At 35.6% G+C, this 72,089-nt stretch overlaps 5 protein-coding genes, 1 long non-coding RNA gene and 1 other non-coding gene across 14 annotated transcripts in view; 3 read left to right on the top strand and 4 right to left on the bottom strand.

The window, feature by feature from the left end:
* Window positions 1-1,219, bottom strand: part of LOC106403371 (scarecrow-like protein 8) — a 2,185-nt gene extending 966 nt beyond the window's left edge. The window contains exon 1 of the mRNA XM_013844211.3: window positions 1-1,219. This exon is cut by the window's left edge and continues 966 nt beyond it. Within this exon, the coding sequence (XP_013699665.2) occupies window positions 1-1,001 (1,001 nt within the window). The 5' untranslated portion in view covers window positions 1,002-1,219.
* A 13,334-nt stretch (window positions 1,220-14,553) lies between these two features.
* Window positions 14,554-29,723, bottom strand: LOC106394268. The gene is made up of 7 exons (XM_013834851.2): window positions 28,778-29,723; window positions 27,627-28,632; window positions 15,840-17,053; window positions 15,534-15,674; window positions 15,151-15,465; window positions 14,936-15,075; window positions 14,554-14,796 (listed from the first exon to the last, which is right to left on the bottom strand). Exons 1-7 carry the CDS (start codon window positions 29,721-29,723, stop codon window positions 14,554-14,556), a joined length of 4,005 nt encoding a protein of 1,334 aa, XP_013690305.2.
* A 9,582-nt stretch (window positions 29,724-39,305) lies between these two features.
* On the top strand, window positions 39,306-40,394 carry LOC111206213. The gene has a single exon (XM_022702622.1). The coding sequence runs from the start codon at window positions 39,306-39,308 to the stop codon at window positions 40,392-40,394; it is 1,089 nt and encodes a 362-aa protein (XP_022558343.1).
* Window positions 40,395-40,947: 553 nt separating this feature from the next.
* Window positions 40,948-42,526, top strand: LOC111203688. Its single transcript, XM_022697659.1, has 2 exons — window positions 40,948-41,866; window positions 41,955-42,526. Exons 1-2 carry the CDS (start codon window positions 40,948-40,950, stop codon window positions 42,524-42,526), a joined length of 1,491 nt encoding a protein of 496 aa, XP_022553380.1.
* Window positions 42,527-42,570: 44 nt separating this feature from the next.
* On the bottom strand, window positions 42,571-43,845 carry LOC111203689 (rRNA 2'-O-methyltransferase fibrillarin 1-like). Its single transcript, XM_022697660.2, has 6 exons — window positions 43,702-43,845; window positions 43,448-43,543; window positions 43,270-43,347; window positions 43,013-43,189; window positions 42,681-42,749; window positions 42,571-42,588 (listed from the first exon to the last, which is right to left on the bottom strand). The coding sequence occupies exons 1-6, from the start codon at window positions 43,843-43,845 to the stop codon at window positions 42,571-42,573; spliced, it is 582 nt and encodes a 193-aa protein (XP_022553381.2).
* A 5,667-nt stretch (window positions 43,846-49,512) lies between these two features.
* On the top strand, window positions 49,513-53,939 carry LOC111206348. Of its 8 annotated transcripts, none has more exons than XR_007328581.1 (11): window positions 49,530-49,779; window positions 49,880-49,990; window positions 50,084-50,262; window positions 50,358-52,088; window positions 52,196-52,309; window positions 52,420-52,682; window positions 52,769-52,872; window positions 52,952-53,109; window positions 53,209-53,323; window positions 53,401-53,575; window positions 53,649-53,939. It is a non-coding gene; the product is annotated as an uncharacterized LOC111206348 (long non-coding RNA). The 8 variants fall into 8 exon arrangements; XR_007328580.1 differs by having other exon boundaries at window positions 49,531-49,779; window positions 50,102-50,262; XR_007328583.1 differs by having other exon boundaries at window positions 49,531-49,779; window positions 49,880-50,262; window positions 52,244-52,309; window positions 52,420-52,504; window positions 52,574-52,682.
* Window positions 53,940-64,062: 10,123 nt separating this feature from the next.
* LOC125593740 lies at window positions 64,063-64,134 on the bottom strand. Its single transcript, XR_007329634.1, has one exon. It is a non-coding gene; the product is annotated as a small nucleolar RNA snoR60 (small nucleolar RNA).
* Window positions 64,135-72,089: the final 7,955 nt, after the last annotated feature.

Here is a 72,089-nt window from a genome sequence, read left to right as displayed (position 1 = left end):
TCGAGAATGGCGAGATTAGCCGCCATGAAACCGAGTTTGAAACAAGGAGACAATTCGTAGAGCAATTGAGTTGAGATTATATGCTCCTTCCCGTACAACTCCGTCGCCGGAGCAGAGCTCTCCGCCGGATTGATCCGCGACCGGAGCGCCGTCACCATGAAATCCACCAGCTTCTCCTCAGAATTCCTCCTCTGGCTCGGCGTCTGAGAAACACGCGCTAGAATCTCCGACGCTATCTCCGTCTTACCCTCCGCGATCGCCGTCGCGATTTCCAACACCGTTTGCCTCGAGCATACGGACGTGGTCGTCGAAGCTGTTGAAGGCGAAGAAGACGAGGAGGAAGAGGTGGGTGAAGAAGACAAAACCGGGTTTGGGTTCGGTGTCACGAGGCCATGTAGCCAGTCGCTGTTGGAATGGGTGATAACAGACACGTCATCATCACCGCCTTGCGCGTCGTCATCATCTAAAAGCTGTTTCTCAAGCTCTCTCAAACTATTCAGCATGTTCTCCGATTCCTCAGCCCGGTTTAGGTTCTGAACCGGTTCAATACACGGAACGCCGGATAACGTCTGATTACCCGACCCGATTCCCATCCGGATCCCAGTGTAATCCGGTTGCTGCTGTGTCTGAAACCTGAGATTCGGAAGGAACGACGGGGAGCCGTAACGCTGAGAAGAACCACCGAACGAACTCATATCGATCGCCGGCGACTGAAGATTCTGGAACGTTCGAGGCTTCACGGACCTTAGAAGAAAGGCGTTGATAGCGGCTTGATTATGAAACGACTGCTGCGGTTGCTGCTGAGCCGCTTGAAAATCAGCTAAATTACGTTTTCCGGCGATTCCATTTCCACTGGAGATTCTGTTTCCGATCTGATCGAGGAAAATCCCGGGAATCTGAGGATTGTTGTTACCGGAGTTCATGGGACCTCCAGGCATAGATCTACCACCAACGCCGTAAAACTCCGGTCCACCACCGCCGCCGGGAAATCCAGATGCCATTTATTATCTCTCTAAAAAGCTCAGAAATAAATAAAGAGATCGGAATTTTAAAAACGCATGATAATATTGAAAAGAAAAAAAGAAGAGAGAGAGAGATTAGATGGTTTGAATAAAATCTAGAGAGAGAAAAGACGAAGTTGCTTTCTCTAGGGGGTGATAGTGACGAAATGTAAAGGGATAGAGTAGAAGGATTTTAAACCGTCCGATCAGATATTTAAACTGATTTTTACCCTTTGAGGAACAATCCTGCGGTCAGGATGCGATGTTGAAACTCTCAAACACACGAGACTAACCTGATATTACGATTACGACACGTGTCATTCGATCGTGGATCTGTGACATTGGAATGTGACCACAGTCTGTTACGTTATAAACTCTGTGTGTTTTAAACTGAGTTTGGTTCATTCAAAAAAATTCCAATACTTGGGGTCTGGTCTTGTGGGATATCCTCTGTGACCACAGTCCTTCTTTACTACTTTTCCGTTATTTTTTTAACAAGATTACCGCCTAATTCGCCACGTTTCTGTCTCTTATTTGTCAAAAATATTACTACTGTTATGTATTATTTTATTTTGATAAATTCTCCATGATAGTTGTTTTTTAAGTTTTTGTCAAAACAATAATAATAAAGAAGAAAATGACCAAAATAAGTTTTATTAAAGAGTAAAAATACATTTTTATTCAAGGATTAAATTAATTTAGACTTATGATTTAGAGTTTTGAGGATAGGACTTCAAATTTAAAAAAAAATAAAAAATAAATATTAAAATTTTCAAACCGGGCCAAGATGCCATTTATCAATGTTTCTAACCACTAGACCACATCGTCATTCGTATACTTGGTACCAAATCAAATATATATTACGAAAACTATCTTAAAATTACTCTCCGATTAATCTCCATTTATTTTTTGATTTTTTGATAAATCGCTAGGTCCAAACCGGCCGTCCGACTCACGCCTAGTGTAGTTTCGAACATGCCGCATGTAACACACCTACCAAATACGTATTTTGTAGATATATATTTAGGAATCTCTGTGACAAAACTCAAATTTTGGTGTGTCGTGTTAACTTTAAATAAAACCCTAAAAATAGAAGAAAATAACAAAAACATGCCACTTAGATTTCAATTCAAAGTAGCACCAGATTTTCACATGCAAGTGCGTTTGTTTAAGTTTCTTACCTTTCTTTTACCTCTTCCAATAAAACATGAACTCTCATCATGCAACGTTATAATTCTACAAAGTAAACTATTTTTCCTTGTATTTTTATAATATCATAGATAATATTGATGGTATTTTTTTATAAACCGAGAAGTGTCTAGACCTTCAGCTCAAACAATTCTTCGGACCCGAAACCAGCCGGCGCTAATACCAATAACATTGCGTAAAAGATCCTTTCCAACGAAAAATACTAGTAATGGTATTGAACAAAAAGAAGTTATGTATAGGCAATAAATTTATAATCCAAAATCGACACATCATTTAATTATTAAATTATGATCATATATTCATCACTATTATTGCAATTTGCAGCGAATTTATATAATACCAAATTAATTAATTTAATTAGCTAGCTACTAGCACGAAACTCATGTTCCTATGGTCGGTCATAATAAGGCTGACCTTTAAAAACGGACGATCGCCGGCAATATTATTTATTCAACACTCGTACTCTTATAATACGTGTATCACAAAATTTATAAAATCTCTTATTAGTTTTTTCAAACAATAATTGGTTTATAACTTTGTCAAAGACACAACGATATATTTTTTTTTTGTCAAGACTTAACGATATATTTAGACAGAACAGAACAGAAAATAGATGGAAAAACATAAAAAGTTATTTTTCTTAAAATAAAAAAAACATAAAATAGGTTTCAAATTGCCTATGAGGCTATGAGAACAAGGGGCCCTCCAGACTTGTAGAAGCAAATTGCCACTATAAAGAGTTAGTTGCCCCTATCTAAAATCCAAAAGCTGCTTATGTTAAGTTAAAAGAAAATTTGAAGAAACAATTATGCCAATATGATTTATTGGGGACTAAAAGTTGGAGTTTAATAATTTGTTCATGCACTTTTTTCGTAAGAAAATTGTTGCTAATGTGATTAAAATCTTGTTCATGCACTTTTAGCTTTCACTAGTTTAAGTTCTGTAGAGTTGAAATAGTAAAACATAAAAATACGCGTTACGATTGTTCAAAAAAAAAAAAAAAAAATACGCGTTACGAAAAATGAATTATAATGAGAACAGGTGTTGACCCAAGAGAACTCGACACATTTTACTCTACTAATTATGAAGATTCTATTGCATTTAATTACATCAAACAATTACTAAGCTAAAGCTTTTCCTGTAATTCTGAATTACTCGCACTAAAATATATATAGAAAATTTATAACCATTTTGACCAAAAAAAAAAAAAAAAATTTATATCCATAACATAAAAGTTTTTGACATTTCTTGGTAGGTTGCGTGAAGGCAAAAGCCAAATGAGTAAAAATTCGCTTAGCACTATATCTTCCAAAATACTTTTCAGTACCTTAGTATTATATTTAAATCTTGACGTACTACTCTAGTTTATGTCTTAAACAGTTTGTTAATTTAAATTGTGTATGATAATCACCACGTGTACTACTGGTGCCTTGCCTAACTCGACTCTTCTCCACCATTTATATTAATTATAAAGTTATTGACACAAATTTGGAGTTCCAACCATTTTTGTTCTGTTTAAAAGGAGTTCCAGCTTTATTGGTTGAATCTGTGTATACCGTAATCTTCTTCTTGCATGTTAACTTAGTTTGGGTGGTCAAGAAATGTAGAGAAAATTTTAATTAGAATTAAAAATACGAGAACAACATGAAAACATGTAAACTTTTGGTTCTAAGAAACCATGTAGACGGTAGACCCAGGGGAGAAGCCAGGCCTTGGATTATGGGGGCCTGTGCACCCATAGAAATTATCTATAATACATATTTCATAATTGATTTCCTAAAGAATAAACTAGTTCAGGTGGAAATCATTACTTGTGCATCCATAATAACCTGGGTTCAAACCCTTTTGATTTGTAGAATTGTTGGCTAGATTCCCCCCTGGGTAGACCTATCACTCAAAAGAGCAAACAACACACAGCAATTCATTTTTGTTCCACTACTCTACTTTCGAACTTTGATTGTTTGAACTTTACAGTTGTTATATGCAAAGAATTTTTTTAAAAAAATAATGGTTACTGATATGATTTTTTGATGAAATAGAAACTCCTGGTAGTTTTATGAGAATATAATAAATAAATAAATTTGACTTCATATATAGATAGATAAATTATAGAGTACAGAAAGACGAACGAAACTCAAAGTTGGTAGGTCCTGATTTGGTGGTGGACTGTTCATGCTAACCGGAAATTACTGGTTATAATTGTTTGATTTTCTGGCCGTAAAGCAACTAATTAAAACACACAACGGTTTTAGCGTAAAATATTTTCTCTTTAGTTTGGTTTAGAGTTTATAATCTATATGAATATTTAAGTTAATGACAAAAAAATTACGCTACGATATGTTTATATAAAATGTACTTGATAAAGACCATACAAATCTAAAAGTAATTATAAAAGATAAACGCTTTTGATACAAATGTTTTGCTTAATTTTTTTTTTTTGAACATTATGTTTTGCTTAATTGTTGGTGTGAAAATAGAGTGAACACGATGTACTTCTAATTTCCCAAAAAGACAGAGCTATTTATTATTGGATGTTATAAACTTACAGTTAACACATTTTCTTGAATGTTAAAATTTTCATCTTTCTGCAAAACGAGAAATAAGGAGAAGAGACTAATCAGTTTGAACGGTATAGCTTGGGAATTTATTACGGTTAGTTCTCGTTCTCTTTCTAAATTTACCAAATTGTTAGTTTTTTTGTAGGACAAATAATCGTTGAACATGTTACATGTGCTAACCCAAAAAAGAAAAAAAAGTAGTAAATGAAAATGATAAAATTAAAAAGAAATTTTGAAGGAAAATTAGTACAACGAAAGCCACGGGCTCCTCGATGATAGAATTGATAAAATAAAAGCTTTCTGTTGCCACACGAAAGCCCCACCCCTTGAAGCATTTCTGCTCTCTCTCTCTCTCTCTCTTTTTTTCAGTGCTACACAAATGAACCAATGTCAGAGTAGTTATATGCTATGTGGAGCACCACTTTTCTTCCAATGTCAGAGTAGTTATATGCTATGTGGAGCACCACTTTTCTTTCAATTTCACATTTGAGTTATTTCCAACCCTACTCTATTTTCACTATAAAATAAAATTTAGAATAAAAATGCTTCAATGGTATTATATTTTCCACTCTATAATAGAGTTAAAAATAGGTTTACTCCGTATATAGAGTAACTTGTTTTTTCTTTGTTCATCACTATATTTTTTCACTATAAAATAGAATATCATTAGAGAGACATTTAACTCTATTATAAAATTATTTTATTTTTGAGAAAAAAATAGAGTAAACCATTAGAGAAGGTTTTCGAAATTCTCAAAACTTTGACATTTATTCTGAACCGGATAAGTGGATTCTAAATTTTTTGTGTGTTGCTTGTGGTAGGATGTTTCCCCAAATAATAAAAACATTCAACAATGTTGGTGCTGCAGAAGGCCAAAAGAATCAATCAACAATGCAGTGAGCGTAATCATAGAACAAGTCAGAGAGAGCTAAAAGACAGGAGATGTTATTTATATTATACGTAAAGAAGAGATGCATGATTTTGGCTTCACTTGCGTTTATGTTGCCTTGCCTTCCTCAGTCATTTTGATAGAGCTTGCGTATCAATTCCTCACCAAATCACTCACAAACTCAATGCACACCACACACTCACAACTATGTATTGAACGAACAGGAAGAAGGTTACAACTTTGAATCAGACAGTTGAGATGCGTTGGCTTAACTCGATCACGATCTCTTCAAGAACACTGGCCCAACCCAGCTGCTCTCCTCAAGTCTCACGACTCAATTCCCAATTCAAAGCTAACCCGATTGTAGAAGAGGACTCTCTATTTATTCTCTTTTCAAGGATAAACGGCAAAAACCCTCTGCTTCAACTCAAAGGTTGACTCTGTTGGGTTAATTTATTAAAGCCTTATGGCTTTATTAATAAAATGCAAATGGTGAATGAAATGAGCCTATGGGTTACACTAAAAACCCTTGGCTTTAATGAATGAAAATTGCAAATGTCCCACATCGGAGAAATGTGGTTTTAGAGAGGAGTTTATATATGTTCAGACATATAACATGGTTTAAACGGCTCAGAGAGAGAGAGCTGGTTCCCCAGGCGCGCGCCGCGGCCGCCGTTCGGCCGGCTGGGCATGGGCGTGGGCTTGGGCTTGGTATTGGTCTCCGGCCCAATAAGAATATTTTTTTTGGACCAAGTTAAGCTCAGCGTTGTGCCATTCAATACAAGGAAAAACAACATGATTTTTTTATCTAAAACGACAAGTAGTTTGTCTAGAAAATAAAAACGTCATGCAGTTTATCCTCTCGAAATTTTTAAACGAGAAAAGAGAGAATCTTGCGGAAAGAGTTTCGCAACTCAACTTTCCTCGATCTCTGCGAGATTTTCGCCCATGTGCAGCAACTGTTGCGGGAAGTGGGTCTTCTCCATCTCTTTAAATATCGACTCTCCTCCTTCTTCATTTAACAACGTTTTTTTTTCATCGAAAACCAACAGAGAAAATCCCTTAGCGTAAGTAAATAATTCGAGAGTGTTTCGTAGAGTTTGTAGTTCGATAGGGCGATCACGAGTGAGGTGTGATTCGTCTGCCATGGTTGTATCCTGGGACTCTATATTCGTACAGTCCCGTCTCACTAACGGAGCAAATATTTTGAGTTAAAGAAAGAGATCATATCTCGACTCCATGTCTCTTTGCGAATACGATTTCTTATCGTTCTTGTATTCGTCTTTTACATTCGTCTATTTCCTTAACATCGCTTTTATTTTATCGTTTATGTCAGTCCGGTTTTTCGGCGTCTACAATCTTAACTCAAAATCGCTTTACGTTTAAAGCTCTAATCGGGTTGAAAAAATGATTAATAAAAACGGGTTTTGGAAACGCGTTTGCGATTTGCTTTCTAGCACTTCCGCGAAACGTTTGTTCTTATCTTATAACCGGGTTTGCGATTTGCTTTCTAGCACTTCCGCGAAACGTTTCTATGTTCTTTTGAAAACGAGTTTGCAATTTGCTTTATAGCCCTTCCGCAAAACGTTTTTTATTTGTTTCACACCGCTTTGCGGATTGCTTTCTAGCATTATCGCGAAACATTTTTGATACATTATCAAAATGTTATTTACATGAATCGTTTCTATAACCGCTTTCTTAAGCGAGTTTGTGAAACATTCTAAGTCTATACAAAACGATTTATGCGAACGCTTTTAAGCGAGTTTGCAAAACGTTTTTCTCGAGACTTATATCGATATGATTTGGTTCAAACACCAAAAATGAAAATCGATTTTAAACTATTATTTTTTGCTTAAAAATAATATGCTATTTGTTGATTGGAGTACTAATATCTTCATGTTTTCTCTACAGAAAAATGACGAACGATAACAACACCCCCATTGATGTCACAACAACTCCACTCAACGTTGCAGCCACTGATGCAACTGTGACAACCGTTGGAAACATTACAGCGTCAACCGCTGCAGCAACAACAAGCACTATCCTCCCTGCGGGAAATGCTGCTGATGAAACCACTCGCCGTAGCCTATTCGGTGCTGGTCTTTATCAGACGGGTTCAGTTTCAGCAACTACAAGTGGTCCGGTGGTAGTTCAAACTCCTCCGGCTGTCCCTTGTGTGTTCACTCAAGGACTGATGCCAGACAAGTTTGATGGCAAAGGCTTCAAAACGTGGCAGAAGAAGAAGATGTTCTTCCTGACAACGATGAAGCTGGACAAGTTCATCCAGGAGCACAAGCCCCTTATTCCTTACGGGATTGATGATGTTCACAGTCTCGCAACTGTTGACATATGAGTGCATTCCGACTTCATCTGCAAAAGTTACATTTTGGGTCGTCTCATTGACCCATTGTACCGTGTCTACTATGAGATCCCCACGGCGAAAGAGCTATGGAGATCACTGGACAAGAAGTACAGAGGTGAGAACGCTGGCTGCCAGAAGTATGTGGTCTCAAAATTCCACGACTTCAAAATGGTGGATTCAAAACCCATTATGGATCAGGTTTAAGCGCTTCAGCTCATTTGCCATGAAATCGCTGCTGAAGGAATGTCCATCTGCGAGACATTCACAACTCTCAGCTTCATTGAAAAGCTTCCTCCAAGCTATGCGGATTTCAAGAACTACTTGAAGCACAAGAAGAAGAAGATGGGGCTCGAGGAGCTCATCATGAGGCTTCAGATGGAATCCAGAAACCGAACTGCTGACAAGGTCACTGCTAAGGAGCACAGTGTCAACATGGCTGAGCACAAAGGCAAAGGAAAGGCACACGCTAATTCTCAATGCGAATGTGGAGAAGTTCAAGGGGAAATGTCACTACTGCCACAAAGTGGGGCACAAGACTGTTGAGTGTCGCAAAAAGATCAAGGATGAGAAGGCTCAGGCAAATCTCACTGAGGAGGATCTCGTTGCTGTAATGACTGAAGCCAACATGGTTGAAAGCAACAACCCCAAGGAATGGTGGTATGACACTGGTGCAACCACCCACATTTTCACCGATAAGGCGATGTTCAGCAGCTATCAGAAAAGCGAGACTCAGGAGAAGCTCAGGATGGGAAACACATCAGTCTCCAAGATTGAAGGACGCGACAATGTGATTTTGAAGATGACATCTGGACGTGAGGTCACTCTGACGAATGTGAAGCATGTACCTGACATGAGGAAGAACCTGGTCTCGGGAACCTTGCTCAGCAAGAATGGATTCACCACAAGTTTTGAGGCGGATAAGCTCGTGATTAGGAAGAATGGGATGTATTTGGGAAAGGGGTATGTTAAGGGTGGACTTGTCAAGTTGAATGTAATGACAGTCCCTCCAAAAGTTGTAGCTCCAAAAGTTTCAATGAATAAGAAAGAGTCAGTTGCTTATTTGGTTGAGTCTTTAAATTTATGGCATGAAAGATTAGGCAATGTAAACTACAAATCTATACAATGATTAATGAATTTAAATATAATTCCTAAATGCAAAACAAGTAAGCAAAAATGTGAAGTATGCGTATAGGCTAAGCTCACAAAAATGCCACCACCTCGTGTTGAAAGAACTAACAAACCTCTAGATTTAATTCACACCGACTTATGTGATTTAAAATACATACAAACTAGAGGTGGGAAAAAGTACTTTGTGACCTTCATAGATGACTTCACAAAATATTGTTATGTATACTTGTTACATAGCAAAGATGAAACCTTAGAAAAATTCATAGAATTTAAACTCGGGGTCGAAAATCAGCTTAAAACAACTATTAAAGTAGTTAGAAGCGACAGAGGAGGCGAGTATGATGGTCCATTCAATGCATTCTGTAAAGAACATGGAATAATCCATCAAACTACAGCTCCTTATTCACCAGAATCCAATGGAGTTGCTGAACGCAAAAATTGAACTCTAAAAGAGATGATGAATGCAATGTTGCAGGAATCTGGGTTACCCCATAACATGTGGGGGGAAGCGTTGCTTACCACTAATTATATCCTCAACAAAATTCCACACAAAGTAACTGGCAAAACTCCATATGAATTATGGAAAGGTAATTTACCTTCGTATAAATACCTCAAAGTGTGGGGGTGCTTGGCAAAAGTTGCGGTACCACCACCAAAAAATGTCACTATTGGACCTAAAACAGTGGATTGCATCTTCATTTGATATGCACATAATAGTAATGCTTATCGATTTCTGGTACACTAATCTGCAATATCAGACATTCATGAAAATACGGTCATGGAATCAAGAAATGCATCTTTCTTCGAAAATATTTTTCCATATAAGAAAAAACAAGGTTCAAAACGAACTCGAAACGAAAGAGACAATGACAAGAACTCAGAAACTGAGACAAACGTTGAGATTTCTATAAATGATATTTCAGAAAATGAAGAAAAAGATGAACCTCGAAGGAGCAAAAGAGCTCGAAACGAAGAATCTTTTGGTGAAGATTTTCTAATGGCATTTTTAGTAGAAAATGTTCTAAAAACTTTGGCAGAAGCAATGGCTTCACCAGAAGCTCCATTTTGGAATGAAGCTGTCAGAAGTGAATTTGATTCTATCATGCAAAATTATACATGGTACATAACAGATTTACCACCTGGCTGCAAAGCATTAGGAAATAAATGGATAATGACACGAAAACCTGGTAGAAAATACAAATCTAGGTTTGTAGTTCAAGGATTCCGACAAAAGGAAGGCTTTGACTATTTTGATACATATTCTCCAGTAATGAGAATAACATCAATAAGACTGATGATAGCAATCGCAGCCTTAAGAGACCTAGAAATCCATCAAATTGATGTAAAACCCGATTTTCTAAATGGTGATTTAGAAGAGGAAATTTACATGAAACAACCTAAAGGTTTTGTCGTTCCCGGACAGGAAGACAAAGTATGTAGACTTTTAAAGTCACTTTATGGGCTTAAGCAAGCTCCTAAACAATGGCACAAAAAAATTGACAATACAATGATGTCAAATGGTTTCAAGATAAATAAATGTGGCAAATGCATGTACTACAAAACTACCAAAAATGCGTATGTTTTACTATGTCTATATGTAGATGATATGCTCATTATTGGAAGCAATAAAGACATTATCAATCAAACAAAGAACATGCTCAAAGGGACATTTGAGATGAAAGACTTGGGATTGGTAGATGTAATTCTCGGGGTTAAAGTTATAAGAAACTCAAACTGAATTACCTTAACCCAATCTCATTATGCTCAAACTATATTAGAGAGATTTAAAAATTATTCTAAAAGTACGGTAAAAACTCCTTTAGATCCTCAAATGTACTTGACAAAGAATTCAGGTGAAGCAGTGTCACAAAACGAGTATGCACATGTGATCGGAAGTCTCATGTACTTGACTAATTGTACGAGACCAGATCTAGCGGATGCAGTAAACGTACTTAGTCGATATACAAGTAATCCAGGTCATACACACTGGAAAGCTATAACGAGAGTACTTAATTACTTGCGCTACACAAAAGATTTTGGGCTTCACTATGGTAAAGAACCAGAATTTTTAGAAGGATACAGTGATGCTAACTGGATATCAGATTCTAAAAACTCAAATTCCACAAGTGGATATGTCTTTACACTAGGAAGAGCAGCAATATCATGGAAATCTACCAAACAAACAGTGTTAGCCAGATCAACCATGGAATCTGAGTTCATAGCCTTAGAAAAAGCAGCAGAAGAAGCTGAATGGCTTAGAATTTTTTTGGAAGATATTCTTATGTGGGAGAAACCTGTGCCAGCTATACGCATACATTGTGATAGTCAATCAGCTATAGTTCGGGCTCAGAGTAATCTCTACAATGGTAAATCTCGTCACATCAGAAGACGACATAAAACCATTAGACAACTTATCTCAACTGGTGTAATCACAATAGACTACATCAAATCGGCTGACAACCTAGCGGATCCATTTACAAAAGATTTGTCACGAGATGTTGTTGCTAAATCATCAAAAGGAATGAGTTTAAAGCCTATAAAAAATGAGGATGCTTGACTGCAACCCTACTTATCATGACTGGAGATCCCAAGACGTAGGTTCAAAGGGAAAACAAAATCAAACTGAATCTAACCAAAGCACTTGAGACAAAGTAGTCTCTTCCCAGCTCCTAAGATGATAAAAGTGCTAACAAATGTGAGAAGGATAAGCATAAGCTTTTAATGATTACATAGCTTCCAAAGCAGAGTATTACTCAATACTTTTCATGGTCAATCACCTAATGAGTGTGAAATGGGGCCGTTTCTAGAAGAATGAATGCAAGGGTATATTCTCTAAGTTCACTCATGAGAAGTTTTGGTCCTCGTGAGAGGGCATTGGTTCAAATCCCACTTCCGACATATTTTTGATTCTTAGCTTTGTTTTCTGTGAATGCAATAAAATAGCTTTGACTGAGAAGACTAGGGAAAGAAACTACAAATTGGCACAAATTTTAAAGTAAATTTATAAGAAACAAATATAAAGATACAAGTTACAACATTTGAAACCTTTTTTATAAGTGTGATTGCGCGAAATGAACATTTAATTCTCTAAGATTTGAAATTTACAAATAAACTCTCCAACTATTGCACACACAAATAAATTCCCCAATTTATAGTTGATTTAATAAAATTAAACTCACAAAAAGATAAAGTCGAGCAGTAAACGGAAAATGTTAATGAGTTTTTTTAATCAGTTTAAACACGTATGTCTTCTTTTTCCCCCAAATCAAATAACAAGAACCCTAAATCGATTTGAAAGATGATAGGAGAAAAGAATTCCCGCAAATCTCAATGAAGAGATGAAAGTTAAATATCTTTGACCGAGAATACTAGGAAAAGAAATTGCAAATTGGCATAAATTTAAAAGTAAAATTATAAGAAACAAATATAAAGATACATGTTACAAAAGTTGAAACCTTTTTTATAAGTGTGATTGTGGGGGAAATGATCATTTAATTCTCTAAGATTTGAAATTTACAAATAAATTCCCCAACTATTGCACACACAAATAAACTCCCCAATTTATAGTTGATTTAATACAACTAAACTCACAAAAAGATAAAGTCGAGCAGTAAACGGAAAATGTTAATGAGTTTCTTTTAATCAGTTTAAACTCTTATGTCTTTTTTTTTTCCCAAATCAAAAGAACCCTATATCGATTTGAAAGATGACAGGAGGAGATAATTCCCGCAAATCTCAATGAAGAGATGAAAGTTAAATAGCTTTGACTGAGAAGACAAGGGAAAGAAATTGCAAATTGGCATAAATTTAAAAGTAAAATTATAAGAAACAAATATAAAGATATAAGTTACAAAATTTGAATTTTTTTTTTATAAGTGTGATTGCGGGGAAATGACCATTTAATTCTCTAAGATTTGAAATTTACAAATTAATTCTCCAACTATTGCACACACAAATAAATTCCCCAATTTATAGTTGATTTAATAAAATTAAACTCACAAAAAGATAAACTCGAGCAGTAAACAGAAAATGTTAATAAGTTTCTTTTAATCAGTTTAAACACTTATGTCTTTTTTTCCCCAAATCAAATAACAAGAACCCTAAATCGATTTGAAAGATGACAGGAGAAGAGAATTCCCGCAAATCTCAATGAAGAGATGAAAGTTTCCAGTTCGGAAGCCTCCACTCATAAGAAGCAAGCAACCGATGAAGGGCATGTAAACAAAATAGCACTTGCAACATAACCTGCAACAAAATCTATAACAATACCTACAACAAAACTTGCAACAGCACCAGCAATAGGACCCAAAGCTATTGATTTAATTTGGTCTGAGCTTAAAGCTTGTTTGTCGTTTTTTCGTGTGATTGTGAGTTCAAATATGGTCTTTATATGCCAATTGATACATAAGCTGTTGAATTTGTTTCAGACGAAGAAGCATAGGGTGTGGCATTCAATCAAGGAAAAACAGCTGATGATCTCTTAGCATTAATGTAATTCTATTATCTTCTATCTTATAGACTGAAATCCTCTTATCTTTTACTTTATATTATGCAAATTTATTTCATGTAATTTTCACATTTTCAGTTTGCAATGCACTTCTTTTCGTCTTCTTAAATAGTCTCCAATGATCCAACATTCATCTTAAGTAGTCTCAAAATGTCAAAGTGATACATTCATAGACATACAACAAGCACAATAAACATTACAATCCTATTTGTTGCATTCACCTTACAACATTAGGGGGGATTACAAAGACTAGAATACAAAAACATAAAACAAGAACAAGATCTAGAAATCCCCTCCTTCTTTTCAAAAATCTAGATTAATTCCTGATTTTATTTATGCAATTCAAAGTGTTCCCCTACTATATTTCACAATGATTTCATTATCAATCAATTACACATTTCCATTTGCACAACAAAATTATTATAAACACATCAATGTTTTTTTATTTTTCTAAGCAATGTTTTTTGGCTCTTATAAATTTGGTTCTTTATCTAAGCAATGTTTTTTTATTTTTCATGCTCAAATGGTTGGAAATTTCGTTTTCATAGAAGAATTTTTCAGAAATCTCTTCTTCAATCGTCCCCCAATTGATTTACGATCACTGGTTTTCCACTAGGAAGAAAATGGAGGAAGATGAAGATGAAAAGAAGGCCAGAGAAATATACTAACGTTTTCTGTTTACTGCTTGACATTGACTTTTTGTGAGTTTAATTTTATTAAGTCAACTATGAATTAGGGACTTTATTTGACCGAGCCTTCTCTTCTTTTTTTTTTTTTTTTTTTTTTTTGAATGTTAAATTTTATTCATCAAAAAAACCCTTATTACATCAAGTGTTACCTCTATGTTTTATAAATCCATAATTCCATGAACCCCTAGAATCCTATTTTTGAGCAAAGACTTACACTCTAGTACCAAACCAAAACTGCAGTCCATCTTCCCATCCTTTTACTCCTCTTGATCTCAAAATACTTAGCTTGTTACGGATCTCTTTCTCCACTAACTTCATCACAGTTGCAATAGGGAGAGGCTTCACCTCATGCTTGATCTTGTTTCGCTCAATCCACACAGCATGAATTGTCGCCTGAAAAGCATATCTTAGGCAAAATCTCTTCTTCTTCTCCAAACTCTCATCCATAATGAGCTAAAACCTCAGGCCATACATTTGTTTGTGCACTGAGAAGAATACCACTAGTTTGATACTCCAATATCTGAGAAGAGTAGGGACATTCAAAGAATAGATGGTTTCTAGTCTCAGGTGCATTTTTGCAGAGCACACAAACCTCATCAACACCCTGCCTCCACTTAGAGACTCTATCCATAGTAGACAGTCTATCTCTCACTGCAAGCCAGGTCATGAACGCATATTTTGGGGTCGCCTGAGAGAACCATACGGCTTTAGACCAACAGCAACTCTCCCCCACTGTTCTCATTTGTGACCAGGTTTCATGAGTCTAGAATTCTTTTTTATACCCTTCTCTCCTTTTCCATAAATTACCATCTTCCACTCCTTCTCTGAACTTTTCCTTAGCCAGCACTAACAGAGTTTCAACCTCATTCAGCATCTGTGATCGATGACTCCTCCTTCTTCGAACACACATAACCGCCTCCTCCAAAGTAGCCTCTCTCCTGATCCCCAAGCACACAATTCCACGCTCTCCCAATAGAGAAGCCAGAACACCCCTGTCACACCAATAATCAAACCAGAACGAGATATGCCTTCCATTACCCAACTCTCTCTTATGAAACCTCCTTGCTATATCTCTCATTTTAACATTTTTCGCCACATCCATGATCCCATTTGCGTTTTCTCCTTTATCTCCCAAAAACACTTCATTTTCAGCAGATTCGCTTCAATCCATCTCCCCCATAGAGACTTACCCGAGAACAATCTCCAAATGAGTTTTAGTACATTTACTCTGTTTACAACTTTTAGATCTCTTATACCCAAGCCTCCTTCTTTCTCCGTCTGACAGATAACCGACCAAGCCACTTTAGATCCCGTAGCTTTCAGCTCTGGTCCTGTCCATAAGAAAGCCCCACAAAGATGTTCTATCTCCTTAATACATTTCCTAGGTAGGAGATAAACCGTTGACCAGAAGTTTACCACACTCATAATTACAGCCTTTATCAGTTGTAATCTTCCCCCAAACGAGAGAAATCTTGTGGTCTAAGTACTGATTCTACCTCTAATCTTCTCCACAAGAGGAAAGTAATCTTGCTTCCTCATCATTTTAGTCATCAAGAGTAGACCCAAATAACGAACCGGGAGATCACCCTTTGCAAATGGGAAGTTAGATAATATGTTTTTTGTCTCATTCTCCGAAACCCCTGCTAGATATAATGTGGACTTGGCAATGCTTATCATAAGACCCGACCACTCATCAAAGATATCAAACACTGCTAAAGCTCCTTGGATAGACTCCTTCGTCCCCTCCACAAAAGCCATTAAATCATCCGCAAAGCATAGATGAGTAAGAGAGATCGACTTACATCTAGGATGAAACTTAAACTTCTTCTCAACCGCTGCTTTATCAATCTTTCTGGACAGAACATTCATACAGAGCACAAAAAGATAGGGAGAAAGCGAGCAACCTTGACGCAACACTCTAGAGCTCTGAAAATAACCCGCCAAATCTCCATTTACTTGAACGGAAAAAGAGGGAGTAGTGATGCACAATTTAATCCATCTGATAAACCTCTCTGGAAACCCCAAAGCCTCAAGACTCTTCAAAACAAAAGACCATTGGACTGAGTCAAATGCCTTGGAAATATCAATCTTCATTACCCCTCTTGGCGTCACAAATTCCTTGTGGTAGTCTTTCACCAGTTCAGAAGCCAATAAGACATTCTCCTGCAGCAACCGCCCTTTGATAAACGCGGATTGAGTCTCGGAAATTATACTAGGCAGTATCAATTTCAACCTATTTGCAAGAATCTTTGACACCACTTTGTATAATACATTGCAGCAAGCAATCGGCCTGAAATCCTTCATCTCCATAGAGTCTTTTTTCTTGGGAACAAGCGCAAGAATGGTTGAATTAACACCCTTCGGAAGGAAACCGAATCTGAATACTGATTGAACTGCAACGGTGAAGTCATGCCCTATCACTGACCACGCTGTTCTGAAAAATTCACTTGGGAAACCGTCAGGGCCTGGAGATTTATGGGACGGCATAGAGAACAACACTTTACGGACTTCTTCAGCAGAGACTTCAGCCTCCAAATTTCTACACTCTTCCTCAGAACATCTATACTGCAGTAGCTCAGTTAGCTCTTCCAAAGTTACCCCTTGATAATTACTAGGAGACTGATTCAGAAACTCAGAGAAATATCTTTCTGCTTCCACCTTAATCTCCCCATGAGTATTAAGTATAACACCATTTATACCTCTGATCTCCCTTATAGTATTCTGTGCTTTACGAGTTTTAATAGAGCAATGGAAAATCTTATTATTACACTACAAGAAAACAGCAAGGATTCTGAGGGAAAAAAGCGTCGGAATTTCGTCGGAATATCGTTATTCCGACGACATACCAACGAAACAAGTCGTTGGAAATAATTCCTCGGAATTTCTTCTTTCCTCGGAAATCCCTCGGAATTTCCCGACGGAATTCCGAGGAAACAAACTTCCGAGGAAATTCCGAGGATCACTAGTTTGTCAGAAATGTCCTCGGAATATACCGAGGGAGAACTTCGTCGGGATATTTCCTCGGACGTTCATCGATCGATGCGTTTTTGGACATAAATACATCGATCGATAGGAATATACCGACGGACATATTCCTCGGAATATTCCGAGGAAAATGTCCCTCGGTATATTCCGAGGAACCGGTTCCTCGGAATATTCTGAGGGAAACAGTTCCCTCGGTATATTCCGAACGTTTTTTTGTAAACAGATCGATCGATGGATTTATGTCCAAAAACGCATCGATCGATCGAGTAAAAAATATAATTAATTTCCTCGGAATGTAAAAAATATTAATTTTAAAAAAAAAAAAAATTTCTGAAATTTAAATTCGAAAATATGAAATTAAAATTGAAATCATATTAATTAATATTCAAAGTTTCACAAATAAAAATAAAACATTCCGAGTTTTTGGAAAAAAAAAAACTACGGGTCTGGCACGTCCGGGAACACCTCGTTCGGGTACATCCTCTGCATCATCTCCATCATTTGCTGGTTCAGCCTCCTCTGTGCCTCATAGCCCGGCTGTTGAGCCGCCATCTGGGTCTCCAACAAAGATATACGATCATCTTTGTCCTTCAACTGAGCCGTAAGTACTTCTGGATCAACAAAGGGCGGTGGTGCAGAAGAAGGAGGAACCGACCGGGTGCGACGACCCAAACCGACCAAACGTCCCTTCTTCTTTGGAACCGACTGAATAGAAAATAGCCAAATTTACAAATTTAAACCAAGAAATAAATGAATTGAACTTTTAAAAAAAAAGAACTTACGGATTCAACGATTTCGTTGATTCGAAACCGGGACAAGTTGGTCGAAGCCGTCGAAGCGTCATCCTCGGTTTGAAGCTGAGACACTTCGTCTACCACCTGAGTTTGGACCAGGTCGACCACGTCCCTCACAAGACCGTCATCAATCTGGCCGGTCTTCTTGTTGGTATACGCCCTCCTCATTAGGGCGAGATCATCAACCGGCTCGCCATCATTTTCTTCCGCCTTGAAAAAAAACATAAATTAAAAAAACATTAGAAATTAGAAGAAATGCACAATAAATTAAAATTCTGAAACTCAAATAATTGAAGAAAAAGCGGTTGAACTTACCATGCGATCTCCCAGAGTGGCAATAGATTGAGCACCCAAGTTATGCTTGTAGATGCCCTTCCCTTTACGGTCGCTCCTGCGGTTGGTGGAGTTGGTGGAAGAAGTTTCTTTCGTCTCTTCCTTATCCCAATGCGCACACAACTCCTTCCAGACCGTGTCGTTCATCGACTTTGGGACCTTTTAATAAAAAAAAAAGAAAATAGTTTAATAAATTAAAAAATTGTTTAATAAATTAAATCGAACCTTGTTGATTTCCCACTTCTTCTTCCACTCGTGGATCTGCTTCCCATAGTTGTCCATAACTTTATGGACGAAGTGGTGATAGATAAAGAGCGTCTCATCGGAATTCCAGTTGAACTCTTGCTGAAAAAAAACACAATTAGTAGAAAATTTATATTAAAGATTAAAAATATAAGTAAAAAATTAGAATACTTACCGCAAACTGACGAAACCACAGAACCTGCTTGTCGGTAGGGAAGTGAGTGAAAGTCGGATGTCCACTGTCGAGGGCCGAGTACATCATACGGTTGATCCATGCGCTGATCCCGTTCCCGGATCGGTTGAACCTAATAAAAAGAATAAACGGTTAATAATGAATCCAAATTTAAAGAAAAAAAAATGTTTAATTACCATGTTTGACCCCGTCCATGTGGATACGGAGTGAGATACGGAAGATGGTCACGACCGGGCTGTTGAACCAACTCCGCAACACGCAACACTCCCGGAGGATCCGGAGGAACAGGAGCGGATGCAGCAGCGGGAGCGAGAGGAGCAGGAGCGGGTGCAGCAGAGGGAGATGTATGGTTGGAGCTGTGGGGCGAAGGGGAATCCTGAAAATGGCTGGAATCCCGAGACTGGCTCCCCGTACCACCACGACCACGACGCTGTCGAGGCCGGGTCTGATCATCATGAGACCTGTAAATTAAAAAAATATATTTAATAAATAGAGAAATATATAAATTATTTTTTTTTAAAAAAAAATCCCAAATAATTTAATCACAAAAAAAGATTTATATATATTAAAAATATTTAATAAATATATAAAAATATTTCTAATAAACAAAAAATAGTTTTAATAAATAAAATAGTTTAATAATTACAAAAAATATTTTTAATAATATATATATATATATATTAAAAATATTTTTAAATCCCAAATAATAGTTTTTAATCACCAAAATTTTTTTATAGATATTTAAAATGTTTTGTAAAATCCAAAAAATCAAATTTATATACAAATTTTGTTTTGTAAAATCCAAAAAAATGAATTTATATAGAAAAATCGATTTGTAAAATACAAAAATCGATTTTATATACAAAAATCGATTTTATAAATACAAAAAAAATTAAAAAATTCTAAAAAAATTCTAAATCAATTCAACAAAACAAATTATTCAACCAAATCATAATTCTAAACCTATTATACAACCAAATCACAATCCTAACCAATCACCCTAACAAAAATCTATCAAAACTACACAAAAACCTAACAAATAGAACCTAAGAGAGTGGGATAGGTTCCTTACATGATTTGTGTAAGAGAAGGGGGAGATCGCCGGAGATATCGTCGGATTTCAGGGGGAAATCGCCGGAGAGAAGAGAGGAGTCGCGCAGAGGAAGAAGAGAGAAATGGGGAAGAAGAAGGGGCTCGTGGTTATAAAACCTAGGGTCCGACGGACATTATCCGTCGGAATTCCGTCGGAATTCTAATTTCAATTTTCGCGAAATATTTGCCCGGTAAAATGAAAATATTCCGAGGAAATTCCGACGGATAGTAAAATATCCGTATTTCCTCGGAATATTCCGAGGAAATACCGAGGAACTAGTGTTTGGGGTTTCAAAACATCAATTTTTTTTGCCGTATTTCATTTCTTATACAATTGTAATGCATACCATTGAGGATTCTTTGTATAGATGAGCATAAACCATGAAATAACAAATTTCAAAACTAATTGAAAGTATTCCCTTTACCGTTCTTTAAAAGGTATAAGTGTTTCTCTTATGTTGTGGGATTTCGTTCATACAATCGGAAAAGTGTTAATTATACGGTAAGGAACAAATATTTGACTTCATAATGAACGTAAGACACTTAATAAGGGTTATATAGGTGTTATTCAAACCGCAAAACGTTGTTTTCGGTTTAAAAACCCTATTTCCTCGGAATTTCCTCGGATTATTCCGAGGGAACTCCGAGGAAACCCTCTTCTTCCTCGGAATTTCCTCGGAATATTCCGAGGAAATTCCGAGGAACTAGTGTTTGGGGTTTCAATACGTCAATTTTTTTTTTATAAACGGATCGATCGATGTATATATATCCAAAAACGCATCGATCGATCACTAAGATGGACCGGACCGTAAGAATGTGATCGATCGATGAGATTATCCCATCGATCGATCGAGAATCTCAAGTGTTCCTCGGAATGTCCTCGGAAAATCTTGTAAGTTTTTTTATAAACGGATCGATCGATGGATATATGTCCAAAAACGCATCGATCGATCACTAAGATGGACCAAAGCGTAAGAATGTGATCGATCGATGAGATTATCCCATCGATCGATCGAGAATCTCAAATGTTCCTCGGAATGTCCTCGGAAAATCTTGTAAGTTTTTTTATAAACGGATCGATCGATGGATATATGTCCAAAAACGGATCGATCGATCACTAAGATAGACCGGACCGTAAGAATGTGATCGATCGATGAGATTATCCCATCGATCGATCGAGAATCTCAAGTGTTCCTCGGAATGTCCTCGGAAAATCTTGTAAGTTTTTTTATAAACGGATCGATCGATGGATATATGTCCAAAAACGGATCGATCGATCACTAAGATGGACCAAAGCGTAAGAATGTGATCGATCGATCCGTATTTGTTCAAAAACGCATCGATCGATGCGTGTGCGGGAAACAGAATTATAAGGCAAAACCCGACCTTTTTTGGATCTAAACCTCAGAACTCTCATCCCCTCCGATTTCCCCTATAATTCTCCCCCTTTCTCTCTCTATAATCATCCGATTTGAACAATTTTGGGCTCTATTCCCCTTGATTTTTCGAGCTCTACCTGATTCCTACACTCGTTTTCACCCTAAGACAGGTATACTCCGCGAATCTCCACATTCTGAAATCGTGTTCTTGAGCAATTTTTTGGGTTTTGTGAATTTCTTATTTCCGTGTTGATTCCTTGATCAAATATGCATGAAACAGATGTTTAAACATGGAATAGAACACAATTGTCTGTGATCAACGAGTTTGGAACAGGATTTGAGATGATTTAGGGATTGAGAATTTTTTTCAATTTGGTTTTTTTTATCACAACTCGATTTCGCCTTTCATTTTCATGTTGCTTTGAGTTCTTAATTGATTATAACCATGTTGAGAGCAATGATTCTATTTTGTAGAGAATGAAGCGCACGAAAACATCAGCAAAGAAGAACACACAAGAAGAGGGTTCGTCTCAGCGAGAGAAGCAAAGGCCAAAGAAGTGGGATAAGTCTGATACCACCCACTACAACAACATGAAGAAGGTAGCCGTTCCGGCTACACAACTAGCATGTCCTGAGACGATGACAATATTGGGAATCAAAGCAGACATTGAAGGGCTGTTCCAGAACATGGGTCTAGGCCAACTATGCAACCTCAACGAACCCACTTATCCGGAGTTGGTACGCCAGTTCATAGCATCCGCATACGTCAGCCGTCCCGATGATAGCCATCAGGAAGGTTTTCTGGCATTCGTAGTGCAGAAAGTATACTATGAGGTATCTTTCACAGACCTCTGCGGACTATTTGGATTGAGTGCAGGGGAGAGGACATCTGGTCTTTATTGGACTTCAGAGCTGTTGAACTTCTGGGAAACGATTGGCACAGGGGTTTATAGATCTTCTCAGGCAAAGGAGTCACTTATCCGGAGCCCAGTACTGAGATATGCCACACGCCTCATTGGCTCATTGCTATACGGGACAACCACAGCCGCATCAGTCACGCAATGGGAGTTGTGCCTCCTGTACCAAGGTGTGAGGCATTTGCTACCGGCATTTGGAAACTCTACATTCCCACCTGCTACTGCCTTCAACATGGGAGCGGTGCTGGCCGCAAACTTAGCAGGATACAAGGGGAAAGTAACCAAATCCAAGAGCAATGCATGTGGATTTGGTGCAGTGATTACTCGGATCCTTAGACATGTGGGTGTAGACTGCGAGAACCAGCAGGTAGCACTGGACAGATCGAACAACATTGCTTGGAACTACCTGGATGTCATTTCTCTTGTAAGTAAGGAGTTCATAGCTGGTCCCCACTCGAGGATCGATCGGGATGGTCCTTACGTCTACGTATTCCAGGACCGAGCGAAGAAAACACTCTACTGCCACCTGCCTCAGATCGGCCTGACTGCTCTACTTTCAGAGGCTGCAGTTGAGTTCCTACCCCCTGCTACCGCACTAGTAGACAAGCCATCCTTCTTCACGCCAAAATATCAGACCAAAGGCAAGGCCGTGGTTGATGAAGAAGGAGAAGATGAGGCTGCACAAGCCATTCCAGATGATTCACAACCCCATCAGCTACTCCCATCAGACTCCAGCCAGTACAAGCTGCAAGAGCTTCCACCGAACGCCACTTCGCGCCAGCAACAACATTGGAGAGATCAGAGCATAAAGACAAACAACGACATGCTACACAAGATCTGGGCTGCCATTTCACGTATCAGGCCGTGTCGTTGCCAAAAGGATGATGTAGTTCATCGGGACAACTCTCCATCCAGCTCTGGTTCGGGTTCGAGTGGTACACACAGGGTAAGAAAGAGGTCCAAGAGACCCAACGATGCAGGAACATCTGGAGCAGGAGACGAGGAGTAGGAGCTATCACCGGCCAGTATTGCCATTTGATTTCCGACCGCGCTATTTTATTTTCTTTTCTATTCTAACGTTTTATGGTCTTATTTTCTGTTAATTTTGAACTTAGTTTTTTTTTTTCTTAATTATGAGTTCGTATTTCTTTTACATGGTTTCTTCGTTTTATTTGGTTGTGTTTTGAGTAGTTTTTAATTCGTATTCAGCTTTGCCTTGCTAGATAAACCAAATAACTAATATCCGAGGAAAGAGGTTATATCAAGTGTTCCTCGGAATTTCCTCGGTATTTCTTAAAAAAAAAAAAAAAAAATCAATGGTAGTCTGTTTCCGAGTCATCATCACCAGATGAATCTGAATCTGGATCTTGGTGAAACTCTCCAATCACTGGTTCATCCTCTACGTGAACGACGGCTTCCTCTCCAAAGTCGGTTAAATCGACAACAAGGCCAACTCCAGCTAAATCTTCTGCTGCACTTAAGTTGCCGGATGTGCTTGGTTGTAGTGGGTCTTCCAGCTCAGAACTTCCCTGAACTCGGCCTCTCGGGTTGAGTCTTGTAACAGTAACCCATGGATCATCTCTGTTCCTTACCCGGGGGTACTTGATATAACAAACCTGTAACATTTAGAAAAATTATAAATTAATACACATGATGATGAATCATTCTGAATAATTAACATTTAATTACCTGATCGGCCTGAGAAGCAAGAATGAAAGGATCATAATATTGCAGCTTTCGCCTCGAATTTACTGATGTAACACCAAATGCATCTGTTCTCACACCTCGATCTGGAGTGTTGTCGTGCCAATCACAATAGAAAACAGTACAGCGCAATCCAACCATGCCCAAATACTTGATTTCCAAAATCTCATGTATGTGTCCGTAGTATACATCATCTCCTGATGCAGAACAAACGCCAGCATCATAAGTCGTACTCGAACGTCTCCTCTTCTGAGTTGTGAATGCATATCCTCGAGTACAAAATCTCGGATATGACTTCACAACAAAGTTTGGTCCAACGACCATCTCACGTATCCAATCGTCAAATGTTTCACCTCTGGCCAAACCAGCAGACACCTATTAATAGCACATATATATATGTTATATCAATAAATGTGAATTAGTATAAATATGTGATAAAATATATTTTAATTTGTTTAAAGCACTCACATAAGTAAACATCCATCCAGTAAATTCTCTCTGCTTCATTTCTTCTAGTTCGTCCTCTGTGGCGTATCTATACTCGAACCGCTTTTCTGCCATGAAAATCCTGTATATGATGACAATAATGTAATTAATTAAGATTTAAATTTCAACTTGTTAAAATAAAAATTTGTAAGCTCATTTATTTACCTCTCATATTGAAGAACGTCTTCGCAGTTGGTGAGCAAATATGTTTGCAAATGACTGCGCTCCTGCTCAGTAAGTCGACGGTCCTTTGGTTTTCCGCTAAGTCGTCCAACGTCTGTGAAAATGTCTGGAACCGTAACATGATATGTTGCCCGTTCGCCTCTATCATCATGCCGAGCAGGTCTTCTGTTTTTGGTCTGAACTTCTGCTGGAAAGTAGTACTCGGCAAAGTTTGAAGTTTCTTCATTGATCATCTGTGCGACTATAGAACCTTCCACCCTACTTAAATTTTTCACCATCTTCTTCAAATGGAACATATACCGCTCATACAGATACATCCATCTATACTGCACAGGACCACCAAGTTCCAATTCTCTTGCCAGGTGAATAACAAGATGCTCCATAACATCAAAAAATGAGGGAGGAAATATCTTCTCAAGGTTGCACTGAATCACGGCTATGTTAGTCTTCAAATTTTCAATACCTTCAAGAGTCACTGATCTCGTGCATAAATCGCGGAAAAAACCACTTATCCCTGCAATTGCTTCATGAACATTTCGTGGTAATAGTTCCTTGAAGGCGAACGGAAGGAGGCGCTGCATCATTACATGGCAATCGTGGCTTTTCAAGCCAGTAAACTTTCCTTCCTTTCTGTCGATACAGTTACGCAAATTTGATGCGTAACCGTCTGGAAATTCCACATCGTTTGAAATCCAATCAAAGAACGCATCTTTTCCCGCTGCATCAAGTCGGTATATGGGAAAAGGAGCCCTACCATTCTCATCAACATGAAGTTCTGAACGAGCACATATATCGACTAAATCCAGTCTTGACTTCAAATTATCCTTTGTTTTACCTTGAACATTAAGGATCGTGTTCATGAGATTGTCAAAAAAGTTCTTCTCAATATGCATGACATCTAAATTATGCCTTAGCAGATGATCCTCCCAGTATGGCAGATCCCAGAAAATACTTTTTTTGTGCCAGTTATGTAGTTCTCCAACAGCATCTACCGGAAAACGCTCATGTCCACCGACGTCTGGCGTCCTTTCTGCACCAAAATCTCTTAGTTGTATCTTCAAATCTTTCCCACAAATTTCCGGAGGTGGACTGTCAAACACCCTCTTGTTCTTCGTAAACAAATTCCTACTCCTACGATATGGATGATCAGGTGGTAGGAATCTCCTGTGACAGTCAAACCAACACGTTTTCCTTCCGTGTTTTAGTTGGAAAGCATCAGTGTTATCTTGACAATATGGACATGATAGCCTTCCATGCGTTGTCCATCCAGACAACATACCATATGCTGGAAAATCACTTATTGTCCACATTAGTACTGCCCGCATTTGAAAGTTTTCTTTACACGAAACATCGTATGTTTCAGCACCTTGAGCCCATAGTTGTTGCAACTCATATATTAGTGGCTGAAGAAACACATCAAGTGATCTCTTAGGATGCTCTGGTCCGGGAACGAGAATCGAGAGAAACAAAAACTCTCGTCGCAAGCACAAGTTTGGGGGTAGGTTGTATGGTGTAAGAATGACGGGCCATAGAGAATACTGTCTTCCACTCTTGCCAAACGGACTGAAACCATCAGTACATAATCCAAGGTAGACATTTCTTCTCTCATACGCAAAGTCGGGATACTTTGATTGGAAATGCTTCCACGCTTTTGCATCTGAAGGATGTCTGATCTCACCATCTGTTGAGTGCTCCGCATGCCATCTCATTGGTTGCGCTGTGCGTTCAGACAGATACAACCTCTGCAACCTTTCCGTCAAAGGTAAATACCACATCCTTTTATATGGCACTGGAACTCTTCCACTCGTATCTTTATAACGAGGCTTTCCACAAAATTTGCATGTAACCCGCTGTTCATCCGCCCTCCAATAAATCATGCAGTTGTCGCTGCATACATCTATTACCTGATACGATAAACCAAGACCAGCTACGAGTTTCTGAACCTCGTAGTATGAACCAGGAGCTACATTATCCTCGGGTAGAATACCTTTTACAAAATCAGCAATCGCATCCACACAGTCTTCAGCCAAATTATAATCTGTTTTAATGCCCATCAATCTTGTAGCAGATGATAAAGCTGAATGACCATCTCTGCAACCTTCGTACAATGGTTGCTTTCCAGCATCCAACATATCATAAAATCTCCTAGCTTCTGCATTGGGTAAATCTTCCCCTCTAAAATGATCATTTACCATCTGCTCAGTACCTACACCATAATCTACATCCGTTCTAATTGGTTCTTCTAATCTAACCGCTGGCTGAGGTTCGCTAGTACTACCATGTTCATAATCAGTTTCCCCATGATGATACCAAATTTTGTAACTTCGTGTAAACCCACTCAAATATAGATGAGTCCAAACATCCCACTCTTTAATAACCTTTCTATTTTTACAATTAGAGCAAGGACATCTTAACATACCTGTTTTTTCTTCCGGTTGTCGGTGAACTAACCCCATGAATTCGGTTATACCTCGTTGGTATTCTTCCGTAAGCAATCTCGTGTTCGGATCCAAATGAGGTCGATCGATCCAAGAACGAAAATAATTTGAAGAAGACATATTTTTTATGAATCAAATTCGTGTGTAAATAGAGTAAGAGGGAGGATGAAGATATGGAGTGAATGAAGAGGAAGAGGAGTGCTTGTATTTATAGTTTAAATCCTGCCGACAGACCGAGGAAATTCCGACGGAATTCCGACGGAAAAGGCTAGTTCGTCGGAATTTCCTTGGAATTTTGTAAAATCCCCCAACGGTTCTCCAACGGCTATAATATTTCCTCGGAACTCATCGGTTTTTTCCGAGGAACCCATTTTTCCTCGGAATTTCCTCGGAATATATCGACGGATTAATATTTCCTCGGAATTCCGTCGGTATATTCCGAGGAAATTCCGAGGAAACCCAATTTTGTGTTTCCTCGGAAATTCCTCGGGATATTCCGAGGATTTCATTTTCCGTCGGAATGTCCGTCAGAATACCGCTGTTTTCTTGTAGTGTTAAGATCCCCAACTTCCAACCAGTGTAGCTTTGCTTTTTGCTTCAGATGATCTTCCTCCAACCCAGCCACATAAATCCATTTCTCATAAGCTTCAGCTTCCTCATGTACACTGATCTCATTAGGTTGCAACAAAATATTTTTCTGTTTCTCACATAAGATACCATAAGCCTCCTGAGCTCTCTTCGTTAGATTTCCCAACTGCTCCCTTCCCAAGTTGCGAATAAGTGGCTTTAGATTCTTAAGCTTCTTTGAGAACCTATACATGGCAGACGTTGAAAGAAAGAGAACCTCCGTCGACTCCCAATACTCCTTTATCATAGGGATAAAACTCTTTAATCTCCCAATGGAATTCACATACTTGAACGGTCTTCGAATTTTTTCACTTTGCGGCAATAACTGAATCTTGCACCTCAAGTGATCCGAGCAACCTTCTGGTTCAAACCTTGCGTATCCATTTGGAAATCTGTTAAGTGCAACGTTATTTATCAGCACTCTCTCAAGCTTCTTGCAAATCACCCCGTGTTCCCTCTTGTTGCACCAAGTGTGAAGCGGACCCTGATAACCCATATCTGATAGACTACATTGCAGAACCATCCTTTGGAAATCTCTCATTCCACACGGTGGCCTTCCCATATTTGTGAATCCAGTACTCTCCTCCCCATCAAGAATCTCATTGAAATCACCCAACAACATCCAAGCTTTATTCCTGAACATAGGTGAAGAATGGTGATCACATAGATCACTCCATAGAACATTCCTCTCCTCAGCTCCATTACTCGCATAAATAAACGTACAAAAGAACTCCTCCTCATTTTGTAACCCAACTGAGCAAATAATGAACTGATCTGACTTATATACCGGAGTCATACAGACTGACTCTCTCCAGAATAACCAGAACCGACCTCCTTGGCTATGTTCGTAATTCATCATTGCTGACCAATCACCAAACACCGACTTCAAGATATTCCCTGCTTTACTTTCTTTTACTATTGTTTCCAACACACATCCAAATAACAAATCCTTATCCCTTACCCACTATTTGACGACGGAATGTTTCAAAATTTTGTTGAATCCGCGCACATTCCAAAAGAACCCCGCCATATTATTTTTTTAAACGAGAAGACCTTTTACTCTTGACTGGATTAGCAGCCCGAGCCATAGTCTTCTGACCTTTCTTCCTTCCCCTCTTTACCACTGATTTCTCTTTTCCTTTACTGCTCATCAACAAATCATCCTCTATATCCTCTTCATAGTCCTCCATTTTCTCACTAACTTCCAAATCTTCATACTCATTTTCTTTTTCCTTTTCCACTATTTCACCTTCCTCTTCTTCATTTGCGCTCAACACAGAATATTTTGAGGTTGAGATCAGAATTTCAGAATCATTTTCCTTCGGATTATTTGTTTGTGATCTACCAGCCTTCCCCGGAGATACCAGCGCCCAAGCAACCTCACAAACTTCCTTTTCCTTGCCCATACTTATATCCTTTACCGTTTCCTCAGTTCTACAGGTTGAAACCTCTTCTGAAGTCTCATTCCTGCTCATCTCCCCTATCTCCTTTTGCCCCTCCTCTATCTTCTCTATAGTATTTACATCCTTAGAGTTTGATCTTGTGAGGACCCCTTTTTCCTTATTCTTCCCCTTCAAGATACACACTTTCTGATTATGACCCCATTTGTTACAATGCTTGCACCTTGAAGGAAGCCACGGGTAGTGGAACTCCACCAAAAACTCTTCTCCATCCTTTGAAAAAGTCATTTCCCTTGGTAATGCTTTCGAGACATCCACATTAACAAAGACCTTCGCAACTTCAAAACTCGTACAGGCAATCGTCTCCGGATGGAGCTTTACTGGACAACCCACTGGACTCGCTATCAGACTGAGCCCCTCCCAAGAGAACATATGCAGTGGAACCTTCGTTAAGTGAATCCACATGGGAATCGATTCCTCCTCCTGTTTCTCCTCCTCCGTTCTTGGAACCCATTTCGAAACTACCATCGAGACTCCTACAATATTCCACACACCACGCCTGAGAATCTTCTCACGAGCCTTTTGATCTGAGATTTTGAATCGCATAGTTGTGGCGTTCACTTCATATACCCACCTTTGTCGATAAATCACCGTATCTCCAGATTTTGTTTAACACCATGTGGAACTTTGCAACGTGAGGAGCAAGATCCAAAAACTTCCCAACTAGAAAATCATCCCATAACGGCGTCGATTCAGTGATTACCTCATCCGGAATCTCCACCGTTTGCTTCCCCCCCCTTTGTAACAATTTCGACATCGTATTTCTTCAGAGACTTCTTATCTTGAGCTATCGACACCCAAATTTGTTCTAGTTTCTTCTCGATCTGACCCCCCCCCCCCTTCAATCGCAGTCTTTTCCCCCAATCCTCCTCTCGGAGACGCCGGTAAATCCGGCGGAATCGCCGTCTCCATCGAACCCAGAAACCGTCGCACTCAAGATCGCCTTATTTTCCTCTCACCAAAACGCAGCGTTTTTCGTCTTACGATAGTTACCTTCCTTTTCAACGGAAAATGAGGAACGCTTTCTATTCTTTTTTTTTTTTGAATGAATGTTAAATTTTATTCATAAAAAAAACCCTTATTACATCAAGTGTTACCTCTATGTTTTATAAATCCATAATTTCATGAACCCCTAGAATCCTTCATTTCATAGCATAAATAAAAGTGTAGACTTTACCTTGGGAATATCGATCACAGGATGCAAGAATTTTCAAACAAATATCTGGATATGCAGGTAAAAGTTAGTTCCTATCTTTTCTCTCTACTAATTTCTCTCTAAATGCATACAAGAATATTAATAATACATGTTACAAGATTAAATGTGACGTTGTCAGAGTAAATTAAATAAAACCAAAAGCGTAGCAAATTATAAATAAAACCCAACCCAAAAATATAATATTTGTGTTCCTAACAAAACTCTACTTCTAAAGATTAGAAGTAAAGCAGAACAGGAAAATGCATAAAACCACATTGGTTACTATCCACTTTCTTTTTCCGACATATTCATGTTCTATAAATTCTCTCCAAGTCAAAGACGAGTTATAATTCATTAGCTTTGCTAGAAATTTTATATCTTTTACTTTTATGTTTGTGTATTACATAAAACATGCATGTTCTGTTTGATTGTGTTCTTTATTCATATTTTCCTTTGTGTTTCTTTTTCTGTCTATATTAAATTTGAATGATGTGATATATTACTATAATTAGCTAATGGGAAATTCACAAAAAGTAAAGAAAAAGGTACATATGGTCAATGGAGACCAGGGGAAACAAAACTTTTGATTAATCTACTTGTCGATGAAATTCATCTAAAGTGGCATGATGCTAGTGGTATAATAAACAAGTTTACATTGGAACAAAAAATCTTACAAGTTCTCAATGAAAAACTTGGATGCCAAAAAGAACACAAGTACTACCTAAGTAGAATAATTTTTTTGAGAACCATACACAAAAACTATTTGGATCTTCAATGCTTCAACTCCGGATTTGGATGGGATACTGACACAAAAAGATATACTGCTCCAGATGAAGTGTGGGATGAGTATTTAAAGGTATGTATGATTACATAAATTTAAGCATCAAAACTTAAGTTTTCAAACATCTTATAACTGAAAACAATTTTTGTTTATCCACAGAAACATCCTACTCATGCCTATCTACGATATGATTCTGTTGGAAATTTTGAAGATCTGCAACTCATATTTGGAAATGGTGTAGCTACCAGTGGTTCTGCAGTTGGAATGGATGACACTACAGATGCTCGTACTTTTAGAGTTGAGGAGAAGACTCAAGTGAGAGAAAACATAATCTTCATCGAAGCAGTGATGAAAACTTTGAATTGTCATTTCAAACTGTGCAGAAATGGTTCATCTGAGGAAAAAGTCTATAAGGGAAGCTACTAATGATGCAGATGAGCTGAAATTGATCATGATGAAATTGATCATGATGATTAGGGGTGGGCAAAAAACCCAAACCGAACCAATCCAAACCAAACCAACCGAAGTTAAACCGATCCAAACCAAACCGTGCTCTTTACATAACCCAATTGGTTCATGTTTTACTCAACCCGAATGGTTTGGTTTGGGTTCAAACCGAACCAAACCAAACCGAACCAAACCAATAATCCAATATATTTTTATCTATAAATATATATATATATATATATATATATATATATATATATGTTAAGATATTGTAAATTTTAGTTAAAGTTTCGTTTTCCATTTGTTATTAACTTCCATATATTTAAAAAAAAATCCAAATATGATTCAAATAATCCTAATACCTAAAGTGTTTTCTGAAAACAAAACCTAAAAGCTATAAGCATCTAAATCGTAGCCATCTCGTTTCGTTCATCTTCTCCAATTTTCATTCTCTAAATTATGAAACAAAGTTATTATAGGACCAATAAAAACAAAAAGGTAAATGCAAATAGTCTTTTAGTTAATAGGTTTTAGAATGCTTACAAGTCTTTGTTACGCTAATTAGATTACAAATAATCTGCTCTTTGCTTATTATGTATTTCTTCCTTCGACGTGGTTAAGAGTTTTGTCATCGAGCTTTAAATTGTTTTTTTTTCATAGATTTTTAAAGAAAACCAAACTAAATCTAAACCAAACTGAACTAAACCGAACCAAACTAAACCCAAACCAAACCCAAACCAAAGCTACTTTGGTTTTAATTGGGTTGAGTTTTATAAAACTCAAATTAACCAAACCAAACCGAACCCGAAACTAAACCGATATGCACACATTCTATGATCAAATTTAGCAACAAGATCCTGAGTGTCATACAACAAAGAGTAGCTGAGAAAAGAGAAGAAAACCTAAAGCGAGACGATGAAGAAAAGGAAGCTGAGAGAAAAAAAAGAGGATAATATATGGGAAGCAATGAAGGAGCTTCCTAATTTAGACAATCATATTCGCTACAAAGCTATCACCTTGATTAATTTGCTTGGGATGAAAAGTTTCTCAAAAAACATGACAGTATAAGAACGTTTTGGTTGGATCCATAGCAATCTTGGCTCTATATGATTATTTTGATGGTCTTTAATGTTTTAGGTTTTTTACTTTGTTTTTGGAAGACTGTTTTCATGAATAGTTGGTTTACTAATAATTTATTTTTCCATAGAGTTATTTGTTTGAATGAAATTTCAGTTGTTTCTCTTACATTTCATTCAATATTATTTGTTCTTTCTGTTTTCATGCATATATTAATTGTGGCATACTATGATCCATTTTTTTTGTCAATTATGTGATGATGTCAATTTTTTATTTAATATATTGTATTATTTTATAGGTACAGGTTTCTTTGCATCATGGAGCAATTTGGGAGAGATGACCAACTTTTTCACGAAGATGATGAATTAGAAATTGACATTATGTTATCATATTGGAGAATCCAACTAGACCCTTACGTTATGAAGAATAAACACATTGAACGTCCGATGCGCCAACCTATCACAAAATTTGGTTACAACTACATCTAAAATGCTCTCAAAGAAGATCCAGAACACTTTTGACAAGTGTACCGTATGTATACATCAGTTTTTGTGAAATTGTGTCATCTTATCTAAGAGAAAACACCTCTCAGAGATACTCAATAGATGTGTCTTGAAGAAATGGTGGCTACATTTTTGCTCACTATTGGTCAGAATTCAAAATATTTTTACACAATTGACATATTCAAGAGATCAAAATTTGCTGCAAGTACAAACTTTCACAAGGTTTTATAGGTCTTAAACTCTATTGCCCCAAGTTTGATGGCTAAACCTGGACTCATAATACCTACAAAAAATAAGAGAAAGCATGAATATTATCCATACTTCAAGGTACTTTTTGATTTAAAGTATATTATTTTAACTTTAGATGATATAGCTAATGTTGTAATTTTGTGTAGGATTGTGTTGGTGTTATTGATAGCACACACGTTGATTCAATAGTGCCTGCTTCTAATGCAACGAGCTACCTTAATCAGAAAGGAAAAATATCACAAAATTTATTGACTTCTTGTAATTTTGATCTCAATTTTTTATATGTTCTTAGTGGATGGGAAGGTAGTGCTCACGATTCAAAAGTACTAAGTGATGCTTTAACACGGACTACTAGCAGATTGCTAGTTTCAGAAGATATTTTTATATATATACATTTTAAATAAAAAAAATATTACTTTTGTATTTTATATATTTATGTGATGTGTAACTTTCAGGGAAATTTTATCTTGATGATTGTGGATTTGCAAATCGTCGCAATTTTTTAGCACCATTCAGAGGTACAAAGTATCACCTGCAAGAGTTTAAAGGGCAAGGACGTGATCCTAGTTATCAGAATGAATTGTTCAACTTATGACATGCATCTTTGAGAAATGTAGTCAAGTCGATTTTTGGTATTTTCCAATCTCGTTTTCTGATTTTTATATCTGCACCACCATTTCCTTTTAAAGCACAAGCAGAACTTGTATTAGCTTATGCTGAATTACATAACTTTCTTCGTACACTCTGCCGATCCGATGAATTTCCTCCTGAAATGAAAAATGTGAACAGCTTAGAGAAAATAGTTTGGTAAATGGAAATGCAGGAACTTTCTATGAAGAAAATGGAGATGTAGGAACTCTCCGATCTCAGCGAAGAGAATATGCTAATAATTGAAGCGGCACACTAGCTGCTAATATGTGGGCAAATGCTCTGTGGGCAGATGCTACCCAGACATGAAGTCAACACTGAAGCATAGTAGATTTTTTTCTCTAATTATCAAACAACATTTTTGTATGTTCATGTTATTTTGAGCGTTGTTACTTTTTAGAGTGTTACAACATTGGAGTTCTGAATCTCTGAGGTAACTTTTGGAATATTTGGTCTCATGCGATGTTACTGCGTTGGCCTAGTTTATTTTTCATTATCGGAAGATTTTCGTCTAGGCTTTGTGTTAAAATTTCGATTTACCACTTGACTTAGTTTGGTGTTATTTATGTTTGGTGTTTTTACTAGTTGTGCGAATCGTTTTCCTTTCTTGCAAGAACCACCACCGATGGTGACATTACGGAGAGTGCGACAGAAATTTTTCAAAAGTGACTGAGTCTGAATGAATATGATACATTTAAACCACCACCGATGGAGATGTTACGATGCTGGATAATTACAATTAACTTAAGGAGCAAGTAAACTCATTAAAGTGAGGTTTGATGGGTTAAGGAAAAAAGAAAACATATCGAGCTTAGAAATGTTTCCATATTATTATTAGAAAAAGATGTATCTTCGCCCTTAGAAAAATATGTAGCTTCTTCCTATATAAAGAGTTCTCATGGAGAGATGTTCCATCAAGAGAAACACATTGAAAGGTTTAGTTTTGAGAGAGTTTCTAAATCTAATAAGAAGAGAAGTTCTTATAATCTTTGTGCTTGTGCAACTTTAAATTGGTATCAGAGCCAGGTTTCGAAGGTCGTTTACAAGAGGAGTTGTAACTTCGATCAAAACATGAGAGACGATTCTCAAGCACGTGATAAAGGTCTTGAGATGAAGAAGGACATACAATGTCTGATGCTAACATCGACTAACTACACCGTATGGTCGATGCGAATGAAATTTATGTTTCGTTTATACGAAGTTTGGGATACGATTGATCCAGGAAGCGATGATGCAAAGAAGAACAATATGGCGATTGATCTAATCTTTCAATCAGTCCCAGAAGCGCTAATACTTCAGATCGGAGAACATGATACATCGAAGAAGATTTGGGAAGCTATCAAATCCCGTAACCTAGGTGCTGATCGCGTGAGAGAAGCAAGGTTACAAGCTTTGATGTCTGAGTTCGACAAACTGAAGATGATAGACACAGACACGGTGGATGACTACGCAGGAAAACTTTCAGGCTTAGCATCGAGAGCAGCCGCGTTAGGAGAGATAATGGAAGCATCAAAGCTGGTAAAGAAGTTTATGAAGGGACTTCCAAGAACGAAATTCATTCACATCGTAGCTTCGTTAGAACAAGTGTTGGATCTAAATTCAACGGGATTCGAAGACATTGTTGGGAGATTGAAGGCTTTCGAAGAACGCATCAAAGAAGAAACCCAAGATGAAAATCAATCGAAGCTAATGTTTGTAAAGAAAGATGCACAAGGTCGTGGAAGCCATAGCAACTCGCGAGGAAGAGGCAGAGGTAGAGGTTATGGTGGAAGAGGAAGAGGACGAGGAAGGTCTAATGGTTCTGATGGTCATAACAAAGGAGGAGAAGCTTCAGACAAGACCAAGAAGGACTATTCCAAGGTTAAATGCTGGAGATGCGACAAGATAGGGCACTTCGTGTCACATTGTCCTACACGACCAAGAGAAGAAGCTAACCTAACGGAAACACAAGAAGCAGATGCATTATATATGCATGAAGTAGTATTCCTCAACGAAGAGAGAGTGTTTCCTAAGAGGTTCGATGAATGCGATGGAAATACGAGTATATGGTACCTTGACAATGGTGCAAGTAACCATATGACAGGCAAGAGAGAGTTCTTCTCAAACCTAGATGAGAGCATCAAAGGCAAAGTCAAATTCGGTGATGGATCAAACGTCGAGATTGTTGGGAAAGGTTCGATCACGTTCATCGGAAAAACAGGGGAGAGAAGAACACTCAAAGATATCTACTACATCCCAAGTCTTAAACACAATATCATAAGTCTTGGACAAGCAACCGAGATGGGTTGTGAGGTTAATATGAAAGAAGACTTACTGATGCTGAAAGATCCCCGTGGAAGGCTATTAGTACAAGTCGCAAGGCAACCAAACCGATTGTACAAGACGCCAATGGAGCTTGAATATCCAAAGTGTCTTCAAATACAAGAAACTGATGTTACATGGACGTGGCATGCACGGCTAGGACATGTGAACTTTGGAGTCATGAAGAATATGGTAGACAAAGAGATGGTAGTAGGGATGCCTCAGGTGATACACGAGAAAGATGTGTGCAGCGCCTGCTTATTTGGGAAGCAAACTCGTAAGTCTTTCCCGCCTAAAGCAAAGTATCGAGCATCACACGCATTGGAGTTGGTACATGGTGACTTGTGCGGTCCGATATCACCATCAACACCAGCAAACAATAGATATGTATTTGTCTTAATTGATGATTACTCAAGATATATGTGGACGATGCTGCTAAGAGAGAAGAGTGAAGCGTTCGATCGGTTCAAAAAGTTCAAGGAGTACGTGGAGAATCAAACGAAGCTACAACTCAAGACTTTTCGCACCGATAGAGGAGGAGAGTTCACATCTTCTGAGTTTATTCGTTTTTGTGAAGAAAACAGTGTAACTAGACATCTCACCGCATCGTATACACTATCAACAAACGTAGACGAAGAACCAGGATCATTCAAGCTTCCTCATATTGATGTTACAGAAGAAGGAGATGGTGATGAGCATCAAGATCACCAACACCATGAAGAGCAAAAAAGTAATGAAGAAGAAGAAGCTGTAGACGCAGGTGAACAAGAACAAGTAGCAGAGAACAACGATGCAAACCAAGACCAGCATGTAACATCAAGATATGGTCGTAACATCAGAAAACCAAAGCGGTTCGATGATTACATCCTACTTGCTGAATTTGAAGGTGGTAGACTCTTGCTCACCATCGATGGTGAACCAGAAAGTTACATCGAAGCTGCAGTGATACAAGCTTGGATCGATGCAATGAAGGCAGAGATCGAATCTATCATCAAAAATAAGACCTGGAAGCTCGTCAAGAAGCCGACAGGTGTGAAACCGATAGGTTTGAAGTGGATCTATAAGATCAAGAGGAATGCAGATGGAATGGTGATCAAATACAAAGCAAGGCTAGTTGCAAAAAGTTACGTGCAACAACAAGGCATAGACTTCGACGAAGTATTTGCACCAGTTGCTCGGATAGAAACCATACGACTACTCTTGGCGTTAGCAGCAACTAATGGATGGGAGATCCATCACTTAGATGTGAAAACTGCGTTCCTGAATGGAGACTTAAATGAGGATGTATACATTACTCAACCAGAAGGCTTTGTGGAGAAAGGAAAGAAGGATCATGTGTACAAACTTAGCAAAGCACTATACGGTTTGCGTCAAGCTCCGAGAGCTTGGAACATCAAACTCGACCGTGTTCTCAAGGAGATGGAGTTCACGAAGTGCACCAAGGAACCTGTGGTATATCAAAAGAAACAGAAGGGGGAGCTTCTGATCATAGCTATATACGTTGATGACTTGTTTGTAACAGGGACTTCACTCAACGTTATCAAGCAATTCAAAGATGATATGTCAAAAAGATTTGAGATGTCAGACCTCGGGAAGCTTACATACTATCTTGGTATAGAAGTAACGCAAGGAGCTGATGGCATTCACATCAAACAAGAAGGATACGCGCAAGGTATACTTGTCAAGACGAAGATGGAGTCATGTAACTATACTCATGTTCCGATGCACACGAGTTTTAAAGTATCAAAGGCAGAGGAGGAGCCTGAGATTGATGCAACATCGTATCGAAGCACCATAGGATGCTTAAGAGAGAGTCGTAGAGAAGCAGTGAAGCATCTATACTCACGTTCTGATGCAACATCGTATCGAAGAAATGCGATGCACCTATTAACGGTCTATGGAAGTTCATCGGAGTTCAGAAGATCAACATACCCGAGATTCGAGTTGGAATTAAGGGGGAGAATGTTGGATAATTCCAATTAACTTGAGGAGCAAGTTAACTCATTAAAGTGAAGTTTGATAGGTTAAGGAAAAAGGAAAACATATCGAGCTTAGGAATGTTTCCATATTATTATTAGGAAAAGATGTAGCTTCGCCCTTAGGAAAAGATGTAGTTTCTTCCTATATAAAGAGTTCTCATGGAGAGATGTTCCATCAAGAGAAACACATTGAAAGGTTTAGTTTTGAGAGAGTTTCTAAATCTAATAAGAAGAAAAGTTCTTATAACCTTTGTGTTTGTGCAACTTTAAATACGATAGCAACCTCTAAAGTTTACTACTCAAATCGTTTTGCTTTCTAAACTACCACCACCGACGGAGATGTTACGGAGAGCTTCACAGCAGGTTTTGCAAAAGTGACGGCTTAGACAGGTTGTAAAAGAGAGACATAAATAAACAAAAGTGACCGAAGAGATAGAGAGAATTTGAACAGAGCAGACAGTTGTATAGAAAACGATTTTTTACTAGCTTTTCCAAAACTTTCAGCCAAATACGTACATCCAAGTTATCATTATAGGTCACTAGATTTTCATTTGCAGCCAAGTACATAGTATGCCACGATACATAGTCACTGTGGAGATGAGTGCTACAAGGAGGGAAGGAAGAAGTGACGTGTTACAATTTTGACGACGGCAACTGAGTCAGGACATGTTGTAGTTACAGATTTGTGTTATTTACTAATTAAATTATGTTAATTATAAAAAGACTTTTGAAAACCAAGCCATCCCCGACTCCCTTTTTTGGGCTCCCGTTTTCTCTCTTCTCTTTTGAATATTCCACCTAAGGGAAGTAGAGCTTTCGACTAGGTTTTTTCCTCTTTTGCACTAAAAAACACAAAATCTCTTTATTCTGGGTGAGAATCTACCAAATCTTTTGGTTTTTCTTGGGTTTTTCTAGGGCTTTTCGTGAGCCGCATCTTATTTCTTTAAAATGGAAGAACAAGGGTTTTCAAAACCCAACGCTAGAGGAGAGATGGGAAATATCGATCGTGCTTTTGAGTCAATGTCTCTGGAAGAAAAAGAAGTTCCGTTTGATTTGCCTGATTTACCACAATTCAGTGCGATAGAAAGAAACAAGATGAGTATATTGGGACGTACTTTAAACCCTGAGAATCAGAACATAGCTGATCTTATTAGGGACATGCCAAGGAAGTGGCAGGTGTATGGAAGGGTACATGGGATTGCTCTGTCAAAAATGACTTTTCAGTTTATTTTAAAGTATGAGCATGATCTGGAGGAGGTGCTAAGTAATAGAGTCTGGACTTTCAATGACTGGAGCATAATAATTGACCGCTGGACAGAGACGCCATATGAGGATTACCTAAAGTATTTATTAGTGTGGGTTCGGATTCGTAATATTCCGGTGAATCACTACACTGCGGGGGCGATTACTGCCCTGGGGGATATCATTGGGAGAGTGGATGTGGTTGCTTTTGACCCAGATAAACCGCAGACAAACGACTATGTTCGTGTGAGAGTTTTCTTTGATGTTTCAAGACCTGTGAGAAGATCAAAAGTGGTGAACCTACCTAAAGGAGGTGGATCTGTCACGATTTTGTATGATTTCGAAAGGATTCAGAAACGCTGTTATCATTGTCAGCGCTTGACTAATGAAAAGGATAAGTGCCCTTTACTTATCGAGGAGCATCAAGATAAAGCAAAGGACTGGAGGAAAAAAGTTAACGAGGAGAATCAGAGGGGAGAAGAAGGAAAGCAGATCTTTATGGTCACTATCGAGAAAGATGATCCTCTGTATGGTGTTTTGAATGATGATCAAGTGGGTGTGGACAAAGCTACGGGTCGGAGGAAGATCAACCCTGAGGTCCTACAACAGATGAGGGAGTACATTCTGGCTGCTGAAGAAGGTGAGAAGCGTATAAGGCAGGAACGGGTTCGTAAATCTGTATCTGACTTGGATAATGATCCGCTAGGGCAGAAGAAGTTTCTGCATTTTGAAGCTCCTCCAATGATAACTCATGAAGTGGACAAAGGGAAAGGTTTTATTTTTGGTTACTCATAAGAGAATGAACCAAACCACAGCGGGGACAATGCATCACGGGGGTCAAGTTCATGGGTGGAGAAGGAAAATATTTCTTTACTGTCAGTCTCTGGTGATGGTAGAGGAGACAGAGTCCAAACTCAGTGGAGAAGGGGAATAATTATTTCTTTGATTGTTCAACGGGTTTTAGTAGTGGTTTTTCTGCTGCTAGCTCTTCCGAGACACAAAAGATTAAATTGCCTGGGAGACATAGACCTCCTAAGAAGTTTCGCAGACAAAAAACAAAATCAGTCAATACTCAGATTGATAGAGGAGAGGAAGGCTTACAGGAGGCAAATCTAGAATCAAAGAGGAAGGCGACAGAGGCTGCATGGAATTTTTCAAAAATCGCAAGGCGTAACAAACCAGAGGTGGTCCCAAATGGGGGACTGCCAAATCAGTAATGAGTATACTGAGTTGGAATTGTTGAGGCTTGGGATGGTCTCAAGACTTGACGATTCCCCATCTCAAAGAGATACGTAAAAAATATTTTCCTGAGATAGTTTTTTTGATGGAAACAAAGCAGAGGGAAAACATGGTGGTGGATTTGCAAGTGGTGTTGGGTTATGATAGAGTTTTTACGGTGGAACCAGTTGGTTTGAGTGGTGGTTTGGCATTGATGTGGTCACATAAGGTGAATCTGTGTATCATATATGCAGATAAGAATCTCATTGACGTGGAGGTCAATTTTGGGGGAGTGAGTTTCTTTATGTCCTTTGTATACGGTGAGCCGGGACATCGTGGAAAGAAGATATTATGGGAAAGACTGATGAGATATGGGGTGAACAGAAAAGATTGCTGGGGTTGGGTTGGCGATTTCAATGAAATCCTACACAATGGAGAAAAGATAGGGGGTCCAAGCAGGAGTGAGGGATCTTTCGAGAGCTTCAGAGATTGTGTAAGGGTATGTGGGATGGCTGAGCTTAGTGGTTTTGGTGATGGGTTTACTTGGTCAGGAGTGCGAAGCAAGAAATACATCCAAAGTAAGCTTGGCCGGTGTTTTGGGATTAAAGAGTGGAAGCGTAGATTTTCCCTTTCAGTCCAAGTATTTTTGGAAAGAATGGGTTCAGATCATAAACCTGTCTTGGTGCGTTTGTTTGGACACCAACCGGGACCTCGACGATGTTTTAGGTTTGATAAGAGGATGGTTGGTAAACAAAAAGTTCGGGAATGCATCGTGGGGGCATGGAACAAGCAGAATGGGAATAATCCGAGATCGTTGGTGGAACGTTTTCGGAACGTGCGTAGGAGTTTGGGGAGATGGAAGAGAGAAAGTGGCATAAATTCAAAGGAGAGAATGTGTGCTCTGCCGAGTGATCTAGAGGCAGCATACTCATCTGGAACTCCTGACTGGGAAAAAATAAACTTTCTGAAATCAGAAGTGGCACATGCATTTCGAGATGAAAAAGAGTATTGGCGCCAAAAAAGCAAAGAGAAATGGCTAGTGGCTAGTGGCAAGAGATAATAATACCAGTTTTTTCCATGCCTTGGTGAAAGACTCGAGACAGAAAAACCAACTGCTGAAACTGGTTAATGATACAGGGCAAGAAGCAACAAATGCCAATGCAATGGCTCAAGTGGCTGTGGAGTATTTTACTTCTTTGTTCTCTTCGGGCGATGGCGGTGATCAATCTGATATTTTTGATGGTTTCACTGAAAAGGTAACAGCGGAGATGAATGAAAGATTAACAAGGGAGGTTACTGATGTGGAGATACGTGAAGCAGTTTTTGATATCAAAGCATCGAGTGCACCGGGTAGATATGGTCTGAATGGACTTTTCTTCCAAAAGTATTGGGACATCATTAGGCCTGATATCACCAAGGAGATAAGAGCTTTCTTTACAACAGGTACTTTCCCTCAGGAATGGAATGTCACTCAGCTATGTTTGGTCCCGAAGGTGATAAATCCAGTGAGAATGGTTGATCTGAGACCGATTAGTCTGTGTACGGTCGTGTACAAAGTCATATCCAGGGTTCTAGTTTCACGTTTGAAGCCGTGGCTGGAGAAAGTGGTCTCACCCACACAATCAGCTTTCGTTCCAGAAAGACTGATCTCTAATAACATCATTATAGCGCATGAGGTGATGCATGGACTACGTACTCATAAACTCTAGCAGCTTCTTCCTTTCGTTCGAATACACTTCTTCTGGTTGCATTGTTAAGTGATTATATCGGCCTGTATGAAGAATTAAAAAAACTTAAATATTGACAAAAACTAAAAGAGAATTATTTGATTTGAATCAAGGGTCTTGAAGTGTTATTACTTACATTTATTATCAACAAAAAGTGACCTCCCATTTTGAGGAAGAAAGATGGATTGTGAGCTAATATCATAGCCTGCATAGTATAGGTAACATACTACCACATATAAGTCTCGCATAGACATGAATCTTGAAAAAATGACTTACGACAAGAAAATTCATTGCTTATAAAGAGATTTAAAGTAGCATTATGGAGTATACGGAATTCAAATCGAATTGTATGATAATTGTCTGCTAGTTTTGGATGAATATTTTTCAATGCAAGCATTATATAATAAATCTACACAATGCAGTATAGTGGTGATATTAGTAAATAGTTTGTGTAAGGTAAGATAAAACCTCATCTGGCTGAGCAAGATCAGCGCATATGACATCAACCATGCTCACAAGCATTTTGTATTTAGCAGGATTTCGAGCATCTTCAAAGATTGGAGTCACATTAGGTCTCGTCTTTGCCATGTTCACCAACTCTCTTCCACTTTTCTCAGAAATCTCGACAGCATAAACACATCCCTCCTACCAACCAGAAAAGCAAGTATAAAGCAAACAATACAAAGAAACATAAAATCAAGGGTTAGGTTTAAGGGTTCACTTACAGGTCCAGCGATATCAGAAACATGAGAGACAGTGGTTCCAGACGCAGCACCAAGGTAAAGAACTTTAGCACCAGGTTTCTACAATTTTAAGAACCAAAGTCTTTATAAATAATATGTCAGAAAAACGATTATTGTTACTTGATGTTTCTTGATGAATTAAAAAAGGTATGGGACGTACGATCCAAATGTTGTCAGCACCACCAATAACTGCAGAAGCTAAATCAGAGCGGAAAGGGTCCCAAACTCTGTATTCAACCTCAGTTCCATATTCGTTCTACAAAATTCAAACGGCTTAAACTATAAGAATAGAACAAGAAAAATGCACAACTTTTACAGCGGTTTCATGGAGAAATATATGAACAAGAACAAGAAATAAATCATCTGGTTCTAACACATGTTTCCATCAAAGACCCATTAGAGAGCAAATCATACCTGCACAGAGTGTCTCTCCTCGTTGTAAACGGCTTTTCCAGGGACCAAGTTCTTAGTGAGAATAGTACAATCTCTACCCTTAGCAATCATGAACACTCCTGCGTGCCTGTGAGGAGTTACTATCACTTTGTTCCCTCCCTCCATTCTTCCACGGCCTCTAATGACACTCCTGAGCATAAACCATATACATAAACCGATATTAAACTAATCAGAGGAGAGTATATTATTAAACCTAGCTCCCATTAGACTATTGGATTGAAGCAGTGAAGACTCAGAACAGTCTAACCCTAACGATCAATTCAGCTAGATATATTGTGATAAGTAAAGCGAGTTTAGATAACGAGTATAGGTGTTGTTCAAAAAAGAAAGAAAGATAACGAGTATAGGTCAAAAGGAGCTACTGTGGATTACGAAACAAGGAGAAACGGCGTTAAGGGGTTCTTACACAAAGACAAGGCAGAGGAGATCGGTGGCTATGTATGTTGCAGCTTCTGTAATTGCTTTTTTAAATTCTCACATATATCAAAAAATATTTTAAATTTTGATCATTGTTGTAAGTAAAGAAGAGAAGATAGAAATTGGCGTGTATTATTCGATGACTAATGAGTCTTTTATATAAGATTACAATAGCTTGTGGACAAAGCCACTTGGAGAACAAGTAAAGCTTGGAGAATAAGTACATTTAAGACTTGCCATAATGGCATCACCATAATATTCATAACACTTCCCCTTGATGTCCATTATGCGCCTAAGATGTTGCCTCGTTAAAAACCTCACTAGGAAAACCCAATAGGAAAAACCATGGTTAAAGGAAAAAGAGTGCATCGTGCAATGATTTCCCCTCATGTGTACATACGTCGAGATCTTTGAGACAACGTAGTTCAATAAGATGAGTGAGCTTCTTGAAAGTAGCAGGGGTAGCGTCTTGGTGAATGAAACAGCCAAATATTTACTCGAACGAACTTGTAGGAAACGAACTTCGCCATTCTTCAGTAGTGCATGAGTCTTCATGATCTGACCATTTCTTGGATTCTTTTTATCTCCAAAACTTTAGAACAGTGATAGATTTTCATCTCCCAAATTGTAACATTCTCTTTGGGTGTCTATCTTTTGTGTGTTCTTTGTTGCCTCGTTAAAACCTTGTCATGGAAAAACCCAGTGGGATAAAAGCCATGATGAGGGAAAATAGTACAATCACACATATTTCACATTTCTTCTTTGGAAAGCAATATCTTCAGGATATGCATTCCAATCAGAGAAATCTCCTTTTGAAATTGAGAATATGGTAATACTCTTTCCATTAGAGTATTCAAGGTCTATAGATTTCTGGTCCAGAATTCTGATTTGATATAGACAATATTTTCTTGGCCTATTTGGACTTCAAACCAAACTTCTTACATACAATCGTCTAGACATTCGTCTCGTACATACGAATAACTCATTCATAACTATGAAAGTTACTATTATGACTTTTTTTTCTTGTCATATGAAATTACATCTTTTGGTTATAAAAAAGATTAGTAATTTGCTCAATAACACTTTAAATATGGTACTTCAAGACCAAACATATATGAACATCTTAAATAAAATCCTTCAAGGATCTTTATGATAATATCTAATTTTAGATCTCCGATTTGGAATACATAAAGACAATATTGTATTGTCAAGAGCTTTCTTCCAAAATATAATTTTCTATAACTCTTCAGGAGTTTTTGATTATATTCAAATCAATGATTCTATTGATCTATAATCTCTTGATAAATATAAAGATATATTGATTAACTTCAAATATTTCATATATCCCATAAACATATTTCGATCGAATATGATTTTGATATCATCAATCCTTCAGGGATTCTATCTTTTAGGGATTCTATCTCTTAGGGACTATCAGTTTCCAGTGGGTTGTATAATTCAAGTTCTTCCTTTATTGTCAGACTAATAAGGAACATAAAAGTAGTTGCACCTACCACATAAAACTATGTCTCTTTACAATCAATTCCATATTGATCTCTCTTTGGTGCAACGACTCATTTCTATCCCACTTGTTTTACACCTTCTAGTGTATGGACTACTGGTCCAAAAACCTCACTCTTTCACAAGAGTTTTTTTTATCTTTGTCTATTGCTTCTTTTTGATTTGGCCAATCATCTCTTTGTTTACACTTTTTAATAGACTTTCTTTCATGATCCTCTTTCTCATTTATCATATCAACTGCTATTTTGCATGCATAAATATCATCGACGTCAATTTGTCTATTCGTTCCATTTTATTCTATACATGACATAACTTATTGAGATCTCTTCATTGTCTCAGGTACCTGAATTTCTTTCAGTCATGTTTAATGTCTCTTCTGGAGATCATTCAAAAACTTTATTTCCTCGTGACCATTATTAATTTATGCTCCTTTTAATTTGTGAGGATTCTTATCTTTGGAACCACATGTCTACCACGCTTCAGGCGTGACTTGCAGTTTGATATTGTTCTTATAGAACATATATTCTTATTGGAGCATTTACAGCTGGTATATGTGACTCGATCACTATATTTATTTGGGGTCAGCAAATTTGTCTGGCAACTGCTTTACTAAGCACTATAATTGAATTATCTTTTGGACTTGTATTTTATATTTTATTTAGTCTGAGGATCAACGATAACTCATATCAACTTATTTTCTTTTTCATCTGTTTATTTTCTCTCCTTTATGTTGGAAATGCTAATTCACTTTTATCATTCAAATCGAGCCTTACTTATATCCTTCAGGGATGGCTATGGATTCTTAAGTATCAATGAAGATTCATATCCAACATATAATTCCAACCTCATTTGAGAATCCATCTTAATTAAAGCTCTATGGTGGAGAAAATGGAATGTATATCGCACATCCAACATTCTTTGATGGAAAATGGTTGATTTCTAACCCAATACCAATGACGGGGAGAACCAATGATTACTTGTTGGCTTGATGCGAATTAGTGTTGCTCAAAATGTTTAACACTTATCCAATAATTTTATATAGTCGTGAGAAACTTTAAGAAGTGGATTCAACGGTATTATAAAGATGCATAGTGGGTGATCAGTCCACTAACATCTCCTTTATTCATGCCAATTACTTTATTTGGCTGGTGAAAGCCGTATTACCATTTTATCTTATGAGCAAGCAACATATGTGAAATCATTCGCAAGAATCTTCTAGTTCTTCAATGAATATTCACTAAATCTGTATGTATCTTTTCGCATCATTACTGAACCAAAATGGTGTAACTGGTTCATGCCAAATATTTTGTAAACTTATGGTTTACTATATATTTATTTCCACTACAATAATATTTGTGTAGTACAAAAAGACTATAGATACTTTCTCTAAAATACTTATACTGCCTTAAGCATTTCTTTTGCTTATTGTCTCAACATAAGTGTCTCAAAATTCCAGAGACTACTTTGAGAATGATTCATCAGTCTTAGTTTTAGTGCAAACATAATCTTCTGGATGTTTCACTTATCATGAAATGTGAGATTCTTTAACTCTTCCCCTCAAGATGATATTACTATATGTTTATCAATCTCGAATGAATCTCATTTTTGAATCAGTAACCTATCCTACATGGATCATGTATTCTTTCTCAAATCATTTTAACTTTTGAGACTTATAAAAAATATGATGCAATAAGAATTTTAAATTGCATTCTTATGTGTAATAATATTATGTACTCTTCTGGAGCATCATATATATCATTTTCTTGAACATTCTATAAGGTTTTACTACCTTGTATTGTACTCACAATAATTTTCTTTCATATTTGGATGATTGAATCATATCTCTTATCATCTTTATTTTCTCAACTTCAAGTGAGAGAATGAGTTTTAAATAAAAACTCTTGGGTCTTTCTTTATTACCATCTTTATTTCTCAACTTCAAGTGAGAGTATGAGTTCTAAAAAGAAACTCTTTGGATCTTGACCTTATTTATATCCACATTCACGTCTATAACCACTTTTATGTTCATTTTCTTGAACAATACTATTTGTGTGGATTTTTTTCCCAGTATAAATGTCATATTCTCTTTAAAAGAAGAGATCATAATCAACTAGATGTGATTTATTATCTTAAATCAATAAACTTTTTTTTTGTTAATCTATTTTTCCAATCATGTGTCTGCTGGACAACATTACTAGTGTGAAAATATATATTTTCCCATATATATGCATCATTAAAAAAAAAAATTGAGAATTTTACTTTTAAACTTAACATCCAACATAGTTGAGATATATTACAGACTTCAGCTCTTGTAATTTTTAGATGCAAAATACATAATGAGCTATAGGAAATCACTTCAGGTGATTGTACATTTCTTTAGATTATTCTCCAAGACTTATGGGATCTTAAGGTCAAGCCTTAAATTTAAAACTCTCACATATACAATCACAATGAAATATAATAATAAAACTATTTCAAATTATATAAAATATGGATTAACATAGATCTTATTATATAAAGAAATAGATAATATTTCTATAGTAATCATCATATGTGCTACTTCTTTACTTTCATGCTATTGAAAAAGGAATCAATAAACTTACTAAACAAATCTTATATCACATTTATCAATTTTCATGTAAATTATTACCCTTGTATATAAAGCATGAAAATAAAATACTTATCTCGGTAAAAAGTGCAACGGAGATGAGAATTTGAATTGCTCATGTATCTTGGTTGGATTTAATTTTACATGATCTCTTCTCTTTAAAAGAGGATAAATAATTCTGAAATACTCAAAATTTGCTCATATAAATATGGCTAACGTATTAGTAAACATCAATATATAACATAGACCATATTAAATAGTAATAATTCATCCGAAAAAAAATCTACTTAAATCAAGCGTATATATAATTACTATAAGAATCATTCGAGCATTAAGCAGAATGTGCAAACCAACGGTTTCTAAACCCGATGCAAACCAAAACTATTACCATATCATGTGATGTTCCAAGTAAAATAGAAATAATATATTACATGCACTCAGCCGTAACACTTGATTACTATATTATATGTATTCGTATACATTACATGCACTCAGCCCAAAATTTTAAACCAACATGCAATATCTTATCAAGTCTAGTAAATAATTATTAACCTATAAATCCAATTCGATGATATAGTTTTAAGTATTGAACAATGCGCAGCCATAAGGAATAAAAGTGGATGCAATCACAAACACAATAACAATATAAGATGTAGCTGCAACACCAAATCTATGAATATGTTAATTTATACGTTCAACTGTATCGATACTATATGCAACCGTAATAATAATATGCAGCTGTAATGAGACGTATTCAAACTTTGGAGCTATAGTCATCTGCTATTACTGAACCATAATGGTATGCTATAATTAACAATATGCATAAACAAACTATATGAACTTGTTAAGCAATAATCATGGTTATACGAATATGAATATCAAAACTAGCGAGATTGAGTATAGCTTATAAAGTCGATAAGATCTCACTTTGATCGAAGGATTTTTCTTTCCTTGAAACAAGGGAAATCAATATTGTCGACTAAAACTTTTAAACTAAAACTATGAATCCCAATCTTACAAACCATAAATCTTTATATATAAAGAAGGCTTTGTATTCCTCCTAGGCCATCCAGCTCAGCATCCAGCTAGGAAAATCGAAGTCCCTGGTGTTGACACGTGTCCCGCATATACAAAACGCTACACTTCGTTAAGTCACCTTACGCAACGCATCATTTCATTAATACTAGAATTTTTGTGTTTGTTGGGCTTATTGTTTTACCCATAAATTATGTGCTTTTAGATAATAAGCCCGGTGGCCCATTATCATCAACCCTAATTGCGTAGACGGGAGAAATCTAGCTTCGGGTTTCGTGCTCCTCTTCGTTACACGGCGGCACCTGTTCTGCTTCTCCGAACTCTGAAACGGCTCGAGTTATGGTTTTATAAATATGTCAGTACTTCTCCTCCTCAAATCATATGTTTCTCCTATTTTAGTATACATATTCACGGTGATATGTCTAAATCGATGATGTTTTGGTTCGATTTGAAGTCCGGTAAGTTTATCCCCAGATCTTGATAATCGTGTTTTCAGATTATTCCGTCGATCATTTCCATGTTTGTTGATACTAAGATTTCTGAACATGGATGTCTCAGGCGACCATAACGCAGGCCACCATTAATGCTAACCGGCGTCCAACATTCCGACCTAGACTCACGGCCGGTTCGATGTGTTTCGATGTGTTCAACAGCCGGTACTATGATAGGGTTCGTGTTTTACAAAAATGTTAATAAATCTGTAACTGTCGAATAAATACACATCAGCAATCACTATTATGTTGATAATCAGAGCCATTGTAGCTAAACCTTTCATTGCAGTACCCTTAGATCTGTGAGAAATGCTCTGAGTAATGGTGAACAAAACAGATAGAAGAGTTCGAGGATCTAGGTCCAGCGAGTTGAGTAGTAACACAGAAAAAAGTTTGGGCGCTGACAGAACACACCAAACGTTCACGTTGACACGAGAGTCTCGAGCTCCGGTTCGTATTGCTTATCATTTTTATTTTTTTTTACGAAGAATTTTACTTTGAGTTCATCACGACTTATAACATTTCCGAACATACATTTTCATCAGGTGATCATACCGACATTGCATCACAATTATCTCACGTGAGGTCCCGATCATTAAGAGGAAATCATATGGCACAAACATGATTCTTATCATGCCCACGAGCATGCGAGCTCAAAGAACTTGGAAAGAGATGCACGAAATGTTTTTACTATAAGGAGATTGAGAAGTTTTTGGAGTTGGTGTACCGTGGCTAGGATCCGCCGAAGCTTTACGTTCTTATTTTTTTCCGTTATCACTCACGTTTCATTACGTTCAGTTTCCTTTTAGTTTTTTTTTTTTGAATTTTCTGCTATCTCTCCTTATATAATCTAATGATTTCAACTCCCGTTTTAGTCTGAAAACTTTTATTTAAAAATAAAAACCATATACGAAAAACATGAGAGGGTTGAGAATTGACGTCGAACGTACATATATATCTTGCGAAGCACTTATATATAAATACAATTCAGAACCGAATAAACCACCTCATATAATAATGGCGTGAGGCTTCTAAGAATTCAAAAGATTTAGGGCTGATATGTTGTGCCTCGATAGTTGAATTAATAGTTACTGTATTTGTGGTTTCATGCTTCTAAAATATATTATCTTTAAATATTAAAAAAATGGAAAATGACACAGTTTGTAAATATCATCTGAAGCTTCTACATTCTGTTATTCTATAATAATTTTGAAAATTATAATGCAGCCATTAATACGCATTTCAGCAGCTGGAATATTAGCTACTGTATAGGTTCTAACAGAACAATGCGTTCATCCCACCAGCCTATAAAGCATAACATTACATATAAAAAACAAAACAACCACAAAAAAAGAGGTTATAATCTATGCACGTAACCGCTACGACAACTATAATTCACTTACTGCAGATATTTAACATTATGATCCCATAAATTTCACATTACATGAACACACCATAATAATTAGTAGTTCTAAAAACCAAACCCTATAAAATTATAAGAATACTTACCCAAGATTACATACAAATGATTTAATTTTATCAATTGAACTGAAGAATTTTATAGGTTTAACTTTAGATAATTGTTATGCACATTTGTCCATCTGAAATAACGTTGGTCACATATTATTCCACTATTAATAGGCATAGTAGCACATTTAAATTGCAACAAAACATAATGCAGATAACAAATAAAATATATATGACAAAAGTACCAAAAAAATACAATTGTTAAATATGACCCCTTCTTCTCCCTAAATTAAATACCCTCCCTCAAAAAAGATAAAACCAGTAAAATTATTTAAAAAGAAAAATCTCATACAAAGTTCAAAAAAAAAAAAGAAAAATCTCATACACATTTGATCAATACAATCTGGCTACAATACTGAGAATGCCCTCATATTATTTCTTCGTTTCATTTTTTTTCCTCCGCAGTCTATTGGGTCTGACTCTTTATTTTGTCCGAACGTTTGGCATTATTGAGCCCTTACCGATATAGAGCGTGGTATAGTTTATTCGAAACGCTGTGTGTCTTTTATTTTTCTCCCGACTTTAGGGTTTCCATCGATTCACTCATCTTCTTCCTCCTGACCCTGCAAGCAATCGGCGCCGCAGAGAATCTAGGATTTCCAGCGATCTATTCATCTTCTTCCTACTGATCCAGTGGTCAATCGGTTACGGATCCACTACTATTAAATTCCTTATTAAATCAACCGTATACGATCTCTCTTCAATGCCACTTTTGCTCTTCAAAGGCGGTTGAGGTTTGACTATAAAAGGTTAGCATCCTTGCAATCTAAAGCATCCTATCAATCTATTAGAACAAAGCAATCTACTTATTTACTGAAAAAATGGCTAACGATGAGTTTTCCTTTCGGATTTGAAGTCCGAAAGATGTTCTTCCACAGTTGAGGTTAGGTTATTGTGTTTCTAGGTGGCGAGGAATATCAGGCGCTGGGATGAACTGATGTATGTCGGTATGCTCTTGCTTGATTCGAATGTGAGTTTTAGAATTCCCAATTGTCTCTCCAAATTAAACATATCTCACGTATCATATTTACTGCAATTTTCATTAAAAAACACACATAAGTATTTGTATTGTATTGACAGGGATGTGTATGTGACTTTTAGTTTGAGTGCGTGGTGTTCCAAGGGTTGTTATTGCGACAAGCTTAAATCCCTAAAATATTCGGAGGTATTTAGTTATTATTTAAATTTAAAGAATGTCTTATCTGTTTCTAACAAGAGCTCCGGTGTTTGTTAGTACCTTTGTCGAACTTTTTCATGCAGGCCGTTTGTTCCTTAATGCAACTTCAGGAACACACATTTATTTCGATAAGGAGACTAATGTTAGGAGAGGTCCTCTTCTACAAGTAAGTAGCATGGTGATTGTGTATGCATTCATTCATATACTAATGTGACGAAGACATTGTTAAAATGCACCTGTTGGTATCCACAGACACTGGGCTTCAGTCAGTAGCTCCGCTTCTGAAAGGATATGCCACGGTTGAGAATCTGACCATATCCGAGCTTAATGAGTTTGTCATAGCTGCACTGTCTCAGGTAGAACCTCTAACCTTATGATTTTTTTTTAGTAACAAGGTTGATACCATTGATATGATTCTGGTATTCCAACATGTAGGACATCGATTTCATGTGTTCTGGGAAAGTGACTGATATTAAGATGGACAAAGGGTGGTGTTATATTGCTTGCTCTAAGTGCACTAAAAAACTGCTATGCACAGACTCAGCCTTGACATGTGTGCACTGCGACAATACACATGCTGTTGGTGCCCTCTGGTATGTAACACATTGTATTATATTATTTCTGTCTGTTTCGGTATGTGTCCACAATCATATTAGCACCTAACGTTTGGAAATTTGGTTATTGGTTTGTAGATATCGAGTAGAGATGGGCATAGCTGATGATAGTGCTGAGGGAGTATTCGTTTGTTTTGATGGGGTGATGACAAAGCTCCATAACCTAAAAGCACATGACGCTGGTCATATGTTGGTAGGTTGCCATTCTAACTATCAGATTCGTCTTCCCCGTGTAAGTTTCTAATTCATGTGATCTTAATTTGACACCAGGCTAGGGCAGGTGTCAATCCTGAGGATACTCAGGTCCCCCTTTTATTTTGGACATGGAAGGAAAGACGTTCACCTTTCAAGTCCGGGTTAGTGCATACAATTTCACGGCAAATTATCAGACCTTCACCATCACACACATTCTCAACGTGCACCGCTCCCTGATTTCGTTGATAATGTGAGTGTTATGACTGTTTCGTTATGTCACTTTCATGTACTGTAAATTAATATAAGTAATTGGACATGATAAGGGAGGGAACGAGAAGAATGGGGATGACATGCCGAGTGACAATACAGTTCGTGCTAAGATTGAAACTGGGGGTAGCACCCCGAATGGTGAAGAACCAAAGAGGCCTTCAGCTAAAGCAGCTTTCAAGATGGTCAAGAAGGCACGTCTGGCTTAATGCTTTGGCATCAGATTTACTCTCTTTCAATAATGATTAGACATCGATGCTGTTTTAAAAATTTAAGATGTGGTGTCTGCTTCTGGTTTCTTAAACTTTCTGAACAATCTGCGTTTTATGGAATTAAGTTTCAAATTATGTTTGGCTCTACGGTTTGTATGATTGGTTTAAGTATTGACTATCCATTAGGCCTAAGCATTATTAGGTCCGTCTCAGTCGTTAGATAGTCCCAGTACTAAATGTAGATAAATCGTAGTTCATTTTAATATCCATGAAAAATGGATCACAAAAGGCTTAATGCTTCGAAAAAGTCAATTATGTAAATATTTTACACGCACGTTTTTTAAATACATTAACCAACACTGCATACAAATCATGGAAAATGAATGTGTTCTAACCGTTACGATTACACTAAATATTCTCTGTGATAAATCCGGATTCAATCTACAAGACTTGCGCCTGCAGTGGTTCATAAAATTATATACCAATTTTTTTGAAAAAATAATATAGCGACCTATTGTGCAATTTTTTTTTAAAAAAGGACAGAACTTTTAGCCCAATCACATTGCTGAATGAATGACTTGGAATTTTAAAACGATGACAATAACAAATAAGTATGAAGGGCCGACGAGAGATGGCAAACCGGTGGCTAACATAATAATAATTATTTTTCAAAAATATATAAACACTATTCTTATTCTGAATCATGTTCAATCTATCTAATATGATATTCACATACGCACTCCGGTCAAGCTGGTCATGCCATATATATGTGTATATTTATGTAGAATTCTATATGCTCCGAACTCTTAAAACAATACACAACCACCCCTATATAACGTACATGATCTAAAAAATAATAAACCATCTACGCCCTAACATACATAAAAAGATCAAAATTTTTATAATCTTACTTTCAAATATTAACATAAAAATACAATATAGTTATATGCATCATACGGCCATCAAATTGTATATGAAAACTAACATGTTTAAATCATTGGTCAAACTTTTTTAAAAAAATTGTATGTATATTAAACCAAGATTACAAAGACAAATAAATTAAAATTTTGAACAGACAACTATTGTAAACAAACAAAACATATCATATCACATATAATTACTCTTCACCTAAAATTTTTTAAAAGACAAAAATTATTATCATACACATTTTTTACAAATGAAAACTTAAAACACGAACCCCAAAATCATACAAAAAATAATAATCTAGATCACATGTAAAGAATATCCCGCCCGTAGGGCTGGCCGATCCTAGTTGATAATAAGCATGATCGGTAGAAGGATTGAACATAGACTAAAAGTATAAAATAAAATCTATACCTATTAGTTCAAGATCAGTAGAGATTCGTGCTGATAACGTGTTGTAAGTAAAGAAGAGAATAGAGAAATTGGTGTGTATTATTCCATGAGTAATGAGTTCTTTATATAGGATTACAATAGCTTGTGGACAAAGCCACTTGGAGAACAAGTAAAGCTTAGAGAACAAGTACGTTTAAGACTTGCCATAATGACATCACCATAATATTCATAACAATCATGAATGCATTGTTTTTTTTGATTAATTGTAGGATTTTTTGCAAAATTGACCTAGAACTCAAAGTTAAACACAAAACTAACCCTTTTTTTTTTTGAAAATTAGTTTTGCCCTATTCACCCCACAAGTTCATATGATTCACGAAAATGCCATCAAATTTTTTTATTTATTTTTTTCGAAAATGACATTTTTACTCTCTCACCCTCATCATCTTCAAGTAATTACAAGATTGCCATTGTCATCAATACCCCAACCACCATGAACAACCAATTTGAAGCTCTTAATGCTCCCAAAATCGATTTACCCTTCTTCTTTCTCCATTCTTATGAACTAAAAACAACATCTCTCACACTTTCTCTCCACATTCAGCTAAAAAAACCCAAGATTTTGATTCTACATTTTTTATGGTTCATAGAGTCATAGAAGCTAACGATTATGGGTGGGTCACTTTCGTTTGAGATTCTGTGTGCTTGGAGAAGCCTTATGTGTGCTAAGGAAGTTATCTCACCAATTTAAGGTATGAAATCGAGTTTTTTTCAGATCTGTTCGTCCAGACGACTTCCCAGGTAAGTCGTTTGGCTGTAGACGACTTACCTGGAAGTCGTCTGGTCAATGCAGATGTTATTTTTGCAATTGACTTTGAAATCTTTTTTCTGAGACGACTGAAAGTTAAGTCGTCTGCTTTTGTTTGGTTACAAAAAAATCTCCAAAGAACCTAGATGACTTACATGTAAGTCGTCATAGGTTAGTTTTGCATTTGACTGGATTTTGTCGGAATTTTGACTTTCCTGGACGACTTATTTTTCGTCTGGTGGAAAATTGAAATATCAATATTTTATTAAAACCCGACATGTAAGTCGTCGTAGGTTAGTTTTGCCATTGAAAAAAAACTTCAATATTTAATTATACCCAGGTAACTTACAATTAAGTCGTCCGTCCGACGACTTACATGTAAGCCGTCCAGAATTTTATTCCGAGATTCAGGTCAAACCTCGTAAATCCTGGACGACTTACATGTAAGTCGTCGGACGGACGACTGAATTGTAAGTCGTTTATATATAATTAAATATTGAATTTTTTTTTCAATTGCAAAACTAACCTATGACGACTTAATTGTAAGTCGTCGAGTTTTAATAAAATATTGATATTTCAATTTTTCACCAGACGACTGAAATGTAAGCCGTCCAGGAAAGTCAAACTTCTGAAATAATCCAGTCAAATGCAAAACTAACCTATGACGACTGAAATGTAAGTCGTCTAGCTTTTTTTGAGTTTTTTTTAACCAAACAAAAGTAGATGAGTTATTTTTCAGTCGTCTCAGATAACAGATTTTAAAGTCAATTGCAAAAATAACCTCTGCATTGACCAGACGACTTATATTTTAGTCGTCTGGAATACTTAGATTGAAGTGATCAATAAACTTTCGTTTTCTTTGTTCTATGTTTGCTAGTGTGTTTTATTTTGACTTTTTCAGATGATGCGTCAGTTACATGCAGTGTATGGAGAATGATTGTTGAAAGATGGATGTTGGAATATACAAGTCAACGAAAACTCTCTTTGTGGCAACATGTCGTGTTAGTGGTTGTCAATGGAAGGTCAGGGCAAGTGTGAAACATGAGACTAAAACGTTTTGGGTAACCAAGTTTTACTAAATTTGATTAAGTTTTTCAACACAAACTTGTAAGAAATGTGATATGCTTTGACTAGTTACTATTGTTTGTTTCCATCTCTTAAGTATTATTGTTATAGACACCAATGATGATTATTGTTATGAGTTGGAAGAAGGGTTAAAATGCTTCTTAAAATGTTATATCAGTATGAGGCTACCAACATTCTTGTTTATTAAGATGAAAAGAAGACCATTGGAGTTTATTATTGCATATGGGAGATCCAAAGATAAGAAAAAGGCTATTGAAGTATATTATTTCATTGATTTGTAAATGTGTAAACACATTGTTAGCACATATATTATATCTTGGGAAACATTATTACTGATTTTACAAAAAATTCACAAATAAAAGAGTAGACATGCAAATCACAAAACAGACCACAAACAAAACTATTATAGATCATTCATCTACAAAGACAAGCTTGGACTCCACTTGATATGGAAGAAGACTTCCTGGAAGTCGTCTGGAAGACTTCCTGGAAGTCGTCTAGCGTATTGTATTTTAGACGACTAACAGGTAAGTCGTCCCAGAAGTCTTCCAGATCTGAAAAACCTGCATATCAAATCCAGATCTGAAAAATCTACATATCAAAAAACGTTCAAATGACTTAAAAACAGAGAAAATAAGTGGAAGATTAGATAAATCTACCTTTATAGAACACACAAAAATACATATCTAAAATTAATAAATTTACCTTTAAATGAGTGGAAGATGAGAGCCTGTGATTAAAAATCGGCAAAAAAAAGATAGATTAGTGAGAAAGACATGAGACAAAACTGAAAAATTCATATAAAGTTTGATGTTTTCAAGTCAAAGAGATTGGAGTGGGTTTGAAGAGTTTTAGTTTGGAAAAAAAAATAAGAACTTTATACAACATAAAGTTACCAAATGAAGAAAAATCAGACATAAAAACTTACCAAAACGCTTAGATTAGTTATGAAAGAGAGAGACATGGGAGAAGACTCCGTCTGACGACTTCCAGGAAGTCTGAAGTCGTCTGGAAGACTTCCTGGAAGTCGTCTAGCGCATTATATTTTAGACGACTAATAGGTAAGTCGTCCCAGACGTCTTCCAGATCTGAAAAACCTGCCTTTCTAAATCCAGATCTGAAAAACCTGCATATCCAAAAACGTTCAAATGGCTTAAAACAGAGAAAATTAGTGGAAGATTAGATAAATCTACCATTATAGAACACACAAAAATACATATCTAAAATTGATAGATCTACCTTTAAATGAGTGGAAGATGAGAACCATCTGATTAATAACATGCAAAAATAAGATAAATTAGTAAGAAAGACATGAGACAAAAATACTAAATTGATATAAAGCTTAGTGTTTATAAGTTCAAAGAGATTATAGAGAGTTTGAAGAGTTTTAGAATGATGAACATTACATTTTTGTTGCAGCCATTTGAGAGAATGAAAGAGAATGTGTAATTTTTTCTTTATATAGGGAGACAAAAAATCTAATTAGGTTAAATATTTTTGATTCAGACGACTTCCTAAATGCCTTACTTGTAAGTCACCCAGAAGACTTTAATATTTTAGCAAGAAACTAAAATATTTTTAGCGGGAAACTAAAATAGAAGACTTCCTAGACTTACAAGTAAGTGGTCTGGTTTAAATTATTTAAACGGGAAATAATTTTTTTAAAAATTTTAGGCGGGAATATTTGGACGACTGAAAATAAGTCGTCTGGGTAAAATTATTCACCAGACGACTGAAATATAAGTCGTCCACACCCTAAACATAACCCCTAAACTTAATTATCTAATTAAACACTTCATAAAATCAAATCAAACTTTAAAAGTGTTTACTATACACAAAAATAAACACATATAGGTGAAAATTAATTTTTGAAAAAACATTTCAGCTTTCCAAAATCTAACCCTAAGAATTAATACAATACTAAAACATATGTTTACCAAACCCTTAAACCAAAGAATATCATGATTCACTACTTCCACTCATCTCTCTTGAAAATAAATCAATTTGATCATATCTTAATTTATATCATTTAAACTGTTTATAATAACATGATTTTTATTTTTCACTCATCAAAATATTTTTTACAAAATTTATAAATTATTTTTAAGATAAACTGGTACCATACGACTTTCAAGTAAGTCGTCAAGACTACTTCCAACATCTCAGACGACTCAGACGACTTACTGAGGCTATATTCGTAAAAATGGCTTCTGTTTTTTTGTTTGGTCACAAGGGGCTGGACAGTAATTTCAAGGCTTTTAGGTTAGTTTTGCATTTGATTCAAGTTTGGGTATATGTTTGGGGTTAAAATCAAGTTGTGGGTTAGTTTTGGCAAATTCCCCTTAATTGTTCCTCATAACTTTTAACCAATCAAAATTCAATAAACACAATTTATCAGTATTATCTAATAAAAACGCATTGAAAAAAAATATATATATATATATTTGAAATAATTTTTATAAAACATATTTTTCTGGAACGGAAAGAGTAGTCTTTATCCTCGTTATCCGTGAAAAACAATCATCTTTCTTATTAAAACAGAAACATTATGTTAGATCCAATCTTTTTTAAGTAAATTTTTAAATTAAAGGGAAAATTGGAAAAATGAGACACTTTCAACTTGAGTTTGTCACTCTAATACTTTTTCTAAATTTTTTGTCCCTTTAGAACTTTAATTTCTGTAAATACAATTATACCCTTATATTAAATGCTAAAATATATAATATTCTAATATATTTTCTTAATACAATTTATAGAGTAAAAAAAAAGGAGATTCATCGGTTCGCTAAACACAATCCATCGGTTCATTCTAAACTCCTAAATTTTAGATAAACACAATCCACCACCCTCAGAAAATAGAGATAAACACAATTCATCTCTTTGCTAAAACAAAATGCAAGGGTTCGATTTCAAAGAGATTTAGGAGAAGATCTCCAACAGCTTTTGTCCATGGCCACGATCCTTTCAATTCTCGGTTCGAGCTACCAATATCTACACTGGTTACAAGGTCCCAACTGTGTATCGACTCGAGCTCCGTCGTTGCAGCCACCGTCGCTTCACCGTGCTTTTGGTCGCCATCAACTTCTCTCACCGGAACCACCACTGCTGTGTCATCTCCGCCTCTGCACGGGCTCGTCTTCTCCGTTCAAGCAGTCACAGCCCGAGAGCATTGAATCGAGCAGGCCACACCTTCACGCATCGCTCGATTGGTTCTCTCGGATGTTCAGTTCGTCGTTTGGACCAAACCAGATGGATCGAGCATTTGTCTTCAACATCAAACGTTCCAAACCACGAAACAGACATGGCTAAATTTTAATATATTGCACACTTGGCCCCTGAGATTAGTTCCTTTCTTATTTTTTCCCCTGAAATTTTATTTTTGAAAATTAGTCCTCGATTTCACCCCAAAACTCTTGGTTCAGGGAAATATCTTTAATGTTCATCCCAGTACTTTTAAATTTACGGAAATATCTTTATGATTTCGCCTTAAACTTTAAACGTTCACTTTTGACTCTATTATATGAAAATACAATATATACAAAACTCAGAAATTAATCATGGAGCAATCCAAGATTAGTTTTAAATTTTTTATTATACTTTCTAGTATATAAACTAGTATACGTATCAAAGTAGTGTGAATCATATGTGATATAGTGGTTTGTGTGTATAATTTTCTCTTGAATTACTCGGGTTCGAGTGGAGGAAAGAACAATTTTAATGATTTTTTGACTTAGGAAAGAATATACTCTGCGAGATTTAGATTAGATTTCGTGTAGAATTAGGAAAGTACATCTTTAACCGAATATGAAAGTTTCCATATTTTTCGGATTTGCCTAGAATATGTATATTACCTTACGCATGATACAGTAGAGTAGGTGGGAAACATATTATTCCTTTAGACGTAAGGTAAAAGGAAGAACATGTTATGGCACATAATCTAGATAATGTATATTATTGAGTTGTGGCTATATATCGTTATCAAGTTGTAGGTATACTGAAGACATCTTTCTTGATTATAACGTTACGAAATATAGCTTGGTTAGAATATATAAGAAAGACTAGTTTACGTTGTATACCCAAGATATATCTATGTATAAAACTTAGTATCTGATTTCTAGACTAAGTAGATGACCAGAATGAGTATTCTAACTGTAGCTAGAAGATAAAATAAAATATGATTCCACTTTTAAAAAAAAAACTTTTAAACATATATATTGTCATACTTATGTTTTCAATAGTTTTCATATTTTTTAACATTTTTAAAATTCAGTTTATTATTTTAACCATAAAAGAAGGGTAAAGGTTGTCCAGAATTGCCCAAAATATCAGAAGTCCTATTGTGACAAATAAAAGTTCAAAGTGTCCCATTTTTCTAATTTTTCCTAAATTAAATACATTCTTCTATTATAAAGTTAAACCACCCGAAATAATTAATACTCATTTCCTTATACTATTTATTGTTTAGTAACTACTCTCTACCTTATACAATGTTAATACTCGATGTACAAAAAAAGATTAATACATATTAATACTCATTCCTTATAAAACATTAATACTCTGTCCCTTATACTATTGAAGATTTAGTAAATATTTGGTATAAAAAAGTTTATATCGTTTGAATACTAGATTATATTTGATACTTTCCAAAAAAATAGCACCTATTCGTATTTGGCCGGTCCACTCTCTTCTTCTCTTGCAGATCTTTGAGTTTACTTGTTTAACTACGGGTCCGGATCGGGAATGAAAAAACTGAATAAAATTAAAGACGCATATATAATTTTTTTTTGATCATCTAGGTATCCAAAATAAATATTAAAATAAAATCCATAATCGTACTTAATACCAACTAACTTATTCTATCCAAAAATCAGATCCATGTTTTCAAGCGCGGATCAAAATCTAGTTAGTATTACAAAACAATAATTAATATCAGCCAAACATAATTATCATGGTAAATATATATAATAGTAACTAGTGAAATTGGGAGAAATTTTAGTTGTTTGCTACTCCTGTACCTTGAACTCTGTATTTTAATATTAACTAGATTTTGATCCGCGCTTTTAAAATGCAGAATGATTTTTCAACAAAATCTAATTTAAAAATCAATATCTTGTAATATTCTTATAAGTAATGTTTTAACATTTTTATTTTTATTTTTGTATATGAAAACAATATAATTGTATTATTTTTATTTGTATTAAATATGAAATTATATAATATATTACTTAGTAAAATCTTTCTATTTGTTTGGATAATTATGTGATACTTATTTGATAAACTTTTAATTATAAACTTATTTGATGTCAATTTGTTGACTCTAGCATTTTATTTGTATAACACTTATTTGATGTCAACTTGCCAAGCCTAATCTTTCACATATATGCATATGCTCTTAAGAGTAAAAAAAGAAGTCTATGCTAAGAATCTAATATGAAAACTATATTATGTTTAAACGAGTGAAATTTTCAATGAAAATATAAATAAAAAATCCATTAAATTAGTTCATTTCATATTAAATGAAATTATTTAATAGTATCTAAACCTGCGCTAAATAGTTATATTTATTTTCAATTTATTTTCATAATTTCTTTGAGTAGTTTAGTCAATTATTTGACTTATCAAATAATTTAAAAGAACATAAATAAAAGTTATTAAAAAGGCAGGACCTGATATTTTATATTTTTCAGACACAATATTAATTTTTGTGTTATTTGGAAACACATTTAGTAGTATAATGTTAATTTACATAATTATATTTACTTTTTTTATTAATTACTAATGACATTTAAAGTAATATAATGTATGACTAAGGCTTAGGTCCTAAGGAGTATTTCTATTTTAATAAGATAGATTTAGGTTAAGCTATTGCGGTTAATTGATTTTTATAAAGTTCAACTACAATTGTTTTAATAAGATAGATTTAGTTCAACTGCAATTGTTTTGATATGAAACATTTAAAGTTCAACTCTTCAGTCAAATAGCTTGTGAAACAAAAAATCTAGCATCTTGAAAACACACTGAATTTCTGTTTATTGAAATATATGGTTTTAATGAGAGGTCTGCTCCCGCTCAACTCAGCAGATATGTTCAACATATGGCAAACAATCTGCTGGAGAGGGTATTGATTCTAATTGTAACCAGTGTTGATTAAGGTACAACTACTAACAAGGTCGGATGGAACTATAAAATTTTCTTTTAAGTAATAACTAGATTTCGACCCGCGCAACCGCGCGAGTTTTTGTTTTCATTTATTTTTATATAAACATTTTGTTTTCAAAACATATATCCATCTTTCACTTAATACAACAAACAAGAATCCAACCACACTGGTCCACAAATATACAGAGCTTCTGACTTGGATGGTCTATACACACCAGGTATCTTTTTATGCAGCTTGCAGCCTTTTGTTTCTTTGGCATGCGGTAACCGCCCACTACACATGCATGGTCACGCTCAAAACGGCTCAAAAGTCACTTGTTCTCCTGGCTTAAACTGCACTTGCTGCAGCTTCTTCGCCTCGCTCTGAAACACTGCTTCTGCTGGAAACGTTGAGTCAATACAGTTCACCTGAACAGTGGCAGGATACGGTTTGATTTCTGTAAGAGACATCTCCAAATGAAGTGAACTATTAAAATTTAATTTATGGTGCGAGAAGAATAAGATGAAGGATTACAGTTGAGCAAAAATGAAGCGTTCAGTGCTAAAATTCTTGCCTTCAAGAGTTCGGAAAATGGGTTTCAATTAAAGAAAACATAAACATAAAACCCGAAAAGAACAAAGAGAATCATTTATAGTTTAATTGCAGAGTTCTTGGAGCTATTTCTGCAAGAAAATCTGAAAACCGCTACTACAAAGTCTATTGCTTCAGTCACAGCATAAAAAGCTATAATCGCCTAGAAGATGCAATGAGGGAAACTTTACTTTATGAATTGATAGAAAATATATGTAGCAAAGAAAGAGAGAGTTGTGAGCAGAATATTCATGGTGCTTTTGTTGAGATTGTAAAAGCTGAAAGGCTATATTTTAAAAGGTAAAATATACGTAAGGAGCATCAGAAACTTGGAGTTTGCAACACCCATAATGTTCTGAAGGGAATCCAAGTAAAATCATCATCTGCAGATTTTCAGTGCTGTGGTTTTATAATTTTATTTTTTTTAAAATGTACTTAGTTGGGTGTCTAGCACCGGAAAAAGAGCATTTTTCGACCCCTAATATTTGTGTTGTATCTTTTCAGACCCGAACAAAAGATATGTGCTAAAAAAACTCAAACTAAAAAGTAATTTGAATTTCAGACCTGACTTTTAACCGTAGCACTAAAACCTACTTTGACTAACGACTGTTAATTTTGGGTGGAGTTATAAATTAATTAGTTAAAACGACACCGTCTTAAATAAAAAAAAAAATTCCATTAATTACAACAAGGAATCGAACTCATTCTAAGAGACTTCATTATAAAGAGGATGGAACCACTCAACCATAGCAAAATGTCTAAAATGTTTTTTTTTAAAGTTAAAACAACATAGTTTTGTATAATTAACCAAAACGATGTAGTTCTAGAGCATCATTTGACCCATAATTAACGGCTGACAAACGTGGGGTTAGTCAAGGTAGGTTTTAATGCTACGGTTAAAAGTTTGGGATGAAATTTAATTATTATTTTTCGTTTGGGTTTAGTCTAACACTTATCTTCTGTCCGGGTTTGAAAAGGCATGACACAAGTAATAGAGGGCGAAAATGTCATTTTCCCTTCTAGCATCTTGAATAATTGGTATAACATTAGTTCTCTTCTTCGTCATGTTCAAAAATCTATGAGAAAACTCAACAGCGCAAACACATCCCTCAAAAAATTGTGTATTTGGTTTAAACATGAATACTTTGACAACTTCATCTTCTTCTTTTTTGTTGTGGTCTATGGTAACGTGAATTCTCTTGTCAATCTTTTATCAAGTTTCTCAGTTCTTGTTCTACAGAAAGTGTCCGTCATCTTTGATACTCGCCCTGATCAGCGGCGCGCCTTCCTTTTTGTAGTGCTGATGAGAAGTTTGTAAGATAAATTTTCTTGGTAATGACGCTCTATTATTTTGGAAAGATCATGCATTATTGATATTAATATTGTCACTCTCAACTTTTCTTGGTTCTTACTGTGCCCATGTTGCTTTATATTGTTTGTTAATTTAGTCACTGAAGGTTACAAATTTAAGTAGCAATACCTTCTCTCGACTTCAATGGTGCATGCTACGTCCATGTGGTCATGTTTGGCTAGTTCTACATCTACTAATTCTCAATAGATGATGAGTTTCTCCCGAGAATCAGCACTCTAAGGTTGCCAAAATAATATACCTTGAACCGTTTGAATCAATCAAAAGATTGTGGAACGAAGGATCATACAAAGGTTGTAAGAAATCTTTTAATTCCCGTGCTGCTAAGCCCCTGGATATGATGCACCAAGTGAATCAAGGAATTTTTGTTGTTTGGGATCACTCTCTTCACTATAGAAATATCTATATATAACATCAAACCCAAATTCTGTACTTGCTGACATCATCCTTTTTTTGTAGGAAAAAAAAAATTCATTCCAATGGTCAAATTTTTTTTTATTTTTGTGATCTAAAGGCCATAAACAGTCTTGCTGATGTCATCAAAATATTATGTTTGGCAACTCTTCCTTAAAACAGTTATATATTTAAGCAACAAATCTTTTGGCAAACATACCTTTTCATTATCTATTTAAACAATGCATCCCTTAACAAACAAATTTTTCACAATTTCAATTTAAAAACAAAAATCTGAAATGTTTCCATCTCAAACAACACATTGCTTCTAGATTAGTCCTGGATGTACCTTTTCATAATCTATATAATGAAATTTTTACAGCAGAAATTTATAAAAAACATACTTGGTTGTTTTAGTAACCATCTGCTATCTCCTTTTCTTATTTTTTTGGTATCTGTGTCAAGGTATGTCATTCCGTATTCATTTGGTATCTTATTGTACACTTAATAATTGATGTTTAATAATAGATTCTATAACGGTTGATTAAAGGGAACAAATAGAAAAAAAAATTTAACGTCATTAGTCTTTCTTCTTCTCCTTCCTTACGGTGACATTTATCACTGGGGTTTGTTGTTTTTAAAGAAGTAGAGTAAGTATTACAAGTTTTACATACCTTGCTGTTGTTGTCGCTAGAACGTTAGTATCAAATAAAATAAGATTGCAAGTCTTATTTTAAAAAGTAGAGTTAGTCCAGTCTGAGATTTATCTCATTTTATATGCAAGTCTCATTGTAAGAGAATTTGATGTTGGTATTGTCTCCTCCACGTCTTCATCATTCGGAACCATTTCGTTGGCTTTTGATGGCACGGCTGCTTCCTCCTGTAGTTGTATCTGGTGACGAGAATGGTGGCTCGTCCTTTAACTGCATCAAAGCCTAGCGATGAAGAGTGGGAAGTAGAGTGTCCAACGAGACACAACCCATTCTTGCAACGTGATAAACGAGATGATTTTAGTGTCCAACCAAAATATAAAGTTGGATAATAACTATCGTAAGTGACCTTGCTGTTGCTGCTGCTAGAACGTAAGGATCAAATAAATAAAATTGGAAGTCTCATTTAAAAAAGTAGAGTAACTCCAGTCTGAGATTTATTTCATTTTATATGAAAGTCTCCATGGTAGTCTGAGATTTATTTCATTTTATTTGTGAAACTACCAAACAGTTTGATCACAAATAAACCATAAAAAATCATAGATGAAAATAATTTGCACGAAAGGAAAAAGTAGAAGAAGAGTAATAAAGTCAAGAGAAATAAAATAAAATACCTGTTACAAAAAAAACAATTTGGAAGGGATAGACATAGATTTTTGCCCATATTTGTTTATTCTCTTGACAATTAATTTTTACCAGCATAACAATGAATTTTTTTAAATTTAAATATGAAATGGATTAATTAACAAAATCCTATTTGGTTTTCCTTTCCGTGGTAACCTTTGTAAGAAATAATTAAATTGTATAAGAATAAAATTTTTTACAACATTATTGCTTACCAAAAAAATTAATAAATATTTTTTTACTACGTCTTCTTATTTAGAATAAAAACATCTATGTACATATATAAACATATTAAAATATAACTGACGAAGAACTGAAAAGTTGTGACGACTCTGCTTCTAATTTAAGCAGATGTGCTTTTTCGTTTTTTTTCTATTGAAGATAAATTAAGAGGATTAAACTTTCCCTATTGCATAAATAAGAAGTGAGGATATTTTTGTATAAGTTATTTTCAGTTATTATAACCTTAAAATCATGAATGTATAATTATATATATTTTTGGTCTAAATATATAGACATATTTAAACATATTAACATATAACTGACGAAAAAATGAAAAGACGTGTCAGTGCTTCTAATTTTAACAGATGTGCCTTCTCATCATTTTCCTTTACTACTGATAATATAATCACTATATGTTGATGATCTTAGAATCACATGGTCCAATCCTCTGAATATTGATGACACAGTATGCATCAAAAATTCCAAGTTACCTTTTTATGATGAAAAAAACTTTTTTATCTGTTATTTTAAATTATTATAACTTTGAAAACAAATGTGAAAGGTGCGGTTTCACGTTGAAAGACATTTGGTAACACTAGATATTAGTTTTTTTTCTTTTGTATTTCATCATACTAATGTACGTACTCCATGTATTTGAAATAACTAAAAAATTTCAAAGAAAATGAAAAGTTACCATTAAAAATACAATATAACTTTTCAAAACTAACAGACACAATTGTTCAAGACTCTTTTTACAGTATAAGTAGAGAAAAAGGGATCACTAATTCACAGACAACAACAACATGGATAGGAAGGAATCAAACTTCCTACCTACAAATTACTAGAAAATATCAAGATGAAACGTTGAGAACAAAGAATTATAGAAAGAGTAATAAGAAAATGTGGGAAGTAAGAAATCCTAAAATTGGTGATGAGGTTATAAGTCTTAATTTCTTACTACTGGATGAAAAGGTAATGTTTTCAATATTTTAATTGAATTACTTTTAATACAATAAATAACTTCAATTTTTTTATAATCTAGGAACCTACTATTGTGGGATCAATTTATAACTGATACATTCATCAATTTTCTCAGGAACCTTTAGAATGTAAAATATATATCTTCAATGATTGTGAGTATGGAAGGCTGGAGATCATTATAAAATTTCAGAACATCCTTTTATTATTTGGTTGAATGATTCAACAATATCTCAAATTGAACAATATGGTGTATTAATAAATTGTGAAAAATTTAGGTTCCGAGATTATGATCAACTTATGGAAATTGTAGACAAAAATTAATCATATGATGGTAATACAAAAATTAATAAACACAAAACTTTTTAATGTAGATAATGTGTATTAAATAATTAAGTTATTTACAGATACTATTGGTGTTATCATTGAAGAAACGCTGAACACAAAAGATACAAGTAGTAGACAAAGAAGAATAAACCTAGATCTTCAATTAGAAGGGTAAGTTCATAGTTACATCGGTCAGAAAAATAATTTATTAGTAAAATATTAAAATATCAAATTTTTGAGATTTAACCTCTTCTCATAACTTAGAATTTGATTTAAGTTTGACAAAAAAACATAATAAAATATTTTGCAAAACTACTGCATCAAATTTGAATAATATTAACTTTATTACTACATTTCAAAATCTCATTTTAATAATATTTACGCTTCTTTTTTAACTTACTGTTTTATAATATCACTACGTTTAAATGTTTTTAATATTGTTTGATAAAAAATAGGGAAAACAAAGTGCATATTACTATATCGGACAATGTGATAGATACCTATCAAAAAACAAATAAAAATAAAGAAGCAAAAAGTGTAACTCTAATAATAACAAGTGGCAATCCCAAAATATTTTCAGGTTTTGTAATGTATCATCATACTTAATTTAGATAGAAATTAAAATTTTAAACAATAAATAAAATTATGGTTATAAACATGGAAAATGGGATATCTTTATTTAAAAACAATGTCAGCCTCAAAAATATATAGAGATGATCGCTTGGATACTATTCAATCCTTCAAAGTAAACAATGAATATAAATTGAATTCAAACATATTAATTAATTGGCTAGATATGATTGTATATATATAACCAATTAATTAATTTGTGGTCTACCCAAAACACCTACAACACAAGTGAAGTTGGAAAACAATGTAATCAACACACTTAACAACATTGTCAAAATAACATAAATAATGAATTTCATTTCTGGATATTTGTTTCAGGTATCTCAAATTTTTTTTTTGTCAACAAGGTATCTCAATTATTTATTCTAATAAAACTCACATATGAGTTTTAAAAACATAAAAATATTCATAATTATTAAAAAGTATGATGTACTCCATTTATTGTCAGGAGAAAGAGTTTACCATTGAAAAACAAATAAGGAAATTAGTTCAATAAATGGATGAAATTACATATCTTGTCATCGTTGTGCAAAAATATTTCACAAAGTGGGTGGAAAGTTTATTTGCAAAAATGCACAAACATGGATATTGTTGGTATCTTAAGGTAATTAAGAGTCCTAAAGATTTTTTAAACTTAGATAATAAACAGATTAATAATAAAATGGTAATTTATAATAGCTATAAAACAGAGACTATTATCGAAGATAATTCAAATATTGCATTATTAACCACATTCAATAAAGAAATGACAAGGATTATGGGTAAATATCCCTGTTCGGGAACGCGCTAGGTGCTAGTCGGGCGGTCGGGTTGGGCCTAGCGCCTAAAGAGAAAATCGGAGAATAATCGGAAATTATGCGGGGCAGAATTTTTAGATGGTTTACTATGTTATAAAACATGTTAATCTTTAATTGTGTATAACATTAATACATTTTCATGTTTAAGATTGTATAAAACACACAAATAGAATATATAAACTTAATATAGTGTAATTTTCATCAAAATTAAGAATATAAATGATATTTATAAAATTTTAGATCAAATAAATAAATAAAAATATTATTAAAAATAAAAAAAATAAAAAATAAATAAAAAATAAATAAAAAATAAATAAAAAAATAGATTAGGCGGCCGCCTAGGTGGCTAGGCGGTCATTTAGGCGGTCTAGGCGGAAAAAAATCGGATATCCGATTTTTTAAACCGATTTGGCATAAATCGGGGCGGAAAAGTGACGCGTAACGCCTAGGCGGCCGCCTAGGCGGCTAGGCGGCCGAGTTTTAGAACAGGGGTAAATATTCAACAGACTTGATTAAATTACGTAAGGGTAATACTTGTAAATATTATTACACTATAATGTATAAATAAATACTAATGTTTAAAATTAACAAAAATGCAGGAGCAATCATATAATGATTCATGTGATAACACAATTATCTCTTTCTTATCAGAACAAATAATTGGAAAAGTTTTCAAATTCAATGTTAAAGTCACATCTTTTAATTATAAGTTTATAACTCAACTTCAGCAAGATTAACAGTCACATGAATCACAAGAAACCAATTAATATTGAAGAGGTACAATACATTTTGACTAACAATTGTTATACTCTTTCTTTTGTTTCTAATATAAAAAACAAAGTAAATAAAATACAAAAAAAGTTTTTTAATAAATACATCATTTGTATTTAGCAGCCTATTATAAATGCAAGTTTGGTCCAGGCATAAGAAAGTAAAGTCATTATTTCTTGTAAAGGAAAAAAAAAAAGAGATTAGGAACACTATTTAGGCCTATTATACTGTCTAATTTTCAAACAAATATAATAACATTTTCCTGTTTTTATACGCATTATATATTTACCACTCATTTATTGTATAATTTTTCAATTTCACAAGTTATTAATCTACTAAAACTATGTTAAAACATTTTATATTAAATAACTAAAAAATTAACACAATTTTATAAGTCCAACATTTAAATTAAACAATTTACGTTTATTCTTCGCGCGTGAATATATAATGTGCGGGGTTGTTTCCTAGTGATGTTTAAAAGAAGAAAGAATTCAACAAGGTCAAAAAAAAAAATCTATCCTGTTATAAACCAAATGATGATCGACCATGGACCAGCCCGTACTGCAGGCCCAATCCGGGACATGATAATGACAACTACAGACTATGTGTTTATCTAGTATATATTCCATGTATATCTGTAACATAGTGTTTATCCTTATCCTTATCTTGTTAGGATAAACATGACCTTATGACGGTCTAATATCTTGTATATATATGGACCTTCTGGTCAACAGTAATGATAACAGAAGTATTTCCCCAACACTTCATTTACAACACGTTATCAGCACGACGTTGCTCTCATAAACCCTAACCCTAAAAACCAGAAATAAATCCGAGCAGTAAAAACCCTAATTCCTGACAAACTTCAAACAGCTCTATCCCTCAACTCTGGTGGATCCAGACGACGAGCCAGATACCAAATTAAAGCTCTTGACGAGACGAAGCCAACGCCGCTAACCACGCATCAATCGAAGTTTGGACGCGCCCCCATGCTCAGCTACTATACAGGCGGAAAATTTGTTCCAGAAACCAAAATCTCTCTCAACCATATACCAGTCTCCTATTCCAGCAAGCAGCAACAAAAACAATAATTCCGAGCAATCCATCAGCTAACCAGGAAGATCTCTAACTGATAGACCGATCAACCCATCAAAAGTTTTCAGGTATCATCGAAAACTCATCTAAAACCCATAAAGTATTAAATACCCCCATCCGCAGCCATGTAGCTATATTTAGCAACATGTCTCTGCAAATAAAATAAAACGAGAAACCATAAACTCTTTAAAATCTCGAACCTGAACTTGTTTTGAACATGTTCTTAATCTGAAACTGATTTTAAAATTGTTTAAAACTTTTCCTGATGATAGTTTCACATTAGAACTGTTTAGGATTCAAAGTTAAACAATTTTTTTAAAAAAAATCTGACTGCTATATGTTGAAAGAAACCGACTGTTACTTGCTTAAACTTATCATTATTGTCCTGTTTAATGTTCTTATCTGATCTGAATCAACTAGAACTGTTA

The sequence above is a fragment of the Brassica napus genome, chromosome C9, assembly GCF_020379485.1.
Source record: "Brassica napus cultivar Da-Ae chromosome C9, Da-Ae, whole genome shotgun sequence".
NCBI lineage: Eukaryota > Viridiplantae > Streptophyta > Magnoliopsida > Brassicales > Brassicaceae > Brassica > Brassica napus.
This window is presented reverse-complemented; position numbering and strand designations above follow the sequence as displayed.

Excerpts from the sequence above, each read along its gene's own strand:
- LOC106394268 (XM_013834851.2), bottom strand. The coding sequence starts at position 29,723 with ATGCGATTCAAAATCTCAGATCAAAAGGCTCGTGAGAAGATTCTCAGG. Across the intron at positions 15,675-15,839 it reads TCTTGTGGAGAAGATTAGAG|GACCAGAGCTGAAAGCTACG; the intron begins GTAGAATCAGTA and ends TCTTATGGACAG. Across the intron at positions 14,797-14,935 it reads GGAGGCAGGGTGTTGATGAG|CTCATTATGGATGAGAGTTT; the intron begins GTTTGTGTGCTC and ends CTGAGGTTTTAG.
- LOC111206213 (XM_022702622.1), top strand. The coding sequence starts at position 39,306 with ATGGAAGAACAAGGGTTTTCAAAACCCAACGCTAGAGGAGAGATGGGA.
- LOC111203688 (XM_022697659.1), top strand. The coding sequence starts at position 40,948 with ATGGTGGTGGATTTGCAAGTGGTGTTGGGTTATGATAGAGTTTTTACG. Across the intron at positions 41,867-41,954 it reads GAAATGGCTAGTGGCTAGTG|GGCAAGAAGCAACAAATGCC; the intron begins GCAAGAGATAAT and ends TTAATGATACAG.
- LOC111203689 (XM_022697660.2), bottom strand. The coding sequence starts at position 43,845 with ATGGAGGGAGGGAACAAAGTGATAGTAACTCCTCACAGGCACGCAGGA. Across the intron at positions 43,190-43,269 it reads TTTCTGATATCGCTGGACCT|GAGGGATGTGTTTATGCTGT; the intron begins GTAAGTGAACCC and ends TCTGGTTGGTAG. Across the intron at positions 42,750-43,012 it reads ATCTTGCTCAGCCAGATGAG|GCTATGATATTAGCTCACAA; the intron begins GTTTTATCTTAC and ends TATACTATGCAG.